The sequence below is a fragment of the Bidens hawaiensis genome, unplaced genomic scaffold, assembly GCF_021521415.1.
Source record: "Bidens hawaiensis isolate Kalapana, Puna unplaced genomic scaffold, B.hawaiensis_p1.1 tig00026602_1, whole genome shotgun sequence".
In the NCBI taxonomy this organism is placed as follows: Eukaryota; Viridiplantae; Streptophyta; class Magnoliopsida; order Asterales; family Asteraceae; genus Bidens; species Bidens hawaiensis.
The window spans coordinates 177,825-238,772 of NW_027494273.1; the positions used below are offsets into that span (position 1 = coordinate 177,825).

A 60,948-nucleotide genomic window follows, 5' to 3' on the forward strand; every position below is an offset into this window, starting at 1 on the left:
TATGTGACTTTTGTTTGTAGGTTGTGGATTTTAGTGTAGGGTAATGTTGACTTTTTTTTGTAGGTTGTGAAGGTTAGTGTAGGGTAGTGTTATGCAAATTTTTTAAAATTGATATATGGTTTGAATTGATATATGGTTGGATAGCTAGGTTTGAAGGTCAATAAATCACACTTTTACTAGATGGAAATGAATAATAATCGTTGACGAAGTTACTATGATGAATAATAATAATAATAATAATAATAATAATAATAACAACAACAACTTGTATGATTAGCTCAAAACTGGAATCATGATTCGATGTTATAATTGTTTAATAATTTTTAAATTAATTTGATATTTTGAAACTTGAAAATACAATTAATATTTACCATATAAAAAAATATTAAGTTTACTAATATACCCCTACATTTAATTAATTGAGAAAAAGGAAAAGAAAAAATATGATTGGTTTAAATTATTTCTCACACTAATATGATTTCTCACATGAAGTTAACCCTATATATATATAAGATGACATGACACGCATAAATGCAAGTCGTATATTGGTGTCATAAACGTGAATAATGAAAGAGTGTCATAAATGCATGTCATATACGCGTGTCATGTTTGTCATTAAACATGACACGCGGAAGCGTGTCATATTCAATTTATGACAAGAACCTCATTGACACGCATTTGCGTGTCTTCTGTTCCCTTTAATAACACGCAATGTGTGTTATTAAAGGCATTTTTTCTAGTAGTGCGGACGGGACTTTGATTCATCAAGATAAATACGTTCGCGAAATTGTTCAAAAGTTAGGGTTCAAGGACGCCAAATCCTTCCTCACTCCGATTGCTACTCGACCAGTTAGCTCCGAATCCATCGGGAAAGTCAGTCGATCAACACCTTCATAGGTCTATGATTGGCTCCCTGATGTATCTCACTACCAGCAGACCGGATATTATGTTCCATGTTTGTCAGTTTGCAAGATATCAATGCGACCCAAAAGAGTCTCACCTAACCGTTGTCAAGCGTATCTTTCGGTATCAAAAGGGAAAGCCTCGCTTAGATCTTTGGTATCCTAAAGACTCTAATTTAGTATTGCATGCTTACACCAACAGTGATTATGGATGATACAATCTTGACAGAAAATAAACTTCATGAGGATGTCAGTTTCTGGAAGATCAGTTAATTTCTTGGCAATGCAAAAAGCAATGCATTGTATCCACCTCCATTGTTAAAGCTGAATACATTGTCGCCTCCTCCTGCTGTTCACAAGTTGTATGGATCTAGCATCAGCTGCTAGATTACGGTTTGAATTTCTTTAACACCCCCATCAAGTGTGCTAACGAAGCAGCGGTTTGTATTGTTAAAAACCTGGTCCAACACTCTAAGACGGAACATATTGACATCCGAATGCATTTCATTCGTGATTGTTATGATCGGAAACTTTTCTATATTTAAATGGCCCACACATTGCTGACATTTTCACTAAAGCCTTTGATCGTACCCGATTTTTATATCTTGTAGAGTCGTTGGGTATTTCTTTTGATTAAATTTCGTTTATCTTTTTGTGAGTTTAAAATTGTAAATTTTTCAAAATATGTCATAATTTTAGAGGAAGAAAATGAGTTAAGTTTAACTCACCAAAAATTAAGCCACTTGACTTGCTAAAATATTTTATATATCTTATTTGTACTCTTATTTTGCGTATTAATTGTGAAAATTAGAAAAATGTTTATCCCATTTAGAGTGAGCTCCTTCTTAGAGAATTCAGACTTATATAAAATTAGAAATTTGAGAAAATGATCCAACCATTGAAAAATGATAAGAAATTGTCTTTAATGATCCTAGCACATGAAAATAGTAGATCAAAAGTCAATAAGATCATCGTTTGACATGTATATAGGCTTGACAAACGAGTAAGTTTCATAATGATATAAATTTAAATTTCTGCCTTTACTAGTGGTTTACGTTTATAAAGCAGTTGCATGACTCCACGAAAAGTCATATCGATGAAGGCAAAAATATTATTAGTCAGTCAACACGAGACTGTTAGTGATTGATCACCGAAAAAATATATTATTCTTGATTTAAATACATATATTGAAAATCAAAATGATAAAGTAGAAAAACTGCAAAGTGCTTAAAAGTATTTAAATTCAACACAAAACGTTGAAAATCATGTGCTAAAAGTAGTCAAATAATTATTAACTAAATTACGCTAATCTAGACACTAAGTAATAATTCAGACTCTTAAAACTCAACTAAACTACTGACCGACAAGTGAAACGATCAACTCTAGTAAACCTAAGTAAGTCTGGATATCAAACTCACGAGACTCTTTTAATTATGTAAATTAACTAATTAGACTCGACAAACTGACACGACTATTCATTTTTTTATATTTGTTAAAAGGGGGTTTTTCTAATTACTAATATTAAACTAATAAAAAAATTAATTAAGAAAAGACAAGCACTAAAACACAAGACAAATTAGTTTGATTGATCAGACGATAAAGAAAACCACTCAGACTTGAATCCCTTAAGTTGCAGTTATCAATTAATTGGAAAATACTTGTTATGAAACTGTGATCGCAAAATAGACACTCAAAAGAAAACTCGAACAGAACCCATGACCCCTCTCAAGAAGACACCTATTGGTTTCTAATAAGTTTTAAAACACACCATTTTATATATTAAACTGTTACGATTATTTAATTAATTATGAACGAGTACCTTTATAGTGAAATCCTACCTTACATTGCGGAAATCAAAGGTAATTTAATAAACTCAATTGACTCGCTAGACAATGTTAACCAATCAAACCTATATGGACTCCTTACGAAGAACTAAATCTAGCAATCTTAATCAACAAAGATCTAACAATAACCTATCACCTTACAGCTTTTTAGGTTTACAACACACTTTTATTTGTTTGACTAATAATATTATTCCTATGGTTTTATTGCAAATCAATCACAAACTAGTCAACAACACACAGTAAATGACCAAACAAATCCTATTATATGACAGACAATCACCAAGTATAATGTGGAATAACAAAATTTATCAAACAAAACCAAGCACACATATGCATCAATTAAATAAACCAAACAATTTACTGATTCATCAAACCATAAAGAGAAATAATAATCCAACTAAAATCAAACAATAACTAAGGTTCATCGATATCCTAGGCAGTCTATAATGTTTAGCCTAGCGTCTTAAAATCAAACAAAATAATAATAGAAGAAAACATGGTGAAAATAATGAAAACGGGAGATTAAAGGTGATAAAACCCGTAGTCTTCAATCTTGAACGTAAAGCTCTTCACCGGATGATTCCTTGCCTTCAAACCCGCCAAATGTTGCAATCCTAAGCTCTAAGAAACTCCAAAATCGGCTCTGGTTCGTAGGGTCTCTTTCAGATTATGGTTAAGGGTATTTATATAGTGAACTGAGCCCAAAACCTGACCAAAATATGTAACATTCTGAAAATATGGGGTCTAGGCGCCGCGTGACCAGGTATTCCCCCCCATGCCACGCGATACGGCATACTCAATAGGGACCAGTCTGCTTGCAGAAATGAATGGATCAGAAGGGGGCTGGATTCTCTATTTCCGGGCCGGGCGGGAGGTGAAGGCCATAAGAGAAGATTGCCCTCTCGCTAAGGAAGAGGGGAAAAAGGCGCTGTCATCTATCTCGACCAGTTTCCCGAGGCGTTGGAAATCCGGTCCGACCGGTTCTCCTTCTCGATACGTTCTGGTTTCTCGTTTAGGCTTATTTTGACTCGTTTTTCGGCTTTTTCAACTACGAACATCTTCCGGAACCTACAAAACACAAATATGTTAGTAGTATACAAATCTTAACTAAAAACGAACAAAAACTAATAAAATATTATATAAAATATACAAGGGATTGTGCTTTGATTGAGTGCGAGGTTCTTGGTTCAAGGGTTAGTTTGTTGGAAGGTGATTCCGCTTCTTCAAGGAATGTGGACACCCTGATTGATGTGGAGCTCGGATCTATGATTGGGCGGCTGGAGAGAGAGATAGAAGAGCAAAGAAACCTCGACAACGATCAATACCTTATCAATGAGGATCTTGTTAATCGTTATCTCGCTTCCACTGAAGTCATGAGAATGACTGATTGATGATGATGTTGAGGAGTTGAGAAGTCGTCTCACGGAGACGTTCAGAGGATGGGTACAAGGAGAAAAAGGTATTGAGCAAAGCAAGAAGAAATGATCATTTCTTGCTAAACTTGTTGCTGATGCTAAAAGGGTTGGAGATCAAAGCATTCTGGATCGGGTTGTCTTTGGATCTTCAAAGAAGGGTGCATGTGGAAGCCGTGTTGGTGATGCTGGTGATGAACCAATCACGGTTGTTGGAACCTTAGTGAGCTCAGCTGTCGACGGTACTACTGCTGCTAGTACCAGTCATGTGAGTGGCATGAAAACTGCACTTTTTATAGCTACTTCGGTTGCACAAGTGATTGCTCCAGCTGTTGGTGAGAACGTAGTTCAAGGTGATGACAGTGATTACGATGATGCTGACGAGTCTGATTATGATGACTCTGAGGATGATGCTGAGGGTGGTGATGAAGGTGACAATGAGGATGATGATACTCATGATGATTACGATGAACCGCGTGATGGTAGCGGTGATTGTGATGATGAAAGTGGTGGTGATGGTACCACTGAAAGAAATAAGGCGAGTGAACCTCTAGACTCACCAAGTAAAGCTTCTGATGATCCTGCACGTAAAGTTAGAGATGCAGATGCTGCTCTAGAGGCTGAGATCTCCTCAGTTTTTAATGTTGATTCTTTTGCATGTACCTACTCCATCATTCAAGAAGCTGTGGAAGAAAATATAGGTTGACGATGACGATATCAACTACTCACCGAACTCGGACACTCTGGTTCGTTCTAAGCAAGCAGATTAACCTCAAGGGCCAGAAGCGGTGATGGCTCTTCCAGAAACTGGTGGAGAATCTTCTCAACAACCGAGATGAAAAATGAGAAACGACGTTACATCACCATAGTTGCAAGTCTTAGGGATCGTCTCTATCTGTATCACGATGACTCCCCAATCCTCCACTGCAAATGGCACACGTCCAGCAGGACATGGGCGATTTGACGTGCCAATAGGGACTTGACGTACATGTACTACATGGATATTCACACTTTATCTGAGCTGGACATGAACTACATCAAAATACTTGTTGGTCCAAGTGCATATGAAAAGGAGCTTCGAGGCTGTTTCATGAGATTCCTGAGCAAGGAATGGAAGAATGACTACCCTAACTTCAAACTCAACAAGAGTAAGTCTTACCGTCGCCGGACTGAGGGTGGTTCTACAACAGGAAAGAAGAAGAGGGCTTGGCGATACAAGACCCACAAATATGGGAGGCCGATATATCATGGAGAACCTTTCAAGCCCAACATCTTCCACGATTTCACTGTTAGGAGTTTGAAAACAACACAGAAGAGGTTGTCATCCATTGTGAACGGATGCATTTCCTTCGCTTATTTGACGAGCATGAGCTACCTGCTCTTGGCAAAGAAGATTTGTTGAAGCTCTACATGCAACTCTTCCTTGGGCACTGTCGAAGATGTTCGTCGAGACAATTCTGATCAAATATGTGAGAAGTTCAATGTGTTGTACACTTCCTTGTTGACAATCAACTATATGAAAACGACAACCGCTTTGACTACGAGACCGACTAAAGACAAGGAGCTAACGAATTAAATACTAAAGACTAGAGGAAGATTGTAGGGTCCCATTTTGTATTTTAGTCTTTTGTATTTACTTGTTCTATTCACAATATATACAAGTTAACTTGGCGGTTTATTTATCGTATGTTTGGCCCGAGACCTTGTAATATTGAGCCCATTGGGCCGTGAATAATATATGGAAGCATGGCATTGCTTCACCTATAAAAGGTGAAGCATACACATGCTAAAACCAACCTTTTGCAAAAACTACATATCTTATCTTCTCACCGACTCTCCTATCTCTCTCTGTCTCTCTCTCTCTCTCTTTCTCTCTCTCTCAACCTTTCTACTTTCGGGTAATAAACCCAACACCTCAAGATCTGAGATCTTGGTTAACAACTAGTGATTTTCGCTAGCTAGCGGTCCGAATTAATCCAAGAACACTAGTTGTTTGTTGTTTGATCCGTGTTTGAGGACCTACATTCTTTTTTTAAAAAATCAGATATTAATTTATGATATATTCAAACTCTATTTTATAGGATTTGCATATCAAATCTTTGGTGAGGTTAATCTTAAATTTAATGAAATGCTATAACATATTTAAGGCTATTAGGGTTTAGTGAGACTCATACCTGTGAATTTAGGTCAAACACATGATAAACTTCTATTTACAAATGAAACAATTTGATGGCTTAAGAGGGCGTGGGGAGCGACCACAGAACTTTAAAAGATTTCGTATTACGTGATTCTTTTAAATTATTCGTTCTAATATTTATATATTTTAGGATTTTATAAATTTATTTATTGTAAGTAAATTAATAATACACTTAAGATTTGATGATGAAAGGGTTTCACAAATAAATGAGATGTTATAACCTGGTTTAAAAGCTATCTAGGTTTGACGAGACCCATGACCCGTTGTTTTTACTATAAAATTTTTTATTAATATTAAATAATATCTTTTAAAAAAATAAATCGGATATTACTTTTTAGTATATCCATATTTTATAGGATTTTCATATCATATATTTGATGAGATTAATTTTTAATATAATGAGATGTTATAACCCGTTTAAGAGCTATCTTGGTTTGATGAGACTCAAACTCGTGAATTCGGGTCAAATGCATGAGAAACCTTTATTTACAAATAAAACAATCTGGTGGCTTAAGAGAATTTAGGGATGTTTCGTTTATATATATTTAAGATAACATAAAAATAAGAGATATTTTTAAAAACACAATTTAAAGAAACCAAATTATAAATACTATTGATTTCTTTAGATTGAGTATATATGGCTATTAATAATTAAGAAAAAGGAAACCAAATATTAGATTTTGAATGAGTAGGGTTTCATTAATATTATAAATACATCATTCTATTCTACCACAACGTACGTCTTCTGGTTACCTCTCACAATGTCGGACATTGAACAGTCAATCAGCAATCAAACCCACGTGTCAACCATAATGGCCACCCACCTTCTCTCCAACAAACACGACTCCAACGTTGTTTTCTCACCCCTTGCCATGCAGGCGGGGCTGAGCTTGGTTGCGGCTGGTTCCAAAGGCCGAACACTCGACCAACTCCTCGCTTTCCTCAAAACAAATACCATCGATGACCTCAACTCTCTTTATTCACAGCTTGTGTCTGAGACTTTAGTCGACGGTAGCCCAAACGACGGACCACAATTGTCTTTTGTGAACGGGGTTTGGCTTGAGAAAACCCTTTCTCTTAAACCTTCTTTCAAAAAGGTTGTGAAAACTGTTTATAAAGCCGCTTGCAAACGAGTCGATTTCAAGACCGAGGTTAGTTTTAATTATGTGATACAATATCTAATATTATTATATTAACCTAAACCTAGTTCTAGGGTTGTAAATAAATCGAACCAAGCAAGGTCTTGTTCATGTTCTAAAACTTAATAGGTGATTCTGCTACTCGGTTAGTACTATTTTTTACTATGATATAGTTTATGTATACAATGGATCTCACATATTTTGGGATAAATATTTACGAAATTGTATCCTATTATAAATGATAGCTAACATATTGTTTATCAATGATTAACAAAGGCTGTCAAGGTAGCTGAAAGAGTGAATTCATGGGCCGAAAAGCAAACTAATGGCCTTATAAAAGACGTCCTTCCCGCTGCTTCTGTTGACAACCTCACCAGACTCATCTTTGCAAATGCCATCTACTTCAAGGGTACATGGAGTCGGAAGTTTAACCAGTCAACAGCTAAAGAACATGACTTCCACCTCTTGGATGGAAACAAATTTAAAGTTCCCTTCATGACCAGTAGGAAAAAGCAATTAGTGTGTGAATATGATGATTTTAAAGTACTTGATCTTTCCTACTTACAAGGTCTAGATGAGCGTAAGTTCACAATGTATGTTTTCCTCCCGAATGCAAAAGACGGCCTTCAATCTTTAGTACAAAAAATCGGTTCCACATCCGACTTTTTAGACCGTCACATTCTACACCGACAAGTTGAAGTCGGGAGGTTTTTGGTACCAAAGTTTAAGATCTCATTTTGGTTTGAAGCTTCTAGTATGCTCAAGGAATTAGGCCTTGTATTGCCTTTCGGTTATGATTGTGATTTGACCAAATTGGCTGACTCAACTGCCAGTGAAAGCCTTCATGTTTCAAGCATTAATCATAAAGCGTATGTGGATGTCTGTGAAGAAGATACTGAAGCTGCAGCGGTCAATATAATGATGATGCGGTATCTCAGTGCACGGCCACCGAAGGTACCAAAGAGCAAGGTTGATTTCGTGGCGGATCATCCGTTTTTGTTTGTGATCAGAGAGGATGTGTCTGGTGTCATGTTGTTTATGGGACAAGTGATTGATCCACGTGCTGGTTGAAATGGTTGTCGAAATCTGTCATGAATACATTGTCTTTTGTTTATGTTCCGGTGGATTTGTTTCTTTTTGTGTGTGATGTCGATTTTTATACTGACTGGTTTATGGAGTAATTAAGACTGTTGCATCTTTGGCATTTTAACTCAAATTCATGTTGATAATTTGCTATATATTTTTCTTTGTTTATGGGACGTATTATAAATCTCTAATGGTGTCTTTTATTTGAGTAAGGAAAGTTTTTTTTTGTTGGTTTGTTTGAGCAGAAGCTAGATCTAAAAAAAAAAACAGGCCAAGACATTTAAATGGTTGGGCTAGGACTCGACACGTTTTCCTGGGCACTTTGAACAACTTAATTGTTTTGTTTTTTCTATGAAGCATGAACATAATATTGGGTTTAAACTAGCAGAATTATTGATTTCTTATATCTCGTATACAATAAATAAAATGACAGATAAAATGGTCAAAACAAATAATATAACTAATGATAACAAATGAACATGTTTTGAAAGATCATGAACACACTTTAAACCCAAGTAGTCCCTTTGGAGGAACTACAAGTTGATGAACAGTTACGTTTCATTGAGGAACCAGTCGAGGTTTTGGATTGGGAAATCAAAACGCTCAAACACAGCAAAATTCCAATCGTTAAAGTTCGTTGGAACTCGAGACGTGGTCCGGAGTTCACGTGGGAACGCGAGGATCAAATGATGAAAAAGTATCCTCACCTTTTTGAAAGGCTAACCAAACACAGAAAACCGCGAAACCCGGCAAACCGTCAGACATCACCGGAGGTATGAATTAAATTTCGGGACGAAATTTCTTTCTACTAGGGGATGATATGACAAACTGAATTTTTTTTACTCTTTCAGACACTCATCACGACTTGACTCAAATTTTCGGGACGAAAATTCTTTAACATGGGAATGATGTGACAATCGTCAATTTCAGGTTAACTCCGTTAACTCAACTTCGTCGATTCAAACTTAAGATCATTGAATCTATAACGCACACTTCATTACATTTAAACTAGGGTTTAAATGACGCTTAACACTTACTACATGTGTAGTCTTTCGGGAATTGCACCGAAACGCAAACGAGTTGACGCAAACGATTGATGAATAAACGAAAAACGTCAAAACAGTAATTATGTGATAATTATGTGTTAGACTTATGTGTTATGTGATAACATGGTTATAAACGTTAACTCAAGATGTAAACTAGTTAGTTAAGTTAGAAAAACAACAATTGAAAGTGGAGGGACTTGAATGTAACTTGTATGTCTATAAATATAACCTTAATCACTTAACCCTAATTTATTATTCTCTTTCTCTCCAAAACCGATCGGAAACCCCACCCTTTGCTCCCTTGGCTTCCGTCCTTCAATACACACACATACAACATCAATTCAAGCCCTTGATTGAAGAACTAGGTGCTAGGAAGGTATATTTGATTATCCTATACATTCTTGTTGCTTGATTTTGATGTTTGTTGGGTTAATAACAAACCCTAGCAGCCGATTTTGTGAGTGTGTATAGCTAATATGATTGTGGTTGATTGAATGATGATTTGATAACTAGTATTAATCTTGTTGCATGTTGATTGTTATGTCTTTGATTTGAGTTCAAACACAAACCCTAATCAAGTATGTAATATGTAATTGATGTGCATGGATGGTGTTTATGGAGATTAGAGGATCATATGAATGCATGATAGTTCATAGGTTGTTAATATGTTGAGTTTGGATGCAAACAGTTTCTGGACAGAATGTGTATATGATGTTTAAGTGACTGTAACGAAGTGTAAACATGAAAATTTGTTGAGATTGTTGGTACTACAGTAAACTAGGTTGAGTCTAGTTTCTAAAGAATATAAACTTGAAATTTTTGGACAAGTAGAAGTTAACTTTTATGATTTTACAAAAACGTTGTGCAAAGCTGAGCTGTTAGACCTGCTGTTAGGTTGTTTTGTAAATGTTATATCTCATGAACTACGAGACCAATTGGGTTGGTTCCACTTCTGGAAGTTGACTCATTGAGTTAGAAACCTAACCCAAGTGGTCTTGTATTTATTGGATTTTTCGTTTAACGGGAATTGCAAATAACATTGTGTTGCGCATGAATTTGACTGTTATGAGTTTGCTGTAATGATTTGATGATTGTGAGAAAACTATGAGGAATAAAAATGTATTAAAAATATGTTCTGGAAACCTAAGACATATGTGCTTCTGTGATGATTTTTGGTAAATTAATTGAGATGCTATGATCGGTGAAATAGTACAATCTTTCTAGTAGGATTTCTGTCTCGGTGAAACTAGCTGCTGAGTTATGTAAAAATGCATGAAACATGATACTTGTTATATAATTGTTATGTTTTGACCAAAATACCCTTGCGGGGAATAATTGCTAATTGATTGCCATGATTTGACCAAATTGCCCTCATGGGGAATAATGGCTAGTTAATTGTTATTTGTTGACCAAAATGCCCTTACGGGGAATAATTGCTAGTAATGTACGTTATGAATACATGGCACGTATATGATTGCTTACACCTGTAATGTGTCACAAAAACACTTGTTTAAGTCACCCACGATTCACAAACGAAACACGAAACATGTTATGTGCATAGGTATTATGTGCCGGGTCTAGAGACTCGATAATATTCCGACACTTAGAAAAATCTCTTTGTTGTTTTAGAACGTTAGAGAGAGTTTTTCGGTGACGCGCATCTTGGTGATTTAATTTGGGAAATTCTTCGCAAACAGTGAGTTTCACTTTCCCCTCTTTAAACTGTTTTCAAACGTTTTTCACTTGGGGGAGATAAAATACTCCACAACGCATTTAAGATTTTGTTATAAATTATATATCACTTGTAAAGGCTAAGTGGCAAACGAAACATTTGAAGTCCTACACATCGAACCGGTTAATATTTAGAATAGCGAGTCACTGTTGAGTAGTACTACTGGGTTTGACAAACCCCACGCAACGCTAAACTCGACTGGAGGTCGAGCGGGTGTAATTTTGGCTAACACGTACCATGGTCTGTAGGACCTGGTGACAAGGCACTTATTAAACGAGTCAGCTTCGGTGTCGAACACTTAGTAATACTTGTTGTATAGACTAGCTACCTATCAATATATAATTTGACATAACACTATCTGGTAACGCTGTAACGCAAAACACTGTAACGCAAAACGCTGAAACGCAAAACGCTGTAACGCAAAACGCTGAAACGCAAAACGCTGTAACGTTGAACGCAAACGCTAAACGATTTATTTCTATATAACTTGTGAACTCACCAACCTTGTGTTGACACTTTTAGTATGTTATTCTCAGGTAGCCGAGGCGGGCGCGCGGTTTAGGAACATGCATTGATTAAAAACGCTTTTGTCCTGCAAACTTATTTTTAACGGTTATCTTTGGTTTTAAGTCGTCCTGCGTGACGCAACTTTTGATTAAAGGTTTTTACGCTTCCGCAATTAATTACTTGTAAACGTTTTTCATGGTTTTGAAACTTTATTTTATGGTTTGATTATAACTGATGATTCCGATCCTGCCAGTTCACACACTCTGACGGTAAAACTCCGTTAGTGGATTTTGAGGGTGTGACAATAAAAGAAATGTCCCATGCACCATTTTGGCTGCTCTTTCTTCTCCAAATTCTCTCTCAATCTAAGATCCAAGTATCCATTATTCAAGTTCTTATAGTTTGACTCTTCAAGGTCAAACTAATACTAATCCTTGTTTTATAACTATTTATTGTTACTTAAAGCTTAATATTGCAACATATATATAATATAAACCTCTTGTTTCTTTCGGCTTTCACTTCTCCGGTCACGGTCGGTTGAAGTGTCGTGCTACAAGGCAATGCTACATGGAGGACTAATATAGTCCTTGATAAATACTTTAAGTTATGCTTTAATTTTGTTTATGCTTATTAATATTGTTTAGTCCTTACTTACTTTTAGTTTCCAAATCATTTATTTAATAGTTCAATGGTATTGGGTATATGGCCACCATTTTCGGTTTCATCCCGAATCAAGAGCCGAACCAAAACCGAACTTGTGTTTAATACTTTATTGTTAACATATTGTACGAAAGATTTGAGTATTATTATTTTTAAGTTTATTTTAATGAGTTATATGGTATTGGATATGTGACAACCATCCTCGGTTTCATTTCGAGTCAAGGACCGAACCGAAACCGAACTCTTGTTTAAACACTTTATTTTAACATGTTGTATGTAAACTTGAGTATTATCATTTCTAAGTTATTTTAATAAAGTTCCATGGTATTGGGTATGTGGTAACCATCCTCGGTTTTATTCCGAGTCAAGGACCAAACCAAGACCAAACTAAACCGAGTTCACTCACTTAAGAAACACTAGTGTGTTTGAGCCACCGAATCTCATATTTTCTCTAAAACTATTTTATAAACTAATTTTAAATTGTTTTCTCAAAACACTTGGTATGTTGGATCTAACTTGATCTTATAACAAGTTTGGACCGACAAAACCAAACACTCGCTTAAAGGACGTCGAGGTTCTTCTTAATAGAACTACACACTTGGTTAAGCTTCTTTTGATTTCATTGAGTTATCTCATAACATTTTGGAATCTCGGCTTCGAGTGTGACCAATTATCAAGACTCGAACCGACAAATCCGAACACTTGTAAAGTCTCGTTTTGGTATCTATTTATCTTTGCAATATTGCAATTATACCCAAATATTTACTTAACAAAGGTTAAGTAAAAACTAATAAATAGAATACCGAGACCCGACTTCGAGTAAACTTACTTTTCTAAAACGATTACGTTAATACTTATGTATCTACACTTTAACTCTCAAACTTTAATTATTTATTTTACTTGTCAAGTTATTTTACTTTAAAGCTTTTAAAATCATCTACTAACTCAAGACCCTTTTTAATTTAGGTCTTGCCTGTTGAACTTACCCTCTCCCGTTTTATCGCAAACTATCCTTCAAGTTACTTATTTCATGTGAGTACATTTCACCATCCGTTTTCACTTTTATACTTTGGGGGTAACATGCATACTTATTCAAAACAAGAATGATTTATAATACTCGATCCTCAAACCACAAACGTTAGGGTGTATGATACTAGAATACTTGCTCTATTGTGTGTTATATGCTTCATATGCTTACGTGCATGAGTGTTTGTTTTTATGTTGTTGTTGAGCCTCAATAAGTATGATAATACGCTCCCCTAACTACTCAGCCTTGTGCTATTAGAATAGGGACTCATTATCCGAGTATGTCGGTTGTTACCGATTAGAAATGATCCTCATTTACTTATGATTTATATACCGCAATTGTTTCTTTTATTTATAGTTTTATATACGATTTGTGGATTTTGCCTCATATTATATATACTCAAAAATATGAAATTTCTCACCACATACGTGCTGACAAATATTATTTTATGCATTGTTATAAGTTTGATTATTACTTGATTTGGAGTTCGAAGACGTCATCCTATTTGATACCGCTAGGTTATTAGAAGAATAAACAATATTAATTCTTATATTTGGTGTTGTTATGTATGAACAAGATGTATTGCTTTTGTGATTGAATGAAATTAATGAGTTGTTTAAATATTGTCACTTTAATAGTGTCTTGTGTTCATGGTCAATCTGTTACACCCCGACATGTTCCGCCGCCTTTGGTTGGGGTGCGACACTAACTGGGTTAGGGCCAAAGGACAAGCGATGTTGGATTTGTAAACATAAAGGATAAAACAAATCAATTTTGAAAATAAAGGACAACACGTGAAATTTGATATAAGCATAAAGGACAATTTCTGTAATTCTGTCTATATTAAACAACGAAAAGAGACAACTTGAAAACAAAATAAATATAAAATAATAAAAGATAAAGTAATAAAAAAAAGATTAAATTTAACTCTAATGCTTTTACATCATTTTACTTGTAATCTCTCATGAGGAGAGCTAATAACAATAATATTGTATTCTTGTTTCATTCCATGGACATATGTTAAGTTTAGATCAAACCATGTAAATCCTCGTGTTCTTTGTTTTTCGGCATGTTGATTGTGTGTGTGTATGTTTGCAACTCGATCCTAACATGGATCACGCTCTCTTGTATGCGTTTAGATTAGTCATGAAATAGTGATTATACATGTGTAAACTTGATATGCATTAAATGTGAAAAGCAAATAGTAATATGCGCAAATCATAAGAGGAAAATTATGCGAGTCTTTTTCACATATGTATTGAATTTTCTTGGCTAAAGGTATGTTTTATTTTATTAAACACGAAGTTGCGTTTACCACTTTTTTCAAACGCTATTGGAATAAAATAGGATATGCAACCATGGTTTAATGTGTCGCAAATTAATTAGTTTCTTGGTTGATTGATTGTAGAACTTAATAGAATTTAAGAGGATGTTTGGAATTTAGTTTTGAAATATTAGCCAATAAGTTAAAAAAATATTTGACATTGATAAAAGTTATTTTTATTTTGGCATTTTGAAAAAATTTAAAAAAGTTGTTTTCCAAAAACTTGTTTTTTAATAGCTTTTGACTTTTTAACATAAATTACCAAATTTTTTTAACATCCAACAAACAAAGGATTGCCTAGGTACTCCGTACGGGAAGATCCATTGGTAAAAGATCACCGCCACATGGCCCAACCTAGCCGTATGGAGCCCTTATAGCCACCAATTTATCACCAGTTTCAGGAAAACTCACCCACCAAAAGGGCTACCCGGACACCCTAAGGGTCAAGCTGGAGATCACAAAGATCCTAGTCTTTCTTAATTGAGTCACTGATGTACATAGAAATATACATCTTTTCGGCATCAAATAATCTCTAAAAACTGCAATCTCTATCTAATAACATAGCATAAAAGGCTACTTATCATAATAAAACATAATTTCAGGTGAAACCAAGCCTCAAACGAAGAAACAAGCAAAAAGACGAAGAAAAACAGAAGAAAACATAAGAAAACAAAGAAACACGCCCCCATGCCTCAAGAAACACCCCCCATGCTTCTGACACAAGAAAAGACAAAATCTATAAGCAAAAGCACGGGGCCGTGCTCATCATGCACGGGGCCGTGGACGAGAGTGCAGAAAAGACAAAAAAGAATTGAGCACATGTCACTAAAAACCACGGGGCCGTGTCTACCAACCACAGGGCCGTTGCCACCTCACGCAAAAGACAAAACAAATCTGGCACATGTCATAAAAATGCACGGGGGTGTGCTCATCATGCACGGGGCCATGCCTACCATCCATATTGCCTATAAATAGTGGCTCATGTTGCACTCATTTGGTGTGCCTTGAAAAGAATTCTCTCCGGTTTTCACTTATAAAAACACACACCAACACTCACTTTGAAGATCTAGTGAAGAGTTTGAAGGTTTGGAGGTCATCACCACTAATCATCATCATCAACCATCACTACCATCATTAAGAAGAAAGATTCATCTACATTTGGTTAGATTGTTCCAAGTTTAATCATGTATTTGTTATTATCAATCATCTTAATGTTTATCACTATGCTCATTATGAGCTAAACTCCTTTTACCATCTAAAATCTATGAAGAAGCTTTGTTTTACTTGATAATTAATCAAGACATGTGATGTAGTCTAGTAAAGTACATGGTTATATTACAATTATCTTTTGATGAGAAATGTTTCACCATCTTAAATCACTAATTCAAATTTGGTGGTTGTCAATTTTATTGGCAATCGTTCATGATCGATTCATGTTCTTGAAAGATAGAAATACTTTGATACATTATCGAAACATGGATCCTTATATTGTACTTAGAAATGATGAGATATAAGTTATGGTGTATTTTTCTAAACCTTGGTAATCCGAAAATGGCATTGCTTAGGATATCAAATTAGTTAAAGAAACCATATGTTAACGGAATGTGTAATTATAACCTACATAAATCAACCAAGGGGAGTTTGTGTGATGAACTACAACCACCCGAAGTTGTTAGAATTGGTATTTGAGAAATCGAACTCAATCCTAATCTTTCTACTTTACGAAACTACTTGCCAACTTAAATTGACATCATTGAGATGGTATGACATTAAGAAAGGGTGGACTTTAAAATGCGCATACCATCTCCTTAGTGCCAAAGATGCTCACTTAAGGTTTAAGGAGCTATCTATCATATATTGCTACAGCAAGTTTATCGCATGTCTACATATTAATTATCAATGCTAAAATGGAGTGGATTCTTGATCTTAGATGGTAACCTTCGCGTAATTGAACAACTCGTTTAGAATTTCTTGTCTTGGTCACCTATATATTATATTTATAAGTATTTATATTTTGATTAAAGTTAAAAATTAACCCCAAAAATGATTAAAACCTCCGATTGAAGTAAAACAACGATTTAAAATTAGAAACATTTGTGTCCACGGATCGATACTTGGTTCTTACCAATACTATTCTACATATACGATAGGCACACTTGCCTATTTTGTGTGTGTTTAGTCTTTGTAGAAATCACTTTTATAAATTTAAAACACGATCTTGTGCAAAAGAAAATCATTCCAACCTCTTATATTTTATAAGACACGCACACAGCACATCAAGAATGGATAGAATCTATTTCCTCTGGTTTCATCACCACTAGGGATCAGATGGTTGAACAATTTCTCCTCAAATATTTTCCGCCCGATAAAACTACCAAATACCGAGCCAGCATTACCGGATTCCGGACCGATGATGATGAATCGTTACACGCAGCTGGGGAAAGATACAAAAGTCTTCTGAGAAGATGCCCATATCATGGACTGAGCGTATGGTTACAAGTTCAAACTTTCTTCGACGCACAATCCAGTCAAAACAAACAGGCCATCGACCAAATCGTTGGTGGAGACCTGGGATCCAAATCACCTAACGAAGCATTTGAAGTCCTGGAGAAGGCCGCAAAGAAGAGTTTCGCTTACAACCCACCAAGATCTACACCTACCCATAAGGGAATACACCACGTTGACTCCAACACTCTTGTCACAGCACAGCTTGAAGCTCTTTCTAAAAAATTCGAACAACTTCAAGCCGAACTATCAAAAACCAGACTCACCTGTGATACTTGTGGAGGAAATCATAAGACAAGTGACTGTAAACAAGTCATTATGGCCATGGAAGAAGTCGATTTCATCGCTCGACAGAACAACGCTTTCAGCAATAACTACAATCCAGGATGGAGAAACCACCCGAATTTCAGCTGGAAAGACGGAGGTAACACTCAACCTTTATCCGGATTCGAAAAAAGACCAATGAATCAACCCTTCCAGCCTAAATCTCAATTTCAAGATCAAAGTCCTAGTAGCCATGAAAACCCAAACTACTCTAAGATCGAAGAAATGCTAATCCAATTGATGACCAAAACAAATGAAGCAGAAAAGAAGGCCGACTCAAGAGCTGTTATTATCAGCGGAGTATTATTAAAACATGAAGCCGATCTCAAAAGCCAACAAGCATCACTTCGGTCCTAGAAACCCAAATCGGAAAAATTGCCCCGACAATTATCCGAAAGACCACCTGGCACTCTTCCAAGCAATACAATCACCAACCCGAATGCAACAGCTAACGCCGTTACACTCAGGAGTGGTACAACCACTGTTTTCTCACCAACTTCAGAATCAGTTATAAAAAAAGATCTCCTGATGAAACGCAGGAAAGGCTGACCCCAACAAGCACAGTACAACTTAAGGAGCCAGTCCGAACCTATGTTCCACCTATTCCATACCCTGGAAGACTAAAGCAGGAGCGATTGGAAGCCCAGTATGGGAAGTTTCTAGAACTCTTTGAACAACTCCATATCAACATCCCTTTTGTCGAAGCTATTGCTTAGATGCCAAAATATGTCAAATTTCTCAAAGAAGTGCTGACAAACAAAAGGAAGCTGGAGGAGCTCTCGCATGTCACCCTAAGTGAAGAATGTTCAGCTGTCCTCAAAAGCAAGCTACCAACAAAGATGACCGATCCAGGGAGCTTTACTATCCCTTGTCTCATACGAAATTTATCTGTTAGCAATGCCCTGGCTGACCTAGGAGCTAGTATTAATTTAATGCCTTATGCGGTTTTTGCAAAACTAGGGATAGGAGAACCAAAGCCCACCCGCATGAGCATTCAGTTAGCTGACCGATCCGTTAAATATCCTCGGGGAAATGTTGAGAACATGCTTGTCAAAATTGACAAGTTTGTTTTCCCAGTAGATTTTGTGATTCTAGACATGGAGGAAGACAAAAGTGTACCTCTAATTTTAGGAAGACCCATTTTAGCCACCGCAAAGGCTATCATTGATGTTTGCACCGACAAACTCACTCTCAGGGTCAATGACGAGGCAATCACTTTTGACATAGGAAAATCTATGCAATATTCGCAACAACACGATGACACCTTATACTGTGTTGATATCATAGACTCCATCGTAAGTTGCTATATGCGAGATTCCTCCATCAATACCCCCTTAGAAACACAAGTCTTAGACAAAACACTCAACAAACCCATTTTAGAAAACGAAAATTTCAATAACAACTACCACGAAGAATCAGAAACGATATATGAAATCATTAAAAACAATGAAAAATCAAAACCATAAATCGAAGAACCACCAGCCTTAGAGTTAAAAGAATTACCAAAACATCTCGAATACGCCTTTGTAAAGAAAGATTCTCAACTTCCCGTAATTATTTCATCTCACCTTTCTAAAGAAGAGAAAGACGAACTTCTTAAGGTTCTCAAAAACCATAAGAAAGCTATCGCATGGAAGATCATGGATATCAAGGGATCAGTCCATCCTTTTGTACTCACAAAATCCTCATGGAGGAAGAATACAAACCCGTGGTCCAACATCAAAGACGTCTCAATCCCAACATGCAAGATGTGGTGAAGAAGGAAGTAATCAAACTGCTTGATGCCGGATTAATCTACCCGATCTCGGATTCACCCTGGGTTAGTCCCGTTCAAGTAGTACCCAAGAAGGGAGGAATGGCGGTCGTAATGAACGAGAAGGACGAACTAATACCAATGAGGACCATCACAGGCTGGCGAGTTTGCATTGATTACCGGAAGCTTAATGACGCCACAAGAAAAGATCATTTTCCACTTCCTTTCATAGATCAAATGCTCGAACAATTATCTGGAAAAATGTTCTACTGTTTTCTTGATGGATTTTCCGAATACTTTCAGATTCCCATTGCTCCTAAAGATAAGGAGAAAACTACCTTTACATGTCCATACGGAACCTTCGCTTACCGAAGAATGCCATTTGGATTATGTAATGCTCCAGCCACTTTCCAACGCTGCATGGTGGCCATTTTTCATGAAATGATCGAAAACTCTATGGAAGTTTTCATGGACGACTTCTCAGTCTTTGGAGACTCTTTCGATCATTGTCTGAAGAAACTAGACAAAATGCTAGCTAGGTGTGAAGAAGTAAATCTAGTGCTCAACTGGGAAAAATGCCACTTTATGGTAAAGGAATGCATTGTTCTAGGTCACAAGATTTCTCAAAACAGACTAGAAGTTGTTAGGGCCAAAATAGAAACCATATACAAACTTCCGCCGCCAACTTCAGTCAAAGCCATTAGAAGTTTTCTAGGTCACACCGGGTTCTACCGCCGCTTCATAAAAGACTTCTCAAAAATCTCAAGACCTATGACCAAACTTCTAGAGAAAGACGCACCATTCGTCTTTTCTGAGGAGAGTGTTGAGTCGTTCAATACACTAAAAGACAAACTTGTCAATGCACCAATCATGACCACACCCGACTGGACCCTTCCATTCGAGATCATGTGCGATGCAAGTGACTTTGCAGTTGGAGACGTACTCGGACAACGCAAAGAAAAACACTTCCACCCAATTTACTATGCCAGTAAAACTCTTAACGATGCACAGGAGAATTACACCACAACTGAAAAAGAGTTACTAGCAGTAGTATTTGCCTTTGAAAAATTTAGGCCATACCTAGTTCTTTCCAAAACCATAGTTTACACCGATCATGCCGCAATACGGTACCTATTCAACAAACAAGATGCCAAACCTAGACTCATCCGGTGGATCCTACTACTCCAAGAATTTGACATCGAAGTTAAAGACAAGAAAGGAGCAGAAAATGTAGCCGCAGACCATCTTTCACGATTAGAATATCCAACTCTCGAAGAACTTCACAAAGAAATTATCAATGATAATGTCCCACATGAGGTTCTCATGCACATTCAAGGAGTCATAGAAGAAAAAGACGAAAGTCCTTGGTATGCCGACTTTGCATTTGCTTAGCCTGTAGGATACTCAGAAAAGGACTTACCCATCAACAGCGGAAGAAATTCTTCTCCGATCTTAAGTTTTACTTCTAGGAAGATCCATAGTGTTTAGGATAGGTGCGGATCAAATCATTCGTAGGTGCATAGCAGGCAAGGAGCCCTTAGACATTCTCAAACATTGCCATGAAGGACCAACAGGCGGACACCACGGTACTGCCACCACGGTTAGGAAAGTGTTTGACGCAGGATTTTTCTGGCCCACTATATACAAAGATACACGTGCTTTGATCCAAGCATGCGATGCTTGTCAAAAGACCGGGAACATCTCATCAAAAAATGAGATGGCTCAAAAAGGCATTCAAATTTGTGAAATCTTTGATGTATGGGGGATAGATTTCATGGGGCTATTTCCTAACTCATTCGGAAATAAATACATCCTTGTAGCAGTCGACTACGTGTCTAAATGGGTAGAAGCACAAGCTCTTCCCACCAACGATGCTCGAGTAGTTGTACGATTTCTGAAAAAGTTATTCTCAAGATTCGTTACTCCAAAAGCCCTCATCAGCGACAGAGATACTCACTTCTGTAACACCCTAATGAACAAGGTCTTAGCACTGTATGGGGTTCACTACCGACTAGCAACACCATATCACCCGTAGACCAGTTGGCAGGTAAAGGTCTCAAATCGAGGAATTAAGAGAATTTTGGAAAGAAGTGTGGGGATGAATCGCAAAAATTGGGCAGAAAAGTTAGATGACGCATTGTGGGCCCTCAGGACGGCCTACAAAACTCCCATAGGAACGACACCCTTCAAGCTAGTCTACGGGAAGGCATGTCATCTACCAGTAGAATTAAAACACAAAGCCTACCGGGCTCTAAGAGCAGTGAATTTTGATCTAACGTCCGTCGGAGCAAACCGGGAAGATCAAATTCGTGAGCTCGAGGAACTGAGAACAATGGCCTACGAAAATTCCTTGTCCTACAAGGAAAAGACTAAACGCATACACGACGCTCATTTAAAAGGAAACAAAAAATTTCAAGCTAGCGATCGTGTACTGTTATACAACGCTCGTTTACGTCTTTTCCCAGGAAAACTGAAATCCCGATGGACAGGTCCATATGTAGTTGAGACAGTGTTTGACTATGGAACCATCTAAATTTCAAATTCAACGGCCGGAAGTTCAAAGTAAATGGACATCGATTAAAACCATACATCGATGGTCCACTTAAAGAAGTTTTGGAGGTACTAACCCTCCAAACTTTTTAAATAAGAAATTAAGGAAACAAGTTCTAGCCAAGACCTTCACAAAACTAGACTTTGTTTAAAAAAAAGAAAGAAAAAAAAAACTATATATAAAATTTTAGAAAACCACGGGGGCGTGCTCCCTGAAGCACGGTCCAGTGCCTAAAAATGCGGGCCGGCATCTACGCTGCAAAAATCTCAGTCAGACTGGTTTGTAACAGAATTTTCAGAGTAAAAACACGGGGGGGCGCTTCCAAAAGCACGGTGCCGTGCTCGGTATCCTGTTTGGTTATAAAAGGCACCTTGTGTCATTGCATTTCTTGAACAAACCAAAACCAAAACCAAAAACCTCTGATAATCCAGCATGCCAACTGAGATGAATGAAGCAATTCCCGTTTCCCGACATCCGAGAAACGATGCCCGCCATGTTTCCAAAACCGAGCTTCTCTTGAAACTTCAAGAACTCATGAAAGAACTCACCGAAATGAATCTCCTTGGTGAGATGCGTCTCGTGCAACTCACCGAATCAGTGGAAAACATGAAAATGGAACTCCGAGACATCAACGAACAACTCCAGTTTCAAGTTCTCGATTTCACGTATTTTCCACCACCAGGACCGTTCGGAGGAGGAGAGCCTTTCGGGGAGCTCTAGGAAACTTAATTTTATGCTTTTATGTGTAAACAAGTGCATAAAGCACAATGTGTTAGGACTTCGGGCTTAACCCGATTATTTTCTTTTCTTAGGAAATTCGGGCTTATCCCGCAATTGTTCTAGGATCTTTATTTAATGAAAAGTAATTTTTAGATGACCAAACTTCCAAATTATTACAATAAATGTCAATCTAAAAATTCCGGATCTTGAATCGTGTTGAAAATTTAAAAGGAAAATCACTGTGACAAAAAGCACGGGCCGTGCTTTCCTAACCACGAGGCCGTGGTCACCCCAGAATCTTCAGCATGATACGCACTGACTCCGTACAATTCTCTGACTCATAAACATTTATTCCTCTAGCAGCACGGGGCCGTGCTTCTAAAAACACGGTGTCGTATTCAACTTTCCAGTCTCTTTATAATGCATGCATAAATTCACTATTCCATTCACACCAAACAAAAACTACCTAAATGGAAGGAAAACGGGTTGAATAGAAGCCAGTAAAGAAGGGGAAACAACATGAATCTTCCTTCCTTTAGGAACAAATCATGAGACTCCAATGCATCGTAAGAGACCAAGTTGAGAGCAACATGCAAACCAAGGCTCGAGTAGTCGAGTTAATTAATAAAGTCGACCTGCTTAGGTTCGAGAACTTCCATGTTGTGGATGGCCACCACAAAGATGTGACTTCCAAACTTAACTTTCTCAACCGAGAAATCGTTATGCTCAACAAAAAGCTTGACGAACTTTTGGAAGCCAAACGAGCACCACCACACATCCAGGACTTGTTTCGGGGTGGTGGCCGTTGAAAACTGAATTCGTTTCGTGTTGAAGTTGTTCCCGCTAGTACTATGTGTTAGGATCCGAGAGTTGTTGTTTTACTTTTCATCTCATCTATCTTTAATTATGTCTTTAATTTTATGTTTTAATGAAATCTAAGATTTTTAATTACCATGTTGAAATAACCAGAAAAACCAGTTAAAACAAACCAAGCTCGACAAATAAACAAAATAAACAAAACAGTACTGTCTGCACTTAGCAGCACGGTACCGTGCTCCAAAAGCACGAGGCCGTGTTTCTGGTGTCAGGGCAGTTACGAGTTTTAACTTTAATAAAACAACTTTCTCACACATCCAACCCTAATTTCAGTGCATTCTAAACCGAAAACCGCCGACCTTCAACCATTTTGCAAATTTCTTCATCTAATCTTCAATTCTAAAGCTAAGGTATGTTAATTTAACAATTGCATTACTCAAATTCATCATTCTAGATTTAGATTAACCCTAAAATTGTTCAAATCGACCAAATCGGGTCAAAACCCGAAAAGGATATGGGTTATTATGCTTGATTATGATGAATAGATTGTTGAATGTTTGATGGTTAGGGTTTAATTGAAAGAAACTATTCGGGTTTTGGGTGTTAGCATGAATACCCAACACACCATTAAACCCAATTGATATAACCGGTTAGAAACGAGGGTTCGAGTCTGAGTAGATTAGAAATCGATATTAAAAACACGAGCCGTGTACAAAACAACATGAGTCGTGGTCAACCAAAAGTCAAACACCAAAGAAACTAAACCAGAAGCAGCAGCACGGTACCGTGCTTCTGATAGCACGCCGCCGTGCTTTGCTCTCTGTTTCAGCAAATTGAAAATTTTTCATAAGTTTTGACTAATTTAAGTGTAAAATTGCAGATGGCCGAGTATGGGGAAGAGTTTCATGTATTCCTAGTCTTTGGAAACCGGAAGACTAAGGACCGATCGGCAAACGAAAGATTAACTTATCTCAATAACAGATATCCTGAAGCTCACTTCCATGCATGCGAAGAAACCCTTAGACAAGTTAACCAATGGGACCGTTATCAGAACATTGTCACGGGACCTTGGAGACGGGTTTTTAGCCAAACAGGAGATTCAGTAACCGAACTTACAAAGGAGTTCCTAGCCTCATCAACATGAAGAAGAAAAAGTTTGACATGTGGGACACCAAGGCAATCGAGTTCCGATGTGTGGGTGTTTGGCATACAACTTCTGTCACTCAACTGGGAATTGATTTGGGTATTTACACAGCCGAGGAAACTGACACAGATATCTGGTTTGAGGCTAAAACAACCTTTACAGATGAGATGATGATGATGAAGCTGAAGCAAGTGCCATTAGGGAAGAAGCTTGGGAACAATTGAGTTATGGAACAACAAGGTATAGACCAAGCGTCTCAAAAAGCACAGCACTGCGTGACCCGTCATGAGGTACATCCACCGTTTACTGAGTCATACCGTCACAGCTCGAGGACAGAGCGAAGGGGTTGTCAACCTAAAGGATCTTTGGGCATTGTATTGCATGAAAAACGAAATACCATGCAATATCACTATGCTATTCTGCAAGCTTTTCACCGAGGAAATTCCCCAATCTTCGGTGGTCCCTTGATCTACAACCTCTACAGGGCCTATGGTGCAGACACAGAAGGAACCCCGAGCCCAGACTCGATAGCTCTCAACCTTGATTACTGTGAGAGCATGCAGATGGTTCAGCAAATCAGCCCGGGTGTGTGGAGATTTTGTGACAAGAACAACCAGGTTTGGGACCCAGAGGACCCGTCAGAGACGACAATCACCGCCCAGACAACAACACCGCCGAACTTACCATCAGAGAGGAGGCCAATCTTCATCAGGGGCCGGCCCCAGTTCGTCACACGATAGCCGATACTCTCTCGAGGGTATATATGGACTTATTGATCAATTCTTAGCTAACACTACCGCCTCATTTAACAGGATTACAGAGCAGATGGCTGCATCAGATGCACAACGAGCCGCCGAATATGCAGAGACGAGGCGAGAGATTGATCGGTTGGGATACCGCATGGACAGGCAGTGGGGACCATTTGATCCGGACACGGGTAACTGATGACTGGCGGCACTGGTAGGTCGGGCAAGGGCACGGGTTGGCAGTATTTTATGAACTTATTATTATGTGTGTTTTGAATAATTTACTTTTCGTCGAACTTGTTTGTTTGTTTTTATGTGGGTTTGGATACTTTTATGGCCGTGGGTGCCAAAGACATTATGCTAGGTACTAATTTAGCCCGATAGGGCAAGGGTTGGATGATTCCATACCCAATTTTCAGCAGTTTATGATTGGTTGTTTGTGGATGTTTGCAGTTTTATATTATACAGGTACAAAAACAGGAAAACGGACGAAAAAAACTGGGGACGCTCTGTCGAAATTTCGTTAATCCGTAGGGAAGTAACTCTCCATTTTTACCCATAATACGCAATTAGAATTTTTATATTTTCATGAATCTTGTCACATTGAGGACAATGTGAGATTCAAGTGTGGGGAGGGGAATTACCTGACCAATTATTTGTCCAACTAATTATAAAAATTCTCTAAAAAAAATATTTTTGCAGCAAACAAAGATTATTCTAAACCTAAAAAGAAAACCAAGAAATTTTTTTGCAAACAACCAATCATTACATAAAAGTGAAAAAGTAAGAAAAAGTTTTGTAAGATTGAGAATAAATTTATGCAAAATATGGCGTTAATACCCAATTCCTCCGTTACTGTGAGATAAACCTCATGCCCTATAAATATTTTTTCGGAAGCTTTGAGTGAGTCATATGTTTCATGTGATTTAGAACTTGTCGCAATTATTCATTTCAAGACCGCACGAAGAGTTGTATAAGGAAGAAGGTAATATGTACACAATTCCATCAAACCCATTATCAAATTACAAACCCCAAAAACCTGATCACTTTATCCATTTTCACCGGTAAAATATAACACTGGTCTTTTACCGGCAGACCCTAAAGAACTGGAAATGCATTATTTCGATTTCAATTTCCTTTACTGCATACACTTCACAAAACCTAGGTTGCCTCCAGAACTTAGGGAGAGAATCTTTCTCTTTAGCAATGAGGTGAGGAAAAAGTGGCGCCAAGACGAACAAATGCCACCATTCTGTGGAATTTCCAAAAATGCAATGAAGAGAAGAGCAAAAAGATATGAACGATGTTTAGGTTGCGAAAACTGGTCCCACGAAGGAAGATGTAGAAAAAGTCAAACTCAGTCTCAGCATGAATATACCGAGCTAATGAGGGTGGGGGCTATTAGGCTCAAATCTGAACGATCCATTAGAGTTAGAAGTTATATTCAGAACATGATTGAGGAAGAATTGATCCACATCCTCGATAAAACTGGTCTTGACGATCTGACCTTAAAAGAGTCATTAGGTAATTAAAAAAAAAAACTCTCTCGGAAAAAAGGAGCTAACCGTCGAAGATTTCTCAAAACTCCCGAAAAACAGTGGAAGTTGTATTTACCATTAACCCTTGAACCACCACAAAATAACAATTCCTACTCACACTAAACCGAAACCCCTTTTACCTTCTGATCTATGCAACCCTTCAAAAGGTGGAGATTTGAACTTGTTACAAGCTTATTTATCACAGGTTGCATTTTGGCTAAGAGTGTTCACATACATACATCACAGGTATGATCAGATATAAAACCGAGTGTGAGTGAACATTGTGAGAACTTGACGTTTTGCATAAACGGAAGCTCATAAAAACAAAAGTTCTCTCTTTTTTATCACTAACATAAAGATTGGTTATTTTGTTTCGTCTTCTTGGAGCTCACTTAAGGGGTAGCTACGATCTAAATTTGCTGTTTTTAGAGGATATTTTTAAGTGTGGGGATGTTTGATGTACATAGAAATATACATCTTTTCGGCATCAAATAACCTCTAAAAACTACAATCTCTATCTAATAACATAGCATAAAAGGCTACTTATCATAATAAAACATAATTTCAGGTGAAACCAAGCCTCAAACGAAGAAACAAGCAAAAAGATGAAGAAAAAACAGAAGAAAACACAAGAAAACAAAGAAACACGCCCCCATGCCTCAAGAAACACGCTCCCATGCTTCTGACACAAGAAAAGACAAAATCTGGAAGCAAAAGCACGGGGCCGTGGACGAGAGTGCAGAAAAGACAAAAAAGAATTGAGCACATGTCACTAAAAACCACGGGGCCGTTGCCACCTCACGCAAAAGACAAAACAAATCTGGCACATGTCATAAAAATACATGGGGGCGTGCTCATCAAGCACGGGGCCGTGCCTCACCATCCAGATTGCCTATAAATAGTGGCTCATGTTGCACTCATTTGGTGTGCCTTGAAAAGAACTCTCTCCGGTTTTCACTTATAAAAACACACACTAACACTCACTTTGAAGATCTAGTGAAGAGTTTGAAGGTTTGAAGGTCATCACCACTAATCATCATCATCAACTATCACTACCATCATTAAGAAGAAAGATTCATCTACATTTGGTTAGATTGTTTCAAGTTTAATCATGTATTTGTTATAATCAATCATCTTAATGTTTATCACTATGCTCATTATGAGCTAAACTCCATTTACCATCTAAAATCTATGAAGAAGCTTTGTTTTACTTGATAATTAATCAAGACATGTGATGTAGTCTAGTAAAGTACATGGTTATATTACAATTATCTTTTGATGAGAAATGTTTCACCATCTTAAATCACTAATTCAAAGTTGGTGGTTGTCAATTTTATTGGCAATCGTTCATGATCGATTCATGTTCTTAAAAGATAGAAATACTTTGATACATTATCGAAACATGGATCTTTATATTGTACTTAGAAATGATGAGATATAAGTTATGGTGTATTTTTCTAAACCTTGGTAATCCTAAAATGGCTTTGCTTAGGATATCAAATTAGTTAAAGAAACCATATGTTAACGGAATGTGTAATTATGACCTACATAAATCAACCAAGGGGAGGTTGTGTGATGAACTACAACCACCCGAAGTTGTTAGAATTGGTATTTGAGAAATCGAAGTCAATCCTAATCTTTCTACTTTACGAAATTACTTGCCAACTTAAATTGACATCATTGAGATGGTATGACATTAGGAAAGGGTGAACTTTAAAATGCGCATACCATCTCCTTAGTGCCAAAGATGGTCACTTAAGGTTTAAGGAGCTATCTATCATATATTGCTACGGCAAGTTTATCACATGTCTACATATTAATTATCAATGCTAAAATGGAGTGGATTCTTGATCTTAGATGGTAACCTTCGCGTAATTGAACAACTCGTTTAGAATTTCTTGTCTTGGTCACCTATATATTATATTTATAAGTATTTATATTTTAATTAAAGTTAAAAAAATTAACCCCAAAAATGATTAAAACCTCCGATTGAAGTAAAACAACGATTTATTATTAGAAACATTTGTGTCCACGGATCGATACTTGGTTCTTACTAATACTATTCTACATATACGATAAGTACACTTGCCTATTTTGTGTGTGTTTAGTCTTTGTAGAAATCACTTTTATAAATTTAAAACACGATCTTGTGCAAAAGCAAATCATTCCAACCTCTTATATTTTATAAGACACGCACGCAGCACATCAGTCACCCATACCCTCCCCAAAATGTTATTAAGGATCAAACCTAGGTCTCCATTAAAAAAAAAGATTGTTTCCTACCACTAAACCACATTAGGAAGGAAGGACCATAAATTACCAATCTACTGACACCCTTTATCAGTTTACTAAGAATGGATTCAAACAAACTCTGGTTAAATTTATTAGAGCATTCTCAACAGCTTCTCTATAATTATGTGAGAGATATATCTAAATTTTTTTAGAGGATAGTAAATGGTTGTGAATGAATGAGAGATAAAATTTTGAAGAGATGAGTAAATGTGGATGAACCATTTTCATTCTCTAATTATTTTTTTAATATATTTGAAAGTGATTATGAGTGAGAAAAGAGAAAAGCTAATGATAAAGATGTAAAAGTGTATTATTTAATTATATATGATAGAGAAAATATAGTATTTTTTAATGTAATTATAGAAATAGAGATAGATGAGGTACCTGAAATTAAAGGTGGGCAAATAAACCGGTTAACCGAACCGACCCGAAAGCCGAACCAGTTTGAAACCGATTATGTAGAAATCGGTTTGGAACCGATTGAAACCGTAGGTTTGGAACCGGCTTGTAATTTTCTTTATCAAAACCGTCTTAAAACCGGTTAACCGAACTGAAACAATTCAAAACCGGGCAAAAACCGACCAAAACCGGAACCGAAACAGATCAAAAACCGAACCAAAACCGATTGTCGCTGTTCATAAAACCGGTTCAACTGAGCTGAAACCGATCATGAACCGGTTTTGACTTTCACCGACTAACCCGAACCGGTTTTAAGTTTAAAACCGGTTTTTACACTTCTGCCTGGAATGCTCGTGGCCTCGTGTGATGGAAAGTTGAAACCGGTTGATGAAGTTTTGTCCTATGTGTATGGTGTAAAGCGCATTTGTACTTTGTTCCTGTTTTGCGGCTGTTAAACAAATGACCGGTCGACATTGACTGACTGGCCTTAATAACTCACCAACCAACCAACCAACCAACCCACCCACCACTTCTCACCTTCACTTTCTCATCCAATGGCATCACCAACTCACTCTTTGCCTCCTACGGCGGCTCTCTCCGCCACTCAACGCCTTTCTCCTGCCATCAGACCTTCATCCATCTCTTTCCACTTCTTATCTTCTTCCTCCTCCTCCGCTTCTCTCAGATTATCATCCAATCAGGTTCCTTCCTTGCTTTTCTTCTTTTTTATGTTTATTATTATTACATTTCTTCCTTCCTTCCACGCATTAATATTATTATTATTTGATTGATTGCAGAGACGATCGAAGGTTCGTGTGTCCGATGGTAATTTTACTACACCAAAGTGCTTTGCATCTAACCCTGACCAACTTAAGAGTGCCAGAGAAGATATTAAGGACCTCCTTAAAACTACCTTCTCTCATCCCATTATGGTCAGTCACTGATTATTAATCATTTTTTCCACTTTTGTTTTTAATTAACTTATTTAACCTAATAGTTAGTTGCAACAACAACATCTTTTTTTTGTTATTGTTTGCTATACGGGCTATTCAATTTGGTTTGATTTAAGTTAGCTGAAGACAAACGAATTGGGACATGTTCGGGTTTGTTCATTTAACTGAACAGATTTTCTTCTTCATGTTTGTTCGTTAATTGAACACTACTTGATTGTTTAATCATAGTTTGTTTTAATAGCTCGCTTCATTTATGTTACAAGCTGAAGAAACACTAAGTGAACCCTGGACAGATTATAGATAATCTGGGGGTTAAGTAATGTTTCCCACGGATGAGGTCCAGCAGAGAAGGTTGTTCTTCGGGGGACCTGCAAAACAGACACCGTAAGCTCGTCACTGAGAAGGGGGGGTTCCTCCTTGTGACCACCCTCCGGCGTGAGAATCAGACTAGATTGCTCTGAATATAAGTGTATATTAAGAGATTGCTAGATAAGATTGAGATATCAGATCATGTCCTTACCATTCCAAGGTGTTGGAGTATTTATAGCCGAAGGTAGGTTTCCAAGCAGGTACAGCCGGCTAAATAGTATTCCTGTTCAACCAACAGTGGACTACGCACAGGCCATGCTGGTTGGTGGATAGGTTACGGCCAACAGTAATAAGGTCGGCTGTATACTGTTCCTTTACTGCCGGCTACGCACTGTTCCACCAACTGTAGGCTACGCACGTCCCATCGTAAGGGTTGGTGAGTAGGCAGCGGCTAATAGTGACAAACAGTACTAGAGGGTGCTCCTCCTCGTATTGTTGTCGGTGAGCTGTCACCCTGTGATTAGTTCATGGGCTGCTCTGGTCAAACTGTCTGTTCCGCCCATACCTTAGTAGGTATAGTACGAAAGACCTTCCAGAAGCATACGGACTGGCTCATTTAGGCGGGAGTGTTCCCGCCTTGCTCATTCCTTCATGTGACTACTGAAGTAACGAATGCCTTGTGCGTGTAGCCTTGCTGTTAGTGCGGGTAGCCTTCCCTGATGGCTTGTATCCGCAGCTGCGGGAACAGGCGGGGTACTTCACCATTGGGAGGCTTTCCCTGCGGGTACAGCTGGCGTACTGCGCGTAAGGTTCTTTGAGCATGGTGGGTCCTGCTGGAGCAGTTGGTCATTGCGCAGACGTCCCTGTTTCAGGTGAGTCTTGCGGGTCCAACTGGGCTCTGCTGGGACCTACCTCTTCAAGTCCCCCCAGTCCAATGTTCTTCTCATGAATTATTAATAAGTGAGGTGAACTTTTGGACTTAGCTAAGGGTTTTGAAAAGGGTTTAGTTTTTAGGTTTTCCGTGGTGATTCTTCCCACGGTTTTCCTGATGCCACGCAGAAATTCCCGACTTTTCTGCTTGATTTTTGGGTATGAAGCGGGTAGGTTTGTAACCTCCTCGCACATCAGGAGCGTTGAGTCCCATTTGTGTGGATTCTCCATGGGGTCTTGGTAGTTTTCAACATAGTGATCAATTATGCTAAAACCACCAATTCCATCTTGGAGTTTCAAACAATATAGTTCTCGACGTTCCCGTCATGCGGGGATGTTATTCCCGTTTCCTCAAGCATTGCCCAAAAGATCCTTCTTGGTTTGAATTCCCTGCAGAGTGCTAAGTATGTGAAGGATTTTGCCTTGACACTGTACCCGCACTTGTCTTACGGTTACTTTATTTCCAAGGTATTCCTGGCGTCAATTCCCTACGGGTGCTAAGTATGTGAAGGGTTTTGCCTTGACACTGTACCCGCACCCGTCTTATGGTTACTTGGTTGCCAAGGTAAGGGGTATTTTCCCTCTTACTTTTGAATCTTTTTGAATTTTGAATTTCGAAATTCGAAGAGTTGGTGGAAAGAGGAACAGTCCAAACATCTGAAACGTCGTGCGACGGTTTCTTCTGACTGTGTCAGGACGTGCAGGAAGTTATGGTGACGTGACAGTACATGGTCATTCCAGACGCTTTTTCAGGCGCGTGGGCGCGATTTTTCGGGCGCGTGGCCGCGAAATTAATGGTATGCGTCCTGTCAACAGCTGTTGCCAGCTTGCTTTTTGCCACGTGTCATAGTTTCATTGCACCTTCGTTTTCTCTCTCTTCCGCATTAATTTCATCGCATTAATTGCGATTAGTATATAAAGGGGGAGAGGGCTCTTTGTAATCCACACTTTCAATCTTCTCTTCATCTTTTAAGCGATTTCCGGCGAATACTCATCCTTTTCAGGCAAGCATTCTCTCGAAATCGCTTTCTTCTTTCCTTCACAAGATGTCTCGTGATATTGATTCTACAGCTGATGACAAGAGTACTGCTGGTGAGTGCCAGTGTGCTCTGCCTGGCGATCTATATCGGTACGTCGTCAGGAAGTTCATGCTCGAGTCTCTCGAGCCTGAGTTTCCTGAACCCCACCAGACGGTATACGATGCCCCCAGAGGCAAGATCGGGGTTTATGCTGCATTCTTTGTCTATGGGAATCTTAGGTTCCCGTTGACAAAGTTTGTTTACCGTGTCCTTGAGAGGCACGGTGTTCATTTGACCGAGTTGCACCCCATGGCAATCGCCAAGATTCGCCATTTTGAGTGGGTGTGCCGGATACTGGGCGTTGAGCCCTATGTTGACCGCCTGATGACCTTCTACACTTGGAGGTGCATCCAGGGGTGGTACACATTGACAACCCGGATTAAGGGTTTAAAGATCTGCGCGACCGAGCGCAGTCTTCGCGCGTGGAAGAGGGAGTTTTTCTTCATATCCGCTCGCGCCATCCCCATTGCCATGAAATTCAAGAACGGGCAAGCACTTCCCAGCCTTCACGCCTCCAGCTATCAGGAGGCGGAATGGTTTGCCAAGATATCTTGGGTCCAATCTTCGGTTTACCGGTTTGCGGAGTCCGGGATGGTGATGCTGGGGATGATCCGGGTGTGGAAGGAGGCTGATGCGCGCAAGATTCCGATCGTCCTCGAATACGGTTCGAACTCTGTTCCTTACGGTATGCCTTTTTCCCTTTTGTTGATTTTGAATTTCTTCTAACTTTTTTCCTGTTTATTTCAGAGGGGAACGACCTGCAGTCGCTCCTGAACCCGCGGGAGGCTGACGGTCCCGCACGGATGGGTACTCGCGCTCTAGATGAGAACGAGTTGCCCATCCTAGAACAAACGGCGGATCGGTTAGTGGAAGTCTATCAGCTAGGCCATGAGATCCTTAGCGCCCGTCGGCCAGCTAAGGCGCTCTTCGACCCTCGACCCCTCAATGTTGAAACCCCTGCTGGAATTCCTCTAATCGTATGTTCTGATGAGGAATCCGCAGATGGTCCTCCGTTGGTGCGGAAGAAGAAGGCTGCCGGCGGGAAGGGGAAGGAGAAGGCCTCCACTGCCGATCCAGCGCCTCGGTCTGATTCGGAGACCGAGAGCGAAGAGGTGGCGGGGAATCCCGGTGGTGATAAGACCGCTCCGGAGGTTGTGACTGTCACCTCCGGAGAGCCAAAGAATACGACGGTAACCGGCGCAAAGAGGCCGGCTCCATCGGGTCCGTCCCCGCCTCTCCGTACCTTTAGGCTCAAGAAAACCCGTAAGTACAACTTTCCTTTAGCTTTTATCTTCATAGCTTAATCCTTAGTCTTTTAACACTTTTCTTCTTTACGCAGGCGTGGATGTTGGCGCATTCCAGGGTGAAGGGCCGAGTAGTACCTCTCCGCCAATGACGGTAGGCTTGGTCAGCCTACCTGAGGCGTCAATCCAGGCGCCTACGCCTGCTTCCGCTGGATCAGTTGCTCACTCCTTTGAGCCGACTGTTCCAGACGAGATGACGTCACCGCCGGCTGTGAGTGCGATTTTTACAGCATCATTCACCGAGCCGGCGGTTACCATTGCTGCGGATTCCGCGGCAGCGACCGCGGCGGCGACCACGGCGGCTGATACCATGCCCCCGCCATCGGCAACGACGGCCGGTCCCTCAGGTACGCATGGGGCTTTCCGCCAATCTTTGCCACCTTCCCATCTGCCTGACCTCTTGGATGGATTTCCTTTGGGTTCAGGTGATGGGTTCGGCGGCTATCGGCCTGTTATTGACCCTACAGGTGCGTAGGGTTCTTCTGGCCCATTTTATACATATATATTTTATCATCTTTTCCTAACTGCTTTGTGTTTTTTGCAGTGTCGGATTCCAATGAAGTGTATGTTCCACGATGGAACATTCGCCGAGGAACAACCCTTCGCACCCCTGTGGAGTGCGTGGAATGGGCTCGTCACGCTGCTCCCAGTGGTGCGTTGGGGGAAGCCATGGCTAGCTACCAGGAGGGTAGACTAACCAATGAGCTTCGGGTTCTCCTGGCCCGGATGCAGCCGCGCGTCGAGCTGCTTTGTCGTGAAAACGACAAGTTAAAAGCAGCTCGCCTCAAGGAAGTAGCTCAGGCGCGGGCTGTCCGGGAGGAGAACCAAAAACTTGCCGCAGTGGCTGCGGAGAAGGAGAAGGCCTTCAAGGCCCTCGAGGTTGAAGTTCAGGCTCGACTCGAGGCCCGTTCCAAGGCCGCCCAAGCTGTTAATGAACAGCTTCGGTTGGCTAAGGAAACTGCGAGGAACGCAACCGAGAGGGCCACCAAGGCTGAAGCTGTTGCTGAGCCTCTGCGCGTGGAGAATGAAGAACTTAAAGCCAAATTAGAGGCTCTCCAGCAGGCTCATGATGCCTTGGCGATGGAAGACGCCAAAAAGCTCCAGGAGATCTTGGACCAGAGGGGGGTGCTTGACCATACTGAGCGGAAGCTAAAGGGCGTCGAAGAGGCTGCGGCTAAAGAAGTGTTGCTTGCCAACCTTAACAAGAGTGAAGCCGAACGCGCCCGTAACGAAGCTCAAGCTGCCCTCCAAGAAGCTCTGGCTGCCAAGGAATGGCTTCTTCGAGAAGCGTTGTCTCAGGTAAACTTTCATGTCTTTACGCTCTTCTTTGTAAATAGAAGGGGTGTTGACACTTGTATATTTTCTTATGTAGGTTGTGCATCGGGTCTTCTCAGAGACATCTTACGACGATGCTATGAGCGCAGCCCTCAACGCTTCTCACGAGGATGGGGAACGGGCCGGCTTCCTGCTTGGTCTAGGGTTTGTTGAGAAAGGCGTCCCGCCTTCCAACTTCCCTTTGTATAATGTGGATACTGAAGCTGCTTATGACCAAGCAGTGAACCAGTATGCTGCCTTCCCGCATCCGGTGGTGGAGAAGGTGAATGAAGTTGCTGCTGCTGATGATGGGCTAGCTATGCTTAAGGCTTTCCTTGAACAGCCACGCTCTACCGACGACGCTGGTCCAAGTGGAAGTGGCCCTGAAGCCTGATCCTGAAGATCCCTTCCCGCTGCTAGGATAGATTTAGTTTGTATAGATTTACTTTCTTGTAGGCGGGTAGTTACCCGGCCATTCTTGTAACGAATATTTATGAAATACAAATCTTTGTGCGGCTAAGACCGCTTCTTTCATTGGATTCCTTGCTTTATAAACGTTATGACTTGCATACTTTAGTTTAAATTAGCAATTTTCCAAGTGTTTAGAATAAGTTAACCTTTGAACGTGGTAGATAGGTGTGAAGTTTTGCTTCCTCTTCCGTGATTGTGCGGGTAGGACCGTCACTTGCACGTAGTAGGATGGCTAAACTTTACCATCTGACCTGCGTGTAGGTTTTCCTCATCTTTTGAGGATAAGTTAACCTTTGAACGTGGTAGATAATAGGTGTGAAGTTTTGCTTCCTCTTTCGTGATTGTGCGGGTATGACCGTCACTTGCACTTAGTAGGATGGCTAAACTTTACCATCTGACCTGCGTGTAGGTTTTCCTCATCTTTTGAGGATAAGTTAACCTTTGAACGTGGTAGATAATAGGTGTGAAGTTTTGCTTCCTCTTTCGTGATTGTGCGGGTATGACCGTCACTTGCACTTAGTAGGATGGCTAAACTTTACCCATATCTGACCTGCGTGTAGGTTTTCCTTATCCTTTTTAGGATAACCTTTGAACGTGGTAGATGATAGGTTGAAGTTTTGCTTCCTTGTTCGTGATTGTGCGGGTAAGACCGTCACTTGCACTTACAAGGATGGCTAAACTTTACTTACATCTGACCTGCGTGTAGGTTTTCCTTATTTTTAACGTTGTGTTTATGCGGGTTTTGCCGCCTTCCACACAACGACTTACTTCTTCCCCATTCATGCGGTGAATACCGGCACCAGTGTGGGAAGTTCATAAGTATAAAGGTAAAGTTAACACATTATGAAAGGAGAATCATTTCCATTAGAAGTGGCTCTAGGCCTTTTCTTTACAAGTTTTGGAATTGATCTACATATAACATTTGCGTAATTGAGCTCCATTCCATGTTCTTGGGATGGGAGTGCCATCGAGCCTTTCGAGCCGGTATGCGCCCTTTCCCAGGACTTCTTTGACAATGTATGGCCCTTCCCAGACCGGGGCCAGCTTTCCTGGGCGTTCTTGGTTCGAAGCCTCGTTGTTACGCAGTATGTAGTCTCCTATTTTGAAGTTGCAGAGTTTTACCCGCGTGTTGTAGTACTTTTGCATTTGTCGCTTGTAGTTCTCTTCACGCACTGCGGCTAAGTCTCTGCGTTCCTCGGTTAGCATAAGATCTAACCGTCTTTCCGCATCATTGTCTTCTGGCTGAATCAAGACCCTTGGTGAGGGTAAACCAATTTCGACCGGGACCATGGCTTCAGTACCATAAGTGAGGCTGAACGGGGTTTCTCCCGTACTGGCCTTCTTCAGCGTTCTGTTTGCCCAAAGGACGTGCGGAAGCTCGTCTACCCAGCCGGATCTGTGTTCCAATAGTCTTTTCTTTATGCCTTCGACGATGCTCTTATTTGCTCTTTCCACCTCACCATTACCTTGCGGGTGTGCCACTGAGGTAAAGGTGTGAGTGATTTGAAGTTCTTTCAGCCACTGTTGTAGCTTCTTGTCAGCAAAGTTGGTGCCATTATCGCTCACCAAATTCTGTGGAAGTCCAAAACGACAAATAATAAATTCCTAAATAAATTTTTTGATATGTTTCGCGGTTGTTTGGGCTAAAGGTTTTGCTTCTATCCACTTGGTGAAGTAGTCGATGGCTACCACTAGGAACTGAACATTTCCTGCTGCTGTAGGAAATGGGCCTGTCACATCGATGGCCCACTTCTGAAATGGCCATGAAGAAGTGACTGGAACAAGTTCATTCTTCGGGCGGTGCGTGTTGGGTGCGTAAAGCTGGCAAGACCTGCATTTTCTGATGTATGCCAGTGCATCCGTATGCATCCCCGGCCAAAAGTATCCCGCGTTGTTTAGCTTGGCTACAACAGCGCGGGGACCTGCGTGTACTCCACAGATGCCTTCGTGTACTTCCCTTAGGAGGTAGTCAGCATCTTGGTTGTCTACGCATCTTAAGAGTGGGCCAAGGAAGTTACGTCTGTAAAGGATGTCATCGATGAGTTGATAATTCAGTGCTTTACAGCGTAGTTTTCTTGCCTGTGTTTTGGACTCCGGTAGTGTACCTGCTGCAAGGTATTTTATTATTGGTGTCATCCACGTTTCCGTGCCTGTTTGGATGACACAAATTTCCTTGTGCGGGACCGATGGTGTCTCGAGGAGTTCAATGCGGATATCCTTTCCTAAGTGGGTGAAGGCTAATGATGCAAGCTTGCTTAACGCATCCGCAGATTTGTTTTCACTTCGCTTGACGTGTATGACTTTGCAGTCATTGAAATCGCGCATAAGGGATTTTGCTTGTGCGAGGTACAGGGCCATTGTGTCGTTCACGGCCGTGTACGTCCCGTTGATTTGATTGGCTACCAACATGGAATCCACGTGGGCTTCCAAGTTTTTCACCCCCATCTTACGCGCAATTCTCAGCCCAGCCAAGAATGCCTCATATTCGGCTTCATTATTCGTACTTGGAAAATCCAGTCGAATAGCGTAAGTGTATTCTTGGCCTGCTGGGTTGGTTAGCTTTAGCCCTGTGCCTGAACCCTCGTTACTGGCTGCTCCATCAGTGTAGAGTCGCCAGACATCATTGATGTCTTGTGCTGGAGAGGGTTGAGCCTCTTCCTGGCACTCTTTTTCCCGCGATGCAGGCACTTCTGCAATAAAGTCGGCCAGAACCTGGCCTTTTATGGCTGGTCTTGGCTTATACTTTATCGCGTATTCCCCCAACTCAATTGCCCATTTGGCTAGGCGTCCCGATAACTCGGGTTTGCCTAGAACGTTTGCAAGTTTGAAGTTTGAGAGAATGGTGATTGGGTGACCCTGGAAATATCGTCTTAGCCTGCGTGAAGCGTGTATTAGTGCTAAGACTAATTTTTCTAGGGTAGAGTACCGGGTTTCTACGTCTGTTAGGACACGGCTAACATAGTAGATTGGCATCTGGATGCCTTTTCGTTCTATTAGCAGGACTGCCCCGGTTGCTCTATCAGTTGCGGAAAGGTATAGGATTAATTCCTCTCCCGCTTTTGGTGCTGTCAGCGTTGGGAGTTCGATCAAGCGTGACCGAATCTCCTGAAAAGCTGCTTCCGCTTCAGGTGTCCAGCGGAAGTGCGTTTTCTTTAAACAGTTTCTCAATGTTGACACGAATGGAAACGACTTATCCGCGTGGTTTGCCAAAAAGCGATTAAGTGCCACTAGTCGTCCATTAAGTGTCTGAGCCTGTTTGATGGTAGTAGGTGATTCCATTTTGATAATGGCTTCGACCTTTTCAGGGTTCGCTCTGAAGCCATCTTTAGTGACGATGACCCCCAAGAACTTCCCTTCTTCCATTCCAAAGGCACACTTGCTCGGGTTGAGCTTCATGTTTATCTTCCTGAGCGTGTTGAAAGTTTCTTCGATGTCTTTCAACATCGCTTCTGGGTCAGGGCTTTTGATGACCAAGTCATCCATGTAGACTTCCAAGTTCCTCCCAATTTGGGAATGAAACTCTTTGTCCATCAGACGTTGGTATGTGGACCCGGCATTCTTAAGTCCGAATGGCATCATTTGATAACAAAATGTGCCATCGGGCGTCCGAAAAGCGGTTTTGTCCTGATCATCAACGGCCATGTGGATTTGATGGTACCCCTTATACGCGTCCAGGAAGCATTTAAGGCGGAATGGTGCCAACGAATCCACCTTAAGATCAATTTCAGGTAACGGATAACAATCTTTGGGGCATGCTTTGTTCAAATCTTTGAAATCTATGCACATGCGCCATTGTTTGTCATTCTTCGGTACCATAACGGGATTTGCAACCCAAGTTTGATATCTACTAACGCGTACGATGCCTGCGTCAAGGAGTTCCTTGACTTGGGTTCTACATGCGTTAGTTTGTTCTGGCCCCATTACTCTGCGCTTTTGTACGATCGGCGTGACTGCCGGATCGCATTTGAGCTTATGCTCTGCCTTACCCCGGGGTACACCAGTCATGTCAGCTGGTGTCCACGCGAAGATGTCGGCGTTCCTTTGTAATAAGCGCTTAGGTAAGGTGCGTGTGGGATCAACAATTGTTGGGCCAATGGTGACGGCCTGGTCCGGGTACTTGCCGTTGAAGGCCCATCTTTCTGGTTCGGTGATGGTTGGTTTAGCCATCTTTGGTTTGGGTTTAGATGAGACAGATGCGATGCATACCTGGGGAATGCCGGTGATCATCGCTACACCCTCAGCTGTTGGCCATCCCATCATGCCGTGGACTGAGGATACCACGGCGTTGAATCTTGCCATCCCGTCTCTCCCGAAGAGAATGTCGTATGTGTGGTGTGGCTTCCTCATCACGACAAAGTCCACATCTTCTGTGCGGGAGTGTTTCCCATCCGTAAGAGTGACAGGGAAAGATAGGATACCCAGGGGGGTGTTTGTGCTGCCATCAAACCCTTCCATCGATGCGCAGATCGTTTCCAGGCGTTCCTTGTCTTCGTCATCAAGCTTGTCGAAGAACTGCCTGTACATCACCGTCGACAATGCGCCGTTGTCAGCAAGAGTGCGGGAGGTGATGTAGTGCCCCAGCTGGCTTTTGATGACGATAGGGCCTTCTTTGCTGGGTCCTCCTGGCACTCGCGGGAAGCGCACCTCAGCTTCCTTCCACGCACATGGTTCTGGCGTTCGCCTTTTTCTTCCTCTGATGTTACCATGGACCATGTTGATGCTGATGTCAACGGGCTTTCGTCCGTTGCCTCGGTACCGGTTGTCGTTCCGTCCTTCCTTCTTGATTGATGCCACCAGGTGTGCCAGTCTTCCATCCTTGACGAATGCTTCAATAATATCCTTCAAGGATGTACACTCTTCCGTACCGTGACCTTTTGTCCCGTGGAAGTCACAGGATTTGCTCTGATCCGCATTAGGTCGGTGCCGGATCACTGGAGCTTTTGGCCACGGTAGCTTTTCAGTGGCAAATATCTCCGTGACGCTTTTGGTGAGTGGCGTCCACCGGTGCTTTTGGCTTGAAGGGTGTGTGTGATTTCTTCCGCCAACAAGAGGGCGAGAGCTGGATGAGGTGTCAAAGTTTACCCTTGACTGCCAGATACCTAGCTTCCTCTTTTTGTTCTGCCGGGCGATCCGGACATTGTTCTCTCTTGTTCTCTGCGTGTAGAGGTGTGTACTCTGGGGAAGGTCCCTTCCCAGTTGCTTCTCCGTCTCGGCAAAGCGCTTGGCCGCCGTCATGATGGCATCCCATGTTGATGGCATGCCATCCTTACCCGTCAATGTGCGGATAAGCTCCGGGTATTCGGCGCCTTGGATGAAAGCGGCGCGAACAAGATCTTCACTTACGTTGCCGAGACTTAGCTTTTTGGAGTTGAAGCGGGTGATGAAGTCTAATAAAGATTCATCCTCCTCTCTAACGCAGTTGAGGATCGTCCACTGTTCCTCAGTGTATTTCCTCTGTTGGCTGAAGTGTTGGCTGAACTTGTTCTGAAAGTCCGCCCAGTCATATATGTGGTGGACCGGTAAACGATCGAACCATGCCCTGGCCGCTCCAACCAAAGTCATCTGGAACATATAACACCACGTGGGTTCCGTCCAGTTACTGACGGTTGCCCCCGCAATGAATCTGTTCAAGTGGTCGTCTGGGTCGGATAGACCATCATAAGTGCCAATGTTAGACATTTGTTTGGCACTTCTCGGGGCGATTGCTTCCGCAATATCCCTTGCAAACTTTGACTTTCCTGCATTTGTAGCAGTTGGCCTAAAGGTTTTTGAGAAGTCACGCGGGTTTCTCTCCGCATTTGTTGGTTTAAAAGCTTCCCCAAAATTCCTCTTTGGCTGGAAATCCGTTTCCTTACGCTTCCCTTTCGCCTTATGGCGAGGGTTTGCGTCGGTATCGGATTCTTCTCTCTCCTCGTCTGAGTACTCGCACTCGCTGTTCATGTTGAGCTGTTGGCGAGTACTGCCGAATTCGTCAGCCTGTTGAACTGAACGCAAGCGTTCATCCAATTTAGCTTGGAACTCTCTTTAACGTGCTTCGGCCCACGCCTTCACTTGATCTAGTGTTTGGAGAGGGGCCCTCGTTTGTTTTTCCAACTGGGCATCAGTGAACCCCAGTGGAATATTTACTGCACTTGCCCCGGCTTGGGTAGTCGGGGTAGTGTTCGTAAGATTTGTGTAACCGCCGGTGTTCCCCCCAGTTGCTGGGGTTGTGGTTACCGGGGTTTCTTGGTCGGTTACTGGCCTTGGGACCGGAGTAACGTTAACCATTTCTTCAGAAATTTTAAAAAAACTAAATTAGTTCTAGCTTTTATGCACGGATGGCGCCAATGAAGAAACACTAAGTGAACCCTGGACAGATTATAGATAATCTGGGGGTTAAGTAATGTTTCCCACGGATGAGGTCCAGCAGAGAAGGTTGTTCTTCGGGGACCTGCAAAACAGACACCGTAAGCTCGTCACTGAGAAGGGGGGGTTCCTCCTTGTGACCACCCTCCGGCGTGAGAATCAGACTAGATTGCTCTGAATATAAGTGTATATTAAGAGATTGCTAGATAAGATTGAGATATCAGATCATGTCCTTACCATTCCAAGGTGTTGGAGTATTTATAGCCGAAGGTCGGTTTCCAAGCAGGTACAGGCTAAATAGTATTCCTGTTCAACCAACAGTGGACTACGCACAGGCCATGTTGGTTGGTGGATAGGTTACGGCCAACAGTAATAAGGTCGGCTGTATACTGTTCATTTACTGCCGGCTACGCACTGTTCCACCAACTGTAGGCTACGCACGTCCCATCGTAAGGGTTGGTGAGTAGGCAGCGGCTAATAGTGACAAACAGTACTAGAGGGTGCTCCTCCTCGTATTGTTGTCGGTGAGCTGTCACCCTGTGATTAGTTCATGGGCTGCTCTGGTCAAACTGTCTGTTCCGCCCATACCTTAGTAGGTATAGTACGAAAGACCTTCCAGAAGCATACGGACTGGCTCATTTAGGCGGGAGTGTTCCCGCCTTGCTCATTCCTTCATGTGACTACTGAAGTAACGAATGTTTTTAATTAACTTATTTAACCTAATAGTTAGTTGCAACAACAACATCTTTTTTTTGTTATTGTTTGCTATACGGGCTATTCAATTTGGTTTGATTTAAGTTAGCTGAAGACAAACGAATTGGGACATGTTCGGGTTTGTTCATTTAACTGAACAGATTTTCTTCTTCATGTTTGTTCGTTAATTGAAAACTACTTGATTGTTTAATCACAGTTTGTTTTAATAGCTCGCTTCATTTATGTTACAAGCCAAACAGAAGAACTCAACCCAAAAGACTAGTCTGATAGGTGAGGGAACCCATTTGGCTTATAAACCCCACATCACTTGCCCATACAACCGATGTGGGACAAGTCCCACACCTTGCATTGGTTTCAGTTCGTAACAATGCACCCTCCTTAAGGGCCAACGTCCTCGTTGGTCACGCTTGATAAGGTTAGAACCTTGGAGAAGGGAACTTGAGAGATTGAAGGAAAAGGCCGATTCTGGATACCCAGAATAAAGATCGGCATTCACATAAATAGAAAATATAAGTTTCAAAGTTACAAAATAATCCCCAAGAAATAGAAAAGAGCCATAATGACCCTTGGTACATGCAAACTTAACTAAATACGAAAAATAAGAAATAGTCACGTAACAATACTCCCTCCTTAACCCACTTTTTGTCCTCAAGAAGTGAGTTCAACAAAGTCGGGAAAACGCAGCTTCATGTCATCAAGAAACTCCCAGGTGGCGTCGTGCGACATCTGATCCTTCCATTGTACCAACACCTTCATTGCCGCCCGATTTCCTCGCTTTACTAACTTTCTATCCAACACCTTTAGGGGCAGTAGACGAAATCGAGGCTATCAGGTGGTCCTTCCGCATATTTAAGTAATGAAACATGGAAGACCGGGTGGATTTGTGCTTCCACCGGTAAGTCCAACCTGTAAGCAACATTTCCCACCCTTTCCACGATAAGGAAAGGACCAAAATACTTGGGAGTAAGCTTGGAGTGTTTATGAACCCGCAACGTATTTTGCATGTATGGTTGGAGCTTAAGATATACCCAATCGCCTGTTTCGAATACCCTTTCGGTCCGGTGTTTATCTGATTGTTGCTTCATCCGGTTTTGAGCTTTCAATAGGGATTGTTTCAATACTTTGATCGCCGCCTCTCGGTCTTGCATGAGCTCATCTACACCGTTGTCAGTCGTATCCTTGGGAATGTATGGAATGTGTAAAGGTGGAGGAAACCCGTACAACGCCTCAAACGGCGACATACCCAAGGCTGAGTGAAATGTAGTGTTATACCACCATTCAGCTAACGAAACCCATTTAACCCATGAATGCGGACGCTCCATCACCATACAACGCAAATACCCTTCTAAGCAACGGTTTACCCCATCCAACTTCCCTCTATTAAATTTATCTTCCAAATTCTCATTGTTTAATGCTTGCGTTTTAGCCAACCCATATGCCTCGTGCAAAGTGCGCGGTTTAAACATCTTAACCGCCCCCCTAATGTCTGGCTTAAGAGCCTTAAGATAGAGGCTCACAGCTTGTGTTTAACTCAATGTTACCTTATTCAACAATGAATCAAAAGCGGTATTAAGATCTTGCAGCGAACCTGTTTGGTTGAGGGAAGCTAGTTCTTCCAAAGGATCCTCAAACATAGCGTTAGAAAAACGAGCCGGAATAGCTCGTACATAATCTTCCCATGGAACTTCAGATACGGTAGCACCCCGTATGCGCATGAAAGCCCTGTGCCACTGAATTGCATCTCCTTCCAAGTGAACAGCAGCAAATCTGAGTTTCACCTCTTCGGGAGTCTCATCCATGGCGAAAAAGTGTTCGCAACGATAGACCCACCCCTCTACGTCTTCACCCGAAAACCTTGGAAATTCAACCTTACCAATCCGTAGGGCCCGGGTACCCTTCGAGTCTGCACTACCGGGAGAAAAAGACGAACCCGAACTAAACACGCCGCCGTTACTCTGACCCGATTTCTCTTGAACCGCCTTCAAGATTTCTTCTTGTTGTTTGGCTGATTGTTCCTGTTGTTTCATGAGCGTCGATAACGTTGTTTGGATCTCTGTGATTGCCTTGTCGTGATTCTTGAGGGTGTTGTCCACCTCTTGGTTGCGAGTGTTCGTCATGATAACGAGAGTAATTCCAACCAAAGATCGGAACGGCTCTGATACCCTTGATAGGGTTAGAACCTTGGAGAAGAAGGAACTTGAGAGATTGAAGGAAAAGGCCGATTCTGGATACCCAGAATAAAGATCGGCATTCACATAAATAGAAAATATAAGTTTCAAAGCTACAAAATAATCCCCAAGAAATAGAAAAGAGCCATAATGACCCTTGGTACATGCAAACTTAACTAATTACGAAAAATAAGAATTAGTCACGTAACAATTTACCGGCCTATTATTTTTTCACATTTTGCCTTTTTTTATTTATAGTATCTTTCGATCACCGTCATGTACTCAAACTTTAGTTAATGAACATTATGTGACAACAGGTTCGACTAGGATGGCATGATGCTGGCACCTACAATAAAAACATTGAAGAGTGGCCTCAACGAGGTGGAGCTAATGGAAGTTTAAGGTTTGATGTTGAACAGAAACATGCTGCCAATGCTGGCAAGTCATTTGTAACTCTTAGTTTTTCTTTTTATATTTTCTTCATCTGCTTTGGGTGAGATTCTTGTATTGGTTGGTGTTTATACAGGGCTTGTAAATGCACTGAAGCTTCTTCAACCTATCAAAGACAAGTATGCAGGTGTAACTTGGGCAGACTTGTTTCAATTGGCTAGTGCTACAGCTATAGAGGTAACTTGTTTTAGAACCCTTTTATTAACCTCTGAAAAAAACAATATTTTTGAAAATTGGCTTTTATTGGTACAAATTAACAATTACAGGAAGCTGGTGGTCCTAAGATTCCTATGAAGTGTGGCCGAGTTGATGTCACGGGACCTGAACAATGTCCAGAAGAAGGCAGACTTCCAGGTAATATTGCTAAAATGATCATTTTCCATTTGTATAATTTTGTTTTCAAATAAATATGCATGCGCGTTTTGTATTCGTGGTTTTTAACTTACTTTTCGTTGATGATTAGATGCTGGCCCTCCATCACCTGCGTCTCACTTGCGTGATGTCTTCTACAGAATGGGATTGACCGATAAGGTATACTTTTCTAGCTTTAACTTATATTTCTACAATAAATAGTTATTCTCATTGGCTGTAATGGGTTTACAGGATATAGTTGCATTATCCGGGGCCCACAGTTTGGGTAGGGCACGACCAGACCGCAGCGGGTGGGGCAAGCCAGAGACAAAATACACGGTAAGAAACATTAAATACAAGAAAATCTTGTCATGTATTTGTATATATGTGTGTACATAAATCGATGTGTATGTCAATATGTGTATGTGTACTTTTTATAATCTTATTTTACATTTGATGAGTAACAGAAAGATGGGCCCGGAGCTCCAGGTGGACAGTCTTGGACAGTGAAGTGGCTACGCTTTGATAGTTCTTACTTCAAGGTGATGCGATCACTGTTTCTTTAATATTATTTGTTTATACTTGACATAAATAGTCACTTAATAAAAAATTGATAAATGGTCAATCTGACTAATGTGTTGTGCAGGATATTAAAGAAAAACGTGATGAAGATCTACTGGTTTTGCCTACAGATGCTGCTCTTTTTGAGGATCCTTCGTTTAAGGTTGAAAAAACTAGGTTGGATGTCAGCAGTTTTTCTGTTGGATTTCGTATTTTATTTATGTGGAAATGTTAATCTGCTCAGGTATTTGCTGAGAAATATGCTGTAGATGAAAAGGCGTTGTTTGATGACTATGCTGAAGCGCATGCTAAACTCAGCAACCTTGGTGCTAAGTTTGATCCACCTGAGGTTAGTAAGATTTAATTCTTTTACTGTTATTATTTATATGCTATATAGGTACTTTTGAGTTTTGACATAGAAAAATAATTGCTTAATGAATTATGTAGTAGTCGCAAAATGGGTGGGTTGGGTCATTTCTGTGACAGCTCAACAGGTTTAGATTGGAACCGACCGTCTCATATTGTTGTTTGGGCTGGTTTGATCCGAAAATAATATTTTTAAATTATGGTGTCAAATACGATTAGGAAAAGTATGTTAATACAATATAAGATTTCTAGGAAGAAATAGTAGAAGAGGTTTTATGCACTAAGAAATACATGTTGCCTGACTTTCAACCTGATTAATTCATTTGGCCACTTACCTTTTTATCTTTTTATTTAGCTTGTTTGGCTCGTTAAAAGATAAAACAGAACCCGAAGCAGCCTCTTAATTAGGCAAGATCAGTGGCGGAACCAGAAATTTTTAATTGGGGGGTCGTGGCAGTATTGTTTTGGATTCTTAATTTGTTAGTGTACGCTACTTATTGTAACTAGACGTTGGAAACTATAATCTTCAGCGTCCCGTAGTTTGAAACTATTGTAAAAATGCTTCAGTCTCGACACTAAAAATTTCCGCATATTTATATTTAGGAAAAAAATTGACAATTCGGTTGACAAGGGTTTTTTTCGTGTCGTTTCTTTACTTCATCTTAAATTTTAATCGAATAATTTATTAAATTGTTTATGCAAAGATCGAGTCGCCAATAATTTCATCTTTCATTAACCAACTTCTTTCTTAACTTTTTTTTTATCATATCTTAGCATTTAAAGGATTTTAATGTTTGATTTGTTTTACTAAATTATAAATTCTAAAAATGTTACACATATAAGAATTGTATTAAAAAAATATAAGTTTATAACAAACTAAAATAATAAATCTTAAACTGTTAATATATACAGTAATAAAAATAATAATCTGATGAAAACTCAATAGAGAAAAGAACTTGATATGCTATTAATTTATTAAATATATACAACAATCAATAATAAAAAACTAAAATAAAACTAATATGTTGAGTGTTTGACCAATTGAGCAGTACTATATGCAGCCAAAGTTAAACATATAGGGTATGTTTGGCATGAAGCTTTTAGGAGTTTTTAGGAGCTACAAGCTTTAAGCTTTTAAGAAAAAGCTCATACTCAATTAAAAGCTCTGTTTGGTTCAAGGAGCTTGAAGCTTTTAGGTCAGAAGAAAAAGCTTAAAGCTTAAAGCTTCTACTAGTAGCGTTTAGAAAGAGCTACAAGCTTTTAGTATGATAATTTACTTAAATAACCTTCTAAAATAAATACATTTACTATTATTGATTTTAGTTATGCCCATTTTAGTAATTTTATACGTTTTATTAAAAGCTCCAGCTACTCTGCCAAACATCTAAATATATCTAAAGAGCTACAGCTTCCAGCTACAGCTTCCAGCCACTAGCTTCCAGCTAACCGCCAACAGCTTCCAGCTATAGCTACCAGCTAGTTTTACCAAACATACCCATAATAATATATAATAGGTTTTTGTACGGTGGTCTTTCTTCTCCATTTTTATTTACGTCACCGGCCACAGAAACACTTCGCCGGATCATACGACCATAGTCATCAACACGAAAACCTTTAAATATAGTAACTCAATATTTCTTTTATAACTTAAAATACTCTGTTTAACATAAACTGGAGAGGGTCCGGCTATAATTTATTTTATTCCGGTTAAGTGTTCAGGTGGTCGGGTTTATGGTTAATTTGGCCGGCCGGAGGGTCAAGGGACCCTCCCCCCCCCCCCCCCCCCCCCTTAAATCTGCCGATGGGCAAGATTGCCAGTCTAGAGTCTAGGTTTATGGTTATAGTTAAAGCTTAGTGAGGTTATAGAAAAAAAAATAAAAATAAATATGAGCCAGATAACTAGTTCATTATGGTATGACTGAAAGTACAAAGAAAATTGCACAAGTTGTCTTTTTATGTTGTTTTCCTTGGGTGTCTTGTATTTTTGTTGTCACTGTTACCACATGGTTGTTGACTTGTGACTTAAAATTTTGAATTTTTTACCACTGGCTTGACTCATAAGAGTCATGATTTTAATTATTAACACGCATATTTAAAGAATATATGCGTTAAAAAACAAGTTTATGGTTATAGTTTATGCACGTCTACTAAAATATTACACGTTTCTTAGTTTAGGAGTCGTAGTCTCACCATAACATATACAAACAGAACATTTATAAAAAAAATGCCATTAATAGTTTAATTCTATAATAATATAGTTTTAATATTTTGTTTGGAAATTGGTGTATTTAATGTGTGTTACCACTGAGTAATATTGTTACTACTAAAACCGTCCGTAGTCGGCTAATATTTGCAGCGTTTTGGAGCCGAAACGCCGGGAACACAGGCCCAGCCCGGCGTTTTTGGCGGCATTTTGAAGCAAGCGTTTTGTACATAACGTTAGGCTGGCTCGAATTTTGAGGGTCTTTTGAGAGAGAGGGGGAGGAGAGAGGCGTTTGGGGCATTTTCCCACTACATCCACATTTTGCAAAATGGCCAACAGCTGACTAGGCGTCACATGGCGCAAAATGTCCGTGTGTGTCTAGTTTTGATTACGCATGGTCTAAGTAAAGTAGGCAGTGAGCTTATTTCTTTAGTTTACACTCTAACCAATAAGTGCATGGCCATTTCAATCAGAGCTAAGTTAACACCACCAATACACCACTTGGTCTTTTAGTTGCTTCTTGAAAATAGGCTTCGGGTGACTTTCAACTCGTTTATAACCCTCTTAATTTCATTAAAGCTGTTTCCCTTTTAGCTAGTTTTTTTATTTGACTCCTTTGTGAAGTAACACGAATCAGAATGATTTTGAAATTTTCATCATATATGGCATCTTCCTGTAAAATCTTGTCAGGGCTTTTCAATTAATGATGAAACACCAGCAGCAGCAGCCGCTGCCCCTGAGAAGTTTGTAGCAGCCAAGTACTCGTCGGGAAAGGTTCTACCACAAATCTTCTTTTAAATATATTTACATTAAAAGTCCTTTCAGGCGATAGATATAATGGGTTTTGCATCAATTCATGCAAAGTATAACTAACCTAGTAGAGGAAGTTTTTTTAACACACAACGCCATTTAGATTTGTCGTGTTTGATGATTGATGCAGGATTAATATAGAAGAAAAAGTGTGTTGTTTTGTTAAAGCATATCTTTAAAATTAATGCATGCAAGAATGAAGCTATGAAATAAAAAGTGGGAGTGAGTAATAATAATGGAGATGGTAAGTGTGTTCAATGATTTGAATAATAATTGCAGAGAGAGCTTTCAGATTCAATGAAGCAGAAGATTCGTGCTGAGTATGAAGGGTTCGGCGGAAGCCCGGATAAACCTCTCCAAACGAACTACTTTCTGAATATTATGATTGTCATTGCTGTTTTGGCACTTTTGACATCTCTTCTTGGAAACTGATGCATGCGCATTGGTTGCTGCTTGCTGCCATTGTAAAAAAACTAATCGATAACATTTAGAGAAAATGCATATTTTGTGTGGTTTGGCAATTGTTCATGTTTGTTTCAAGATATACATTACTTTGATAGGTATAACTAGAACCGGGTTTCGGGTATTATCGAGTTTAGATCGGGTTTGGGTTTCAACATTGAAAGTCATACCCTATCCGTACGCTACGAGTTGAGTCGGATTCGGGTATTAAAAACGCGAGTTGTATAAAAAACATGTTCTAGGGTTTTTTTTCGGGTTCGGGTTTTTTGTGCACCTCTACTTAAACCCAGGTATAAAAACCAATTATAAAGGTCAAATAACACTTAGAATTAAATCGAATTCACACTCTCGCGTCACCTAACTCGTTTAAACTCTAACGAGTAACGTTATTTTCTCAATCAACAAGTTCATCCAATAGCACTAAAATAACGAACAAAAATGACAAATAATGTAAAGATGCTAATGAAATTATTTAGGGTGTGTAGTTGCTTTAAGCTTAGAATTGTTCACTTTCTAATATCTTACATGGATAAAATCATAAATAAATAATCAATTTTTAATGAAGTTTGTTAATGCTTTTCTTAACTAAAAGACCATTTTTTTAAGAATTTTGTTATTGTGAAATTTTGTATAAATATTGAAAGTATTTGAAATTAAGTGATTATATAAAACTTGGTTACCATTTACTATTTTCTTCACTCCTACCAAAGTTTGTAAAAGACATTAGTCGGACGGTGGGGTGAGGACTAGCAATTAATTTGGATTAATCGGATCGGATTTTAATATATAATTTCTAGTTTTATATATACACATAAATATTTATATGCAATTTTCAGTTTTATATATACGCATACACACTTTGGCTGGAATCTCACTGGAAACCGTTGATTTTGGCCGAAACCTCGTCAAAAAACGCCAACTAAGTTCGAGGAATCCCGATTTCATTCGGAATTGACCATTGACTGATTAATTGATCGACTAACCCAAGGGGACTAGCGATTAATAGCTAGTCGGGATTTTTACAATATAGTCCAACCTCTAACTTACATGTTAAATTTAAAGAAAACAAAGGGCATAATAATAATCCTTAAAACAGTAACAAAAAACTATCCATGTTACTTAGGTTTAGGTTGTAATGGGTTTTAACTTGCTAGTATCGATCAAGTTTACACTTATACATGCTAATTAAGGTCGACATTGTTGTGATCATAGTGCAGAGTGGTCTAAATTCACATGTGAATTAATACCTTACCTAAGAAAGTTGTAATCACATATGAAAATGCAGTAACCTAGTTAAATTTAGAGTATTATAAACTGATATGTTAATTAACGTTAGTTGATCACATCATAACTAAATAAATAATATTAACTGTGAGTGTATTTTAATAAGTGTGACTTCACATGTGAATTAACACTAGTACACATTGACAATGTAAATTCACAAAATAAAAAAAAAGTAATTTAGAGTAGTAAGTTTGGTTTATATTTATATAAAAAAAACTATTTTTTATGAATTATGATGCAATTTGTATATAACTACTTACTTAAAAAAAATTGTAGTGAATGTAAAATCAATCTCATGTATTTTAATTGTTTTCCAAACAAAGTACGTACTCATGCAACCTTGAAAGTGTTATATAAAAACCAGCAGTGACATGCCACGTAGCAAAGGATGACTATGTTGCCAGTAGACAGTTAGTTATAAATACCGGTCTTATTAATACCTCCCGATTCTGTCTCACTCACTTTGATCAGTTCCGGCCATGACGCGGTCAAGGATTCCGATCATCATCTTCTTTTGCTCTCTTGTTTACGTCGCGGCAGATGATACCAAAGACTTGGTTCTCACCCTTGAGCAATCCAATTTCACCCAAACTCTTACCAAACATGATTTTCTCGTCGTCGATTTTTATGCACCTTGGTAACTAAGTCTCATTCATTTAATTTTATATTATTATGTCATTGCAGTTTCATATGAATCTAAAAACTATTTATGCATGGTGCCATTTTGATCTATGTGACATGAAGATCTGGGGTGTTTATGTTTAGATGTGTGATGTAAAGATGATGGTTGCCAATTCAAATTCTATACATCATTTAATATATATACATAATTGGTCGGTAAACAAAATATGATCTTGTATTAATAGTGTTAAGACACATAAACCCTAACCTACACGCATTAAAATCGTCTAACCTGAACATGCATGACCTATTGTCATTTTTTTCACTCGAATTTTAGATGCATTGAAGGGTCGACCCAATTTACCACATAAATGGGTTAAACATGTCAACCTGAACACGAGTATGCATTAAATAGGCTACACAATCGCCTTATGTATCACCGTTAAATCAACTAGTACAAGTGTTTATACACTCTCAATTTAAAATCGGTTCTGTATAACTGTACAAGTGTTTACTTGGAAAAGCGGTCACAGATTCATAACAAAATCTTAACACAAACAACATTGAAGACATCAAAAAAGGTCTTGTTGGGACATTTGGCTATGTTATGTTAAGTGTACATCTTATTTTATCCATTAACGCTTTCTCGTGTCTCATCAGGTGCGGTCACTGCAAGGAACTTGCTCCAGAGGTACTTGCGATCCCCAATAACATTCTACAATATTATTTCTTGTGATACATATATCATTTTGTGACTATTTACAGTATGAAAAAGCCGCCTCAGTGTTAAGCAGTAACGAGCCTGCAATTACTCTAGCAAAAGTGGATGCAAATGATGAAAAGAACAAAGACTTGGCCAGTATATATGGCATAAAGAGTTTCCCAACACTTAAAATAATAAAAAATGGAGGGAAAACTGTTCAAGATTATAAAGGACCAAGAGAAGCTCAAGGAATAGTTGCTTACTTGAAGAAACAAGCCGGGCCGCTTCTACTGAAATCAAATCTACACAAGATGCCAATGATCTTATTCATGGAGATAAGATCGTTATTGTAAGCATATGGGCCTGATTTGTACATTACATTTGGGTTATGTTTTATCTCTAATGAGTCAAATGGGTAAATAAGAAAAAAAAAAAAAAAACTAAATAGGAAACGGGTCAGTGCTTCAATTGTGCAAATTATTAAACGCATATAACTTCCTAAAATCGCTTTATTTAAAAAAAGATTAATGATTTATTAAGAAATGAACAAAAAAGTTGTTTTGGGTCAACCTAACCCAGCCTGATCTGTTTTGACTCGTTACCCAATTATATGTTATATTTAATGCTGCAACCATTTATAATGTGTTCGAATTTTTTTGTAGGTTGGAATTTTCCCTGAATTATCTGGAGATAAATTTGACACATTTTTAGCATTAGCTGAAAAACTAAGATCTGATTATGACTTTGCTCATACATTAGATGCAAAAATTTTACCACGAGGTGATTCTTCTGTATCGGGACCTATTGTTCGATTATTCAAACCGTTTGATGAACTCGTGGTAGATTTTGAGGTGCGTTTTACACTTTTACATGACATAGCATGAATTTGATGAAATCATTTTTAACTGTTTAGTAATTTATGACTTCTTTCTAAAAACATAATTAACATTATTTTCAGGATTTTAATTTGGATGCATTAGAGAAGTTTGTTGAGGAAGCAAGCACTCCTACTGTAACTGTTTTCGATAATTATCCAAAGAATCACCCCTTTATTATCAAATTCTTTAACACTCCCAATGCAAAGGTGCACAAGATTTACTTCAAATTTATACTTATGTTAATTTATTTACTTAACTTTTTATACCAAGATATGGTTGAATTTGCAGGCTATGTTATTTTTGAACTTCAGTAGCAAGCCTTTTGGTGCATTTGAATCCAAATATCATGATATTGCTAATGACCACAAGGGAAAGGGAATAAGTTTTCTTATGGGAGATGTTGAGGCTAGTCAGGGTGCTTTCGAGGTCAGCATCTTTTTAAACCACTTTAAATTTGTAACACCATGCGATTATTATGCTTTCACATGATTATAATGATCTTTATCTTAACAGTTTTTTGGACTTAAAGATGACCATGTTCCTGTCATTGTTATAAACAATGAAAAAGACAAGTATGTGAAACCAAACTTAGAGCCTGACCACATTGAATCATGGCTGAAAGAATACAAGGTGTCACTTACTTCTTGATGAAAAAAAGTTAAAACGACTTTCAATATAAAGTTTATTAAAAATGTAGAATAAATGTGCAGGATGGAAAAATTTCACCGTATGTGAAATCTGAGCCTATACCCGAGTTTAATGATGAGCCGGTTAAGGTGGTTGTTGCTGACAATTTTAATGACATTGTTTTTAAGTCGGGGAAAAATGGTATGTTAATTAGTTCATTATCATTTATATTTCATTGTTATACACAATATTGCTTTTACGGAAAACGGGCCCCACATTTAAAAAACTTGATCCAGGTCAATAAATCGACCCGTTTATGCATATTATTGTTTAGGTCAATTCATGTATTTTATAACATGACATTTTTTATGATGTTCAAATCTATTTTAATCTATAACATGTAGTAAAAGACAAAGTTCTGAAAAATAAGCATTGTAAAAGTTTGCCTTGCTTTATAATAATTATAAATTTATAATTATAATTATATAACAAATTAAAATTAAATAAATAAGGGGGGGGGGGGTAGGTCATAACCATCTATTTAAATTAGTTGGTAGGCTTGCAAACGAACCAAAAAAGAATGAGTAGAGCATGTTCATGTTCGTTCATTTAACATAAACTGCAATATTCATCTTCGTTTATGTCCGTTCGTTAATAGTATAAGCAGTCAAACAAAATTTAGCATGGGTGAGCAAACATAACTGAGAGAAAACTAGTTAAAAGTAATAAGTCGTAATAGGCCAACAAATTTTAAATGGATATATATAATATAACGAACAAAACCGAACGCAAGCGAATGACCATGAGTGAATATGAATGAACAAACATAAACGGAGTTCACGAACATAAATGAAAGAACGAGACATGTGTTCATATTCGGTCGTTTATTAAATAAATGAACTTCCTGTCGAACAGGTACTAAACGTTCAGTTCGTTTACAAGCTTATTAGTGGGGTCATGAGATAACTGACCACTTATCTGGTTCACGGATTAGTAGCCTGACCCATTGAAAGGTTTATTTACAATCATGTTACATGTAACCACCACTAACCAGAAATTGAAATTTTGACAGTTATGTTGGAGATGTATGCTCCGTGGTGCGGGCGCTGCCAAAAGTTGTCTCCAATCCTAGACAAAGTGGCTGCTTCATTTAAAACAGACACAACTGTTGTCATTGCTAAGATGGTAACTAATGACTTTATGATTCCCTACAAAAACCTTAAACTTGTAGTGTTTTGTAATTGTGTTTGACTTGTTTTGTGTAGGATGCTAGTGCAAATGATATTGTGCATGAAGGGTTTGAAATTAAGGGTTACCCTACATTGTACTTCAAGTCAGCAAGTGGAAAGTTGTTGCAGTATAGGGGCAAGAGAACCAAAGATAAGATTATTGAATTTATTAAAAAGAACAAGGATGATGTAACACAACAGGATTCAAGAAAAGAGGAACTATAGTTAAGGTAACAAATAAAACTATTTGGATCTATATAAACTTATTATTATAATTATCTTGGAAATAGTTAAACATTTATGTTGAATGTTTTCATGTAATGAATGCAGGAATATTGCTTTTATCACTCGAGGAGATTCATTGAATGCGTGTGAGCGAGAGATGGCGACTAATACTGCAAAGACGCGATGGTTTCCTTCAGTCATATCTTTCCAAGATATTTATAATATCCACTCAAGTTGAATAAGATTAGAGGTTTGTAGTTTTGAGGATAGAGTAGCAGTAGTAGCTATTGATGAGACATCTTTTGTTTGCTAAATTATCATTACTTTGTTTTACAATAACAATTACTTTGTTATGTGGTCCTTTTCATATATATCATGATTTTTTTTTTGGTAACTATGACACATGGTTTTAAGAAAAGAGCATACAAATACCTCTAATTTACCTAAAAACATCATTATTTTTTTTTTGGCATATATGATGCAAGCTTTAAGGAAATAGTATATGTGTTACAAAAATATGAAAATGGCTGCATCTCATAGTTTTATAACAAATATGAAACTATGTAAGTTTTGAGTGAATACATAAAATAAACTCATGTAAAATAAAAGACGCGCCAAGTGAAGCCTACACGCTCACTGAAACACGATATTGAATCTATTAACTATACAACCGATAGATTACATTCAACAAAACTACACCTTTCGGGTATGTCTATTGAACATACAAAGAAAGTAGAAATAACAAGAAAATAAAATGCAGCAGTATTCTTCCATTCAGATCCAAATCTCGGTTTTCAAAACCATTCATCCTGCAAAATATCTAAACCCCTAATACAAGCTCCAAAATAGCAGGAGCTCACCACTTTGTTCTTACATCTATAAGTAGAAAGAACACAAGTATAAATAATCGGTGACTTTCTTATTCCATCATTTGAGTCGGACCAAAAGGATCAGATGAACATGTCGTTTAAATATGGATCTCAGTTCTTCATTGGCTTCAACACCAATTCGCCTGAAACAAATTAAATCTTATATGAGATTTCATATAAACAAATAAAATACGTTAATACAATGATACTGACTTCATTACAGAGAACATTACACATGTTATGGCTAACTTTCAATGAACAATACATATTAACATTATTAAAGATTATATAAATCAGAAAAACAATGCATAAGAAAGAAGTGAGTTGTGACATGAAAGAACAATACCCTATTTTAGAACCATTCTTGCCAACTATAATCTTGCGTTGACTAACTTTGTTGGTGATGAGATGTTGCTCAATCCTTATAGAACCATCCCTCAATTCTTTCCAATCTATTAATCGATGTTCAACATCATATGGAATCTCCTGTTACAAAATCAAATTGCTCATGAAATTTAAACTCCATCAAAAGATTAAAAGTAAAAACTTTATCATTCAAATTCAAGTTTTCAAGAGTATAATAAGTAGAACGGGTCAAATGGGTCAAAGTCAAAAGCGTTGGGGGTTGACTCGACACACCTCTTGTCTAAATTTTCTCTTTGTTTATAATTTGGTTAAATATGGTTAAAAAATCAAATTACTTGAATAAAAATCCAATTTTTTATTAAAATATTTTAGCAAGATTTATGTACTAGAAAATACAAGGCAAATTTCGACCCGTTCAACCCATATGGCCCGTTTCATTTAAATCGTAACAAAACGAGTCACATTTGCAACCTCCAACTTATAGGTAATTTTAACTTCTTAAAGTGTTCCAATGTTATCTAGAGGTTGTTCATAATAAACTGTGTTAGCAGGAAAATTAATCTTAACCAGATGAAACTAGAATAAAATTGCCGACACGTTGCAGTATATAGGATAAAGAAAAAAACTCAGTTAATACCTGATGAATATGGTCTAGGAATTTTTCCCTAACAACTTCTAATGATACGTTCTTCATAACATCTTCGGTCATGATGAGAGGATCTTCATCCCATGGTCTTTTAACTGCCTAAACAATTAAAACACTGTTATAATCCAGATAAAAATAACGCAGAATTATCAGATTTCAAAAGTAGCAAAAAAATATGATATCAAATGAGTTCAAAAGTAGTGCATTAGAATAAAAGTAAAAAAAAACGCATGCCTGTTCCATCAAATAATCTGTAAGATCTTTGACTCCAGAACCCTTTAATCCAGAAATCATGAAATACCTAACGGAAACAGAAGAAAGAAAAAAATCAGATTTATTAACTTTTTAAGTTAATAAAAACCAGAATGAAAAAATAGTCATTAAAAAATAAAATAAAGAAGAATGCACGTAAATTACTTTTCATATCCAGGAAGATCTTTAAACTGATCTGCAACTTTCAACAAATCTTTCTTGTTCTCTACCAAATCGACTTTATTCATGCATAATATGCGTTTTTGCTTTGGGTTTACTTGTGAACCCATTTGTTTAATAAGTCCAACCACTCTTTTATCAGGCCTAAATACATATATAAGAGAGAATCAGTTAAATGGAGCTAGGGGTAGGTAGATAATTTTACATTTATCCCCATAATCACATCTTCAACTCATCACAAATCATACTAATATAGCCCACAAAATAAGAATATTGAAAGATAAAAAATATATATTCATAAACCTGGTAAGATGTCTATGAACATCAAATATAACCACGAGTGTGTCATAAAGATCAATTGAACTCCAAGCACTTTCAACTCGAACTTTAACATCAGATTTTGGGAGCCCACTACTTCTCATAATAAGCCCCGGGGTGTCAAAGAAACACTGCTCATAAAACAAAACTCTAGAGTTAAGGATAACTGAAATATGTTGTCTTTATTGACTACTTCTATGAAAAGAAGTTTATACACAGTAATGCATGGGTGCACCCGTGTGCAAAGGGACATACTATTTGTGTCTTTCCTTTGATCATCACTCCTAACACTTCATGTGTAGTTGTGTTGGTCTTCCGTGAAACTGCAGCAACCTTCGTCCCAACCTAAAAAAGATATATAAAAAAAATAATCAAAACATAAACTGAAGTCACCAAAATGAACCGAGAGAAGTTGATATTTGTTTGCAGACAATTAAAGAAAATGTAAATATAATGTGCTTTGAGTGTCAGTTATACACAATAAGCATCGATAAAATGTCAAAACAGTTTTTGTCATGAAAAAAAAACAAATGGATAATTAGGGTGTCAACTATGATTACAAGAAGTATATCACTTCAATAATAATCTAAATCTTTTCATCTTTTGAACAAAACAATTTGGAAGGTTCTATCATCTGCACACTAAAATTACATAATCATTGACTTTTAACCCGTTCGACCTAGGGATGAGCGGGTACCGACCGGTACCAATACCGAAATGTTCGTTTTTTACCAGTATCGGTATCGGTACCGGTAAGATACCGGTACTGAAAGCAAAATTCGGATAATACCGTACCGATTCGCTACCAGTACGCGTTTGCTCATCCCTAGTTTGACCCATTTCCCTTCACACTATCGTTTATTTTATACTTCTTTGACATTCAAAGATAAATCATAAAGCGAATTGACCCCCCCATAAGTCAACTAGTCAAGCTTCCCACCTCTGCCTAAACAAATATTATAGAACATCAAAAGTTAAGAAACTATTGGTCCAAAGGGTTTGCATTCTCTTCTAGTATGACTTAGGGCGTTTGGAACTTAACCGATATAATCATATATTCAAAACAATTTGGTCATTTTAAGTTAATCACTTAATCTAATCTTAACTTATGCAACACATCATAAGAAACAGAACTAAACCAAACCATGAAATTAGTTAGTGCAGATTTGCCAGCATTCGGAGCACCAATAATCCCGACGGATAACGACATCTGATCCTCCATTTTGACCACTTCACCTTCATCTTCCTCATCATCCTCCTCATCAGTAGCGGCCACCGCAACTTCAAGCAACGCCTTGGAAAGAATCATACTTCGACGCCGCTTCTCCTCCTGCTCCATCATCCTCTCACTCTTACTCTTAATCTTCTTTTTCTTCTTATTCTTATTCTTATTATTATTATTAATATTATTATCTTTCACCAATTCTTCTTCTTCTTCTGTTTTGAATATTGTTTTCTCCACCTTCCTCCGATACTTCTCATCCCAGGCGGGTTCTCGGGTTTTAAACTCTGGCTCTGGTAATTCGAAATGACTGCTGTCGAATCCGAATCCGGCGGTGGGTGGGTCGTCGGGTTCTGGTAGTGGGTTTTGGGTCAGGGTTTGGGAGGAGAAGAATCTTGGGAGGAAATAAGGGTTGAGTTGGGGTTTTTGGTGGGTTTTTGAAAGGGTTTGAAGAAATCTTAAAGCTTTCATGGTTAATTAATTAAAGAAATGTGATACAGAGACGATGATGATTAAACATCAAATGGATCCGGTGAATACAACGGAAGAGAAGAAGGGTTGAGGGTTTAAGATTGCAGAAACAAATATATGCAGGAAGTGTCCTTGTGCTTTTATAATTTCTAAATCATCCCCAAATTGATAATGGAAAAGAAAACCAATACGAGCACATTTGAGATGAGCGGAATAGATATGATTTGTCAGGGCCATACATTTTCGAGGGTATGGTTCAAGATTGGAGTTATTGGAGACATAAGATTAGGGTTAAGGATCTTTAGGGACCTTCGAAGGACTTTGCTTGTTATTGTATTCCTATAATGATGTTTATTTGATGTTGTATCTATTGCTATGTTAAAACTTTCACGACATCCTCTGTTAGTGATAGCTTTCATTTTATGTAGTTATTATGAAACCATCATTGGCACACTAGTGTCGTATATTATGTACTATGTTTTGCATGAAGGTCTTTCTTTGAGCCAAATGTAGATCTCACTATAAGCAATTTCTCTATTTTTTGGGACATATGTATGGCTTGCCTAAATCATACATTCCCCGTATATTACTAATAAATAGCTT

At 39.0% G+C, this 60,948-nt stretch overlaps 3 protein-coding genes and 1 pseudogene across 5 annotated transcripts; 3 read left to right on the top strand and 1 right to left on the bottom strand.

Moving 5' to 3' along the window:
- Positions 1–6,988: 6,988 nt before the first annotated feature.
- Positions 6,989–8,978, top strand: LOC143573633 (serpin-ZX-like). The gene is made up of 2 exons (XM_077058459.1): positions 6,989–7,506; positions 7,771–8,978. Exons 1-2 carry the CDS (start codon positions 7,117–7,119, stop codon positions 8,563–8,565), a joined length of 1,185 nt encoding a protein of 394 aa, XP_076914574.1. The 5' UTR covers positions 6,989–7,116; the 3' UTR covers positions 8,566–8,978.
- A 21,211-nt stretch (positions 8,979–30,189) lies between these two features.
- On the top strand, positions 30,190–50,513 carry LOC143573624 (putative L-ascorbate peroxidase 6, chloroplastic/mitochondrial). Of its 2 annotated transcripts, none has more exons than XM_077058454.1 (12): positions 30,190–30,365; positions 30,462–30,596; positions 45,569–45,689; positions 45,778–45,878; positions 45,968–46,055; positions 46,165–46,232; positions 46,305–46,391; positions 46,520–46,594; positions 46,699–46,776; positions 46,858–46,962; positions 49,873–49,956; positions 50,123–50,513. In XM_077058454.1, the coding sequence occupies exons 1-12, from the start codon at positions 30,219–30,221 to the stop codon at positions 50,126–50,128; spliced, it is 1,095 nt and encodes a 364-aa protein (XP_076914569.1). In that variant the 5' UTR covers positions 30,190–30,218; the 3' UTR covers positions 50,129–50,513. The 2 variants fall into 2 exon arrangements, with proteins under 2 accessions (XP_076914569.1, XP_076914568.1); XM_077058453.1 differs by having other exon boundaries at positions 50,272–50,513.
- Positions 50,514–51,447: 934 nt separating this feature from the next.
- Positions 51,448–56,355, top strand: LOC143573625 (protein disulfide-isomerase-like; annotated as a pseudogene). The gene is made up of 10 exons (XR_013142462.1): positions 51,448–52,375; positions 53,020–53,050; positions 53,125–53,411; positions 53,725–53,913; positions 54,021–54,146; positions 54,229–54,366; positions 54,454–54,570; positions 54,651–54,768; positions 55,640–55,752; positions 55,833–56,355. The product of XR_013142462.1 is annotated as a protein disulfide-isomerase-like (transcript).
- A 271-nt stretch (positions 56,356–56,626) lies between these two features.
- Positions 56,627–60,400, bottom strand: LOC143573626 (GTP-binding protein ERG-like). Its single transcript, XM_077058456.1, has 8 exons — positions 59,797–60,400; positions 58,908–58,997; positions 58,638–58,783; positions 58,320–58,478; positions 58,137–58,203; positions 57,894–58,001; positions 57,237–57,376; positions 56,627–57,033 (listed from the first exon to the last, which is right to left on the bottom strand). Exons 1-8 carry the CDS (start codon positions 60,343–60,345, stop codon positions 56,949–56,951), a joined length of 1,344 nt encoding a protein of 447 aa, XP_076914571.1. The 5' UTR covers positions 60,346–60,400; the 3' UTR covers positions 56,627–56,948.
- Between the last annotated feature and the right edge of the window lie 548 nt (positions 60,401–60,948).

Bases quoted from the DNA above. Each gene is read 5' to 3' on its own strand.
- LOC143573633 (XM_077058459.1), top strand. From the start codon at position 7,117: ATGTCGGACATTGAACAGTCAATCAGCAATCAAACCCACGTGTCAACC. The intron at 7,507-7,770 runs GTTAGTTTTAAT...TGATTAACAAAG, and splicing joins GAGTCGATTTCAAGACCGAG to GCTGTCAAGGTAGCTGAAAG.
- LOC143573626 (XM_077058456.1), bottom strand. From the start codon at position 60,345: ATGAAAGCTTTAAGATTTCTTCAAACCCTTTCAAAAACCCACCAAAAA. The intron at 58,998-59,796 runs GTTTGGTTTAGT...TATCTTTTTTAG, and splicing joins CTGCACTAACTAATTTCATG to GTTGGGACGAAGGTTGCTGC. The intron at 57,377-57,893 runs GTATTAACTGAG...ATTTTGTAACAG, and splicing joins TCCTAGACCATATTCATCAG to GAGATTCCATATGATGTTGA.
- LOC143573624 (XM_077058453.1), top strand. From the start codon at position 30,219: ATGGCATCACCAACTCACTCTTTGCCTCCTACGGCGGCTCTCTCCGCC. The intron at 45,879-45,967 runs GTAACTTGTTTT...TAACAATTACAG, and splicing joins CTAGTGCTACAGCTATAGAG to GAAGCTGGTGGTCCTAAGAT. The intron at 49,957-50,271 runs GTTCTACCACAA...TAATAATTGCAG, and splicing joins CCAAGTACTCGTCGGGAAAG to AGAGAGCTTTCAGATTCAAT.